At 47.9% G+C, this 72089-nt stretch overlaps 1 protein-coding gene across 1 annotated transcript; it reads left to right on the forward strand.

Annotated features, from left to right (window-relative positions):
- The first annotated feature begins 12127 nt into the window (after positions 1–12127).
- Positions 12128–51485, forward strand: LOC135900958 (glutathione S-transferase 1-like). Its single transcript, XM_065430587.1, has 5 exons — positions 12128–12268; positions 13129–13187; positions 16055–16196; positions 39804–39974; positions 51324–51485. The coding sequence occupies exons 1-5, from the start codon at positions 12128–12130 to the stop codon at positions 51459–51461; spliced, it is 651 nt and encodes a 216-aa protein (XP_065286659.1). The 3' UTR covers positions 51462–51485.
- The last annotated feature ends 20604 nt before the right edge of the window (positions 51486–72089 follow it).

Below are 72089 nucleotides of genomic sequence, written 5' to 3' on the forward strand. Positions count from 1 at the left end.
AAGCGCAAGCTACCGTCCTTCTTTTTCACTAAAACAACAGGTAAGGTGCAAGGACTATTAGATGGTTGAATAATGTCATCTTCCAGCATCGCCTTCAGTTGTTTTTGTATTGCTTGGCGTTTCTTTGGGGACACATGATAATGGCTTAGTTGGATGAGTCTAGCGTGGACATCAGCAATGATGCAGTGTTTTGGTAAGTGGCGTTTGACCAACTCTTGATGCAGATGAGAAACAACCCTGGTACTATTGATTATCTCAAGAAGACGGTTCCGCTCAATGGCCGTTAACGTCGGATTAACGTCTACAAATATGCGCAGCTGTGTCGATTGTAGCGGCCGCCTTCTGCCCTAAGGGGCAGTCTTGTATTCGTGCCCCTTCGTCGAAATAGGCGACAACAGTGCCTATAACAACGCGTCGACACTCCTTACGAAAATTCGTCAGCAAGAGTTCGGCGCTTCCCTCGATTGCATTGATAAGTGCACTGGCAATGGAGACGCTGAAATTCAGTTCTAGCGCATTGATGTGTTCAACTACTTTAGTCCCAGTCTGCAAGCTGTCACAGTGCACCTGTACGTGAGAGCAAGTTCGCGCCAAAAGTCTGACGTCGTCCGCGGCAATACGTAAGCGAGGTAGTTTTTGCTTCTCATGGATGACATTATCCGTGCTCGTAGAAAATGTGATGCTTCTGTCACGGATGTTATTCACGGCGGCGTACTCACGTAGGAAATCCATGCCCAATATAAGTTCTTTACAACACTCAGTAATGATTACGAGGGTGGCGACGAAGGCTGAACCGGAGATTGAGAGTCGGCCTGTGCATTTCCCGACAGGTGTCACCAACTGACCTCCGGTGGTTCTTATGTTGGGCCCGTGCCCTGGTGTCTTCACCTTCCTTAGTTTGTCGGCGACCTGTAAGCTTATGATTGAAAAATGGGAGCCAATGTCAACCAGAGCGGCTACTTGGTGGCCATGAATGCGAACGATGAGCTCGGCTCGGACGATAACAGTTACGTCTTTCATACATGTATCCGTCGTATTCGCCGTATTCATCGTTGTACTGGGCGTCTTTTTCGTCATCGGAGTCTTCACATGGTCGTTTGTCGATAACGGGGCATGTGAATACGTTCGAGTACTGGCAACCTCACCCCCGGAGGTCACTGCGGCTAGTTCCCCGTCGAGGGCTTGGGGATCTGCCCCTAGAGACGTCGGTAAAACTGCGACGAGTCAGCGAATTGTAGCGCGAAGGAGATGGAGATGGAGAACGTGGTCGGGGCGTCATTGTATTTTGTCGCTGACTGTTCACAGGAGCGTTGTCCTAAGCGCGTCGAGCGCCGTACGGAGAATAGGCACAGTTGGCAAAAAGCTTGGATGCTGAGTGGCGTGATAGTTGCTCCATTTGTGGAAAACTCGATAGACGTGCAGTTTCGCCAAAATGGTTGCACACTGGTTTACGACTGACGGTGCGCCACAAATCGCTTTTGAAGAATACGCCGCATGAAGGAGACAACCTGGCGGAGCGGCCGTAGGGCGCTCGTAGCGTTGACATTATTCGCAGCTGGCGACATAGTGCTTGACTGTGTCCCGCATTCTGGGCCCGTAAAGACGCTCCTGTGTCCGGTTCAAAGTTCTGATGAATCCTAGAGGGCCAGAGGTCGCATCGTCGTGCATGGCTCTCTGTATGTCTGCTCGCAGGTCCTGCGGCACCACCAGAAGGAAGCGTGCGCCTTCAGCCGAATAATTGGTGTTGTAAAGCAGGCCATCACGGACACAAAATCGACCTGCGGCTCCAGGACACGGGGCGGCTATGAATAGCGGTTCCAAACTAATATCATTTTCCTGCTCTGCCTCGAAAGTCACCGATTCTAGGAATGTAGAAGGAATGAGAGCAAAACAGTCATCAAAATTGTCTTCGTCACACTCCGTCATCCTTAGAGGAAGGCAGGTGAGACAGTCCGCGTCTGCGTGGCGACGCCCAGGCTTGTAGGAAATAGCGAAGTCGTACACCTGCAGTCGAAGAGCCCAACGTGCCAGTTGTCCACTCGGGTCACGGAGATTCACCGACCAGCATAAGGCGTGGTGGTCAGTAACGATAGTGAACGGGCGTCCGAAGATATAGAGCCGAAATTTGTGGACAGCGAAAACAGCTGCCAAGCCTTCTTGCTCGGTCACAGTGTAATTGCGTTCTGCCGTAGTCAGAGTGACTAGCATAAGCCACAACGTGTTCAGCTCCTTGCTGACGTTGCACTAGTAAGGCACCGATGCCGATACCACTGGCATCAGCGTGCACTTCCGTAAGTGAAGATGCATCGAAATGACGCAATAAGGGCCCTGATGTTTGTAGAAGTTTTAGCTGGCGGAATGCGTCGTTGCAAGCCGTTGTCCAGTTGAAATGGACGACTTTTTGGAGAAGAGATGTAAGGTACACCACGTCGGCAAATCTTGCGGCGAAGGGACGAAAATACGAGCACAGGCCCAAGAAACTCATCAACTCCCGCACTGACTTGGTGCTTCGAAGGAGCTGACTGACTGCCTCAATCTTTCGTGGGTCTGGCCTCACACCGTTTTTGTCGACCAGATGCACAAGTATTGACGTATCGGTTTCCCCGAAACAACATTTCTTGGAATTTAGGATCAAGCCGGCTTGTTTGACACAATCCAGAGCAAGACTGAGACAGCTGTTATGCTCACTCAATGTGCTGCCAAAAATCCCCACATCATCGAGGTAGCACAAACAAATTTCCTATTTTAGTACTCGGATGATAATGTCCATGAATCATTATAATGTTGCTGATGCGTTACAAAGGCCGAACGGCAAAACGTTCAATTCATAAAGACCGTCTTGTGTCACGAAGGCCGTTTTCTCCTTATCGTCTGGGTGCATTGGTATCTGCCAATACCCTGATCGCAAATCCAGTGACGAAAAGTAGGCAGCGGAATGCAGACAACCGATGACATCATCAATTCTAGGAGGCGGATGCACATACGTTTTCGTGACCGCGTTCAATTTCCTGTAATGAACGCAGAACAGCTACGATCCATCCTTCTTCTTTACTAAGATTAGTGGTTCTACCTGCGGGCTAGAGTACTCTTGAACAACACTTTTCCATAGCATGTATTTCACCTGCTCAGCGATAACTGTCCTCTCTGTCGAAGGAACGCGGTAAGGCTTTTGCCGAATGGTATGCGCAGGTCCGGTGTCAATTCTGTGGCGAGCACGAGAACGCGGGAGGGAAGCCTGCTTGTCGCCTTCTCTGAAATCAAAAACAGAAAGATGTGCCCACAACACTTGTGCGAGAGTGTGGCGCTCATGTCCGGGCAGCGCCTTGTTGATCATCCATGGGATGATCAACAAGACTGCTCCTCCTCTCTTGAAATTGCAATGGAACTGTAAGTAATCTCGTCAAATCCAACAAGCTTTATATAACGTGGGATAACAGCAGGGACGCAAGAACAATTGAATGCCCACAAATTTGAGGCGCCATTCATTACTCTCACAAGAGAGCGTGGTACAAGTACATCTTTCGTTGCGCAGCTCAACGGAAGTGGCTGGACTTGCGCGTCAAACGATGAACGGTCGGCAGCAGTGAAATTGGCAGGGATACATGACAGCGACCAAGGCGGTAGCAGCAAATCGTTCGAAACAACACAGTACTTTTCTCTGGCAAGGATGTGCCGACAAGGGTGACGAGAAGCGCGCTATTCAAGGTAATTTCGCCTGTGCCACAGTTTACGGATGCATCATAATCCTGAAGAAAGTCAATCTCGAGAATCACATCATGAGTGCACCGCGGTAGTACGAGAAATTCTGTTTTGAGATCTCCTCCTCCGAAACAGTTGCAGCATAAATATCAAGAGGAACTAGGCACTGTTAGATATGGAGCTGTTTCCTGCGATTACATCGAGTTCCCCCCGGACCACATCGAATCGCAGCACATTCAGAGGAGCGCTCGAGCAGACAAGTTCACGTGCAAACAAGTTTGTAAGCCGCCGGTAGCTATTCTCTGCTTGAGTTTTCCAGAAAGCGAGGGGATAGCACGGCATTGTTGGAAGTGAAGTGGGTGCCAAACCAGGACGGCGGTGGTGCGCCGTGACGGCCGGACGGCTGTGACGTACCGAGAAGGCCTGACAGCGTCGCACCGGTAGCCTTTGAAGAAGGCATTTGCTACCACAGCGGAGCCGTACCGCCGGGACTAGAGGAGCCCTCGGACAATGGAGCCCAATCGTCCCTCTTCATCGCCTTTGAAGAAGACAATTGCTACCGCAGAGGGGCCGTAGCACCGGGAGCAGGTGAGCTCTCGGACAATGGAGCATGAGTGCCCCTCCTTCTCCTCCTTGGAAGAAGCGCATTGCAATTCTGTGAGGCAAGATCGCAGGGGGATCAAGTGATCAAGAGAGGAGGACCAAGCGCCGACTCTCTTCGCCGGGTATGACACCATCGCACGGGCGCCTACCATAGGCTGAAAATGGCGTCATCTGAGCGGACTCTCCCATTGGCCAAACATGACGCGACTTCGAGTCCTCGAAGGGTTTAAAAGAAGCATTCGAGATAGACCAGAGCATTCCCTGATTCCCTGATTGACCTCTCTCGAACTTCTTGCCGCGGGCCGCAGCGTCCAAGTTGCTGCTGGCCCGTAATGACTGTACGACTGTTACTTGTCTCTCACCTCTCTGTATATAATGTAAATTAAACTCTCCAAGTTTGGTTTTCATCCCGAAGTCCGCCCTTCAACCCCAACAGCACCCTCCACTGACACAACGAAATATCACGTCATCACTCCACGGGAACATTCTGTCAAAGATTGGTGGTGAGGTAATTTGCACTCTCCGAACCGGAGGGGATGGGGCGACAACAAACCCACCCCGCGTGCGTTTATTGAGGGTTCGACTGCTGACTGGCGATAAGGTCCACGCCTGATCGACCGTGAACCAAAGGCATGAGACGGCGGGCTACGTACAACGCACGCATTCAATTTAATAAAATAAAATCATGTCCGAGACATAATGAAAAAAACAACATGCAAACTACCAGTAGTGGGTCCCAGCTCGCGGAAGGCGTGCGGGTCACACAACACACGCCCTGACGCCACTCGCGCGACACTAAGCCCACCACGTGCGAAATCCTATAATCGCGAAAAATAAATAACATACGCGACACAAATACAAAATACACGCGACAATAAATAGGGCAAACACTACACTAACAGAACATACATGAATTAACACGCGATGGATAAATAAATGAAAGATGAAACGCGATAAAAAAAACAGTCCGGCGGAAAGTTTTGAGAGCGGCCTAGAATACGAGGCTTAATGTGGCGCGCTTGCCGAGATCCCGGTCTGAAGAGCGTCGGGCTGCTGGTACCTCGCTGCCGAAGATCCTGACGTACTTGCACCGTCTGTCGGTCGAACAGCGAAGACTTTGGCCTGGAGGTTTCAGCCTGCCGACCGCATCTTCAGCTGTCTCCTGGTGCACGACCAACCTGCTCCGTCCTCCAAGCCACTCTGCCGCTCGCCGAGCCGCCTCGTCCCTCCGTCGCGCTCAGGCGACCCACGTCACCAACCGGTCCGGCGAGCTCGGGACAATGGGAAGCTCTCTTCCCCATTGCCGTGCAAGCGGCGTTGCTGCTGCTGCGGCAATGGCGGCCATCTTGAGAGGCGCGGGCATGCACTTTGTGACACCACCCCGACGACAAGAATGTTATTCTAATAACATTCAAACTAACACATAGTCATGCACGCGCACAATCACGTCGTCGTGTGGGTCACGGTTCGGGAAGTCCTCCGCAAAAGGCACTTGTCCACGCATATCGCCGCTTCGCTCTCAGCCAGTAAGTGCACTCCGCAACACAACTACAATGCCAGATAAAACAAAAGGGCTGAAAATCAGCTGCTAAAAATTTATGTGAGGCTGTATTGTTCCCCTTGGGTCGTGTGAGTACTGGCGCAAACCACGGCAAAGCCAGTACGCGCACTCTACAGGCAACACACATCACACACACAAAAGAAAACACAAACAAAAAAATCAGATTGGTGAATTGAAGCGCCGAAAAATGAACGAATTACACAACTCGGTACAAGATAACAATAACCTGGCCGGACCAGCAAACGAGACGATCAATTAAGGCAGGCTGCCCTTCTAAATTATCGCTTCTCTTTTAGTCGTACTCGCTGAGGTCGCATCCCTGCACTCCCGGCGCAAAGGTGGCGAGACACAAAATGCGCCCCGCAGCGACATGCCACTTCGCGCCTCGGCTGCCTGCTTTTGCCTCGCTGCTTGTCGTACACTGACCCCTGCCTAGTCATCACCCATGCACAGCGCATGAGCAACCGGGTGCCACGAAGGGCGCGGCTCAGTAGTACCTGCCGTCGATGAGCGGAATATATCGCTCCCGCTCTCTTTCGCGGTGACGAGCAACGCTGCGCGACCGCCAGGCTCTGTTGACGCCTCTGTGACCTCTACGTCGTTTTGCGCGGCCTCTTCCTCACCCTCCGGAGTCTGCCAGAGGTCCGCACCTTGCGCCCCCGCGGTGTGTGGTAACTCGCCAGCCTCCGCCGCGCCAGACACTTCGCCGCCTCTCTCGGCTTGCGATGTCGGCACCATTTGCCTGCGCGGCGGCTGACGTTTTTCGTGGCCAGCCTCTGACCATCGTCACCCACCACACCGCCTGATTCCCGAAGCACCGGCCTCTCGTTCGCTTCGAGGGCCCCGGCACCCAAGGGTTGAGGTACGAGGGGGGACTGAAGCTGGGCACAAACCTGAGCAAGGCTCACTCCAGAGGGATGAGGTTGGTCAGCGGCCGCGGTCGAGTCCGGCAGGCACTCTATGTTAGGAATGCTCTCGACACGGCCCTCGTTCACGCGCAACAGCGCAATTTCCCTCTCCAACTCGAGGACGCGCCGGAAAGACCGTGCCGCATCGCACTCATCGGCCTCGCGTTGTCGCAACTCATGCGCTTTCCTGTGTTCGCGACGATCGGCCTCTTCTTTGGAGCGCATGTCACGCAAAAACTCCCGGAGCGCTGGTCCCTCAAGGCCCATCTGCCTCCCGACAGCCACAATGCACTCCAACTCCTCAAGGAGTCCATCAGCCATGTCTTGGCCTTCTCCCGCTTTCTGCGATACACGTCTGTTCCACCCGCTATGCCTCGTGGTCACAGAAGATCGCGGTCAGCGAGTCCTGTCGCGGACGCCAGTTGTCAAAGATTGGTGGCGAGGTAATTCGCCCTATCCGAACCGAAGGGGATGGGGCGACAGCAAACCCATCCCGCGTGCGTTTATTGAGGGTTCGACTGCTGACCGGCGATAAGGTCCACGCCTGATCGACCGTGAACCAGAGGCATGAGACGGCGGGCCACGTACAACACACACATTCAATTTAATAAAATAAAATCATGTCGGAGACATAATGGAAAAAAAAAAACATGCAAACTACCAGTAGTGGGTCCTAGCTCGCGGAAGGCGTGCGGGTCACACAACACACGCCCTGACGCCACTCGCGCGACACTAAGCCCACCACGTGGGAAATCCTACACTCGCGAAAAACAAATAAAATACCCGACGCAAATACAAAATACATGCGACAATAAATAGGGCAAACACTACACTAACAGAGCATACAAGAATGAACACGTGATGGATAAATAAATGAAAGATGAAACGCGATAAAAAAAACAGTCCGGCGGAAAGTTTTGAGAGCGGGCTGGAACACGAGGCTTAACTGTGGCGTGCTTGCCGAGATCCCGGTCTGAAGAGCGTCGGGCTGCTGGTACCTCGCTGCCGAAGATCCTGACGGACTTGCACCGTCTGTCGGTCGAACGGCGAAGACTTCGGCCTGGAGGTTTCAGCTTGCGGACCACATCTTCAGCTGTCTCCCGGTGCACGACCAACCTGCTCCGTCCTCCAGGCCACTCTGCCACTCGCCGAGCCGCCTCGTCCCTCCGTCGCGCTCAGGAGACCCACGTCACCAACCGGTCCGGCGAGCTCGGGACAATGGGAAGCTCTCTTCCCCATTGCCGTGCAAGCGGCGTTGCTGCTGCTGCGGCAATGGCGGCCATCTTGAGAGGGGCGCGGGCATGCACTCTGTGACACTTTCCCTCCCAGCCTCTGAAAGTCACACTCATGACGGAAACGATAGCACCAGTATCCACCAATGCTGTTGCAGGTATACTATCAATTAGCAAACGCACTTTGTTCTTCACCATCATAATAGGCAGATGAGTATTTCGCACAGACGCTGACTGTCTGGCGACCTTACCGCCATCGGCCTCACTGGCTAGTTTCCCGATGGCGGTGGTGACGTAGCACGTCGCCGTGGGGATGGTGAACGGCGTTGGCGACTGTTTGGCGGCGTCAGGCTTCGGTCTGAAGCTGGCGAGCCACTCCTACTATATTGATGGAAGGTTTTCCGGGGTGGCGCGCCTGTAGTGTTTACAGCATCAGGGTCGGTGGGCCAACAGTCGTCATAACTGTCACGTTGAAAATTAGGCCAAGCTGCTGGTGGGCCATATGTTGTTGTCTGTCGGCGCCGGTGACAAAAACTAGCAATGTGTCCTGAGGCGCCACAGCTGTAACAAACAGGTGATGCGCCACCGAAGTTTGTAAGCCTCGGGGTCAATCCTGGGACGCTTCGAATAATAAATGCAACCTTCCGAATTCCGATTCGTGGTGGCAGCTCGACGAGTGCGTTGATCGTGCGTCATGCCGTCGGGAAAGGGACGTCGGTGCTGTCGCAGGTGATCGATTCGACAGTCTGCTACGCCTGGCATGGCAGACAATGCGGACACAGCAGGTGCATGTTCTTGAGGTTGGTTGGAAGTGCAACCAAGCTGTTCGACATCCGCCCCTTTAGTGTGTCCTTGAAGTTCTTCGCGGACAATTAGCCTTATAGTTGCCGCAAGGTCAAATTGAAAACTGCAGTTGTCGTTATCGTGAACGCTTGCCACTGTTGTGACATTCGCTAACCTGCCGAACATTGGCGTGATACGGCGCAGCTTCAAGGCCTCAAACGTGCGGCAATGCTTGATGAGGTCGGCGACCGATGCGAGACTCTCCTTTCCGATTAAATAATTGCAGACATCCCCGGCTATGCCTTTGAGAAGTTGTCCAACAATGTCATTTTCGGGCATTCGAGGATTGACCTTTTTGCAAAGCTTCAGGATCGCCTCTATGTACGTAGTACCGGTCTCACCTGGGACTTGAGTGCGCTGAAGCAATGTCTGCTCCGCCCGCTTCCTTCTCGTGGCGGAATCACCAAAACACTCTGTGAGGTCAGTAACGAAGCTGTCCCCCGTTGTGAAGGTATATTCATGGTTCCCGAAGAACACTAGCGCAGTTTCTGTGAGGAACAGAAAGACATTGTCGAATTGAGCCGTGGAGTTCCACCCGTTGTACTCGCTCACACGCTTGTAGTGGGTGAGCCATTGCTCCACGTCCTCGCCCAATTTTCCTGAGAAAGGGCGGGGCTCCATCTGATGCATCCAGGCGCTGGTTGTTCACACTGGAGCAGCCAGAGAATGTTGCTCATTGGGATCTCAAGTGGTGTCGGAGGAACTCGAGCGAGGCCTGAGCTTCGGCGTGGCACTTGCTGCAGCAGCTCCTTCATGAAGTCGTGATGGTGAAGTCAAGATGGCGTCCCGAGGCTACGGCAGCTAACGTCTTCCTCCTCATCTCCTCGCCCGGCTCATGCCGTCGCAATACAATAAGAAGTCAACAAAGACGTTGAAGAATGGACACAGTGGGAGAAAAGGATTCAAAGCCCATTGTTTCAGGACCAACTAAGGGCAGTCCAGAGGGCCCATGATGTCACTGAAAGGCTTGGCCTGACAGTGCCAACGTGGGAGCGGCCCGCCTTGGCTTGAGAAGTCGAACCTCCGGACCTCAGGACAATAAAAGTGTTCACACACACACACACACACACACCAAAGAAAAGACGGGTGAAATTACTTGTGATTAATAACCTAAATAAAGATATTTAAAATAATTTATTTGAAAGTGGATGAAAAAACAACTTGCCGCAGATGGGGAATGATCCGCCATCTTCGCATTACGAGTGCAATGTTCTAATCTAATGAGCTCCCGCGGCGCTTTTCCCCATCTACTTTCTTGGGTATTTATGTTTTACTACTAGAACTAACAGTGGGAGCGTTGGCCACCGCGAACACTCACAAACCTTGCCGGCGGATGTGGAAAATCCTTTCTGCCGCAGGCGTCACAAGTGCGTGAACTTCTTGGGTGAAGGCAACTGGTCAATAAACCCACACGTGCCACCTGAAGGCATCAATAATGCCGGATTCAAGACAACATTATGTAAGGAACGGAAGGAAAGAGGAAACCGAGGGGCCCGATTTTTCCTAATCACATCGTAAGAAGTCAACAAACACAGACACCAAGGACAACACAGGGAAAGTTACTTATACTTACTAATTGAAATAAAGGAATTATAAATTTATGTGATTGAAAGCGGATGAAAACATAACTGGCCGCAAGTGGGGAACAATGCCACGTGGTCGCTATACGCGTGCGATGCTCTTATCCCATATAGCTCCCTCGTCGCTGTTTCCCCATCCACTCTCTTGGGTATTTATGTTTTGCTACTGAAACTAACTTTCGGGAGTGTTAGCCAGCGCCACCACACACAAACCTTGGCGACGGATTTGGAACATCCTTTCTGGCACAGGCGTCACGAGTAGATGAACTTTTTGGGTTCAGGCAACCCACACATGCTGCCTGAAGGCATCTATACTGCCGGATTCAAGACCCCATATATAATGAACGAGAGGAAACGAGGTTAACCAAGAAGCCCAATTTTTCTTAACCATATCACGGAGTTTCAGTTTCAGTTTCAGTTTATTATTCTTTAAATGCAATGCATTGGAACGATACAATATAAAGACGAGGGTCCCAAAGTCCAAGACTGCAACGGCACTCTCGGTTAATAATAACAATGTCGAGATGTAATAAAGAAGAGCAAACTAACTAAAACAAAGAAACACAATCGTGAAAATGCAACATAGAAAAATAATATAAATGAAAACAAATTGTATTTATATAAGCCTGTAGTGCACAAAAAACTGTCACTACATACAAATTACAAATATAGTGTAATGCATGATGTAAACTTAGTTACACATATAAAACAGCTTAAGAGCATGACTAAATGTATGAAATGATGAAGATTTAATGCTAACGGGTAAACCATTCCACAGTTTTATAGCAGGGAATGAGAACGTTCTTTTTTCATAGGAACAAGGTGAACCATTGGTAGTAGAAAATTAGAGTTACGTGCAAACATGGTATTATTGTTATTTATGAGGTGTCTGGAATCAATGAATTGGTATGAGAGCTGTTTAGTAGGTAATTTATAAAACATAATTATTAGATGACATTTGAGCAAGTTCGTCACAACAAGGATGTTATTTTCACGTAGTAGAGGAGTAGCACTCGTGGAAAACCCACTGTTAGTGATAATGCGTATTGCTTAGTTTTGTAAGTGCTTAATAGATGAGATATGACAGTTATATGTGTTTCCCCAGAAAACAATGCGATAATTAATGTGACTGTGAATGAAGGCAAAGTATAATGCAAATAATGCGTCGTTAGAGAAGTATGGTCTTGGTTTGATTAATGCTCTAATACCGAAGGTGCACTTTTGCTTAATGAAGGCAATGCAAGTTCCAGCAATTAGGATCTTTCCGAAACCATAAGGCCGCATTTCGGATCAAATGCTGCCGAATATGAGCCTGCAAAGCAATGCCTGTGACGAGGACCAAACTGTACTTCCAAACAATATTTTTTCTTCTTGCAAGGGTTCAAAGCTTTGCGTTTCCTCTGCCCGCGCAGAGGCCTATGCTCACTTTTACTTCTTGTCTATAACCAGGCTTTCTATACAGCGCGATTACTACGTTTCCTCCCTAAGCACCTGCACATTTTGCGAGCACTGTTGCCCGTGAACGCCCGCTCCACCATTGTTCGACCTCTGCTGTACACGTGTGCTGTTTTAATGTTTTCATAAATAAAGCCATTCAGGCCTGAGTTTTTGGCCTTTAAATATCCTTCGTCATCATGCTCTCACACCATTCAGTGTCGGTGTGCAGCGGAAGGAGCATCGCACAAACCCTTCGTCCCAGTCATGACCATTACTCTTTACAACATAAATGGGAGTCCACCCTGCAACTTAGTACGCTCACTCGCCAAGCATTTGGGCATTGAGCTGAAGCTCAAGAATTTGGACGCAGCCAACAAGGAGCACCTCAGCGATGAATACCTCAAGGTCTGCCGCAATGACAGAACTATACGTAGTTAGAAATTAACAAATTGCGCGCTGTCCGGATATGATCGGTTCCCACAAAGTGTTTTCCTCGCCGAAGTGCTGCATCTGAGTTTTTGTATTGCAAGCTGAGACAAATTAAGGGAAACAAAATTTCCGAGATTTTCTCTTTCTTCAGGTCGCCAGTTCTCCGCATTGTATTGCATTAGGTTGTTTTTTTTTCCAATAAGCTCGAACTTAGGCACATACTATTTTCGAGGTGAAATATGTTCTTTTTGTGTGCTCTCGAGCAAGCAACTGCTGAAACAAGCCAACCACGTAAAGTATTAGTGTGCCCACTATAATGGTCGTTGTCGATGACGGCATTACATACGTTCTGCAGGCTTTTTGGCAGTAGGTGCAGGACTAAGAATCCTTCAATGCACACATAGTTGGAATAGAGTGTACGCCTTCTGAATTCGGTGATGCGTAGACGTTATCCTCAAGTGTTTGCAGATCATGTATTTGTCTAGGGTCCTGGCGCTCCTTTACTTAGGCTCGTTGCAGTTTTCTCAGTGGAATATCTCAATGACTTCACTGATGGTTACTTCTAGGCGCGGCCTATAAAACGAACAGCAGAACGTTGGCGCTCGAGGAATGTTTCCCTAAACACTTGGAACAATTCACAAATACTGTCAAACATAACTTATGCATCTGCCGCATACTTTGCACATGCCTGCACAAAGCATTTTTGACGAGATAGATAATTATTATGATTGGTTTCTTTACGAAGTTTGTACGTGACTAAATACTTTGATGCATGCGTTTTCTGCAGCACGTTGGGATAATCGTGCTGGCGCACACTTATTGTGTTCGTATTCCAGGTCAATCCTTTCCACAAGGTTCCTGCGATTGATGATGAAGGTTTCATTGTGTATGAAAGGTAAAGCTTGAATCAGTATGTTGGTTCTATGTTGAATTCTTTTTATCCGGAGTCAAACAAACTGAGACAGTTCTACATAATTAGAGATATACTACTAGATCTAAGCGATGTTCCAGTATGTGCGTCATTGTTGCCTACAAGCTTAACGTGATTTAGCATCACTATATGCGGCATAAGCTTTCATTGCTAAGATCTTTTCGGCAGTGACTTTCAAGTAAATAGGATCGACATATTCTGTGCGGCAGTTTCATTCAGGGCATATTGCTGTCTCCGCTCACGAGGCATATTCGCCACGCGAAATTATTTAAGACGACAACAAGCAAATGGGTAAAAAGTTTCAGTTTTTTTTAGCCACGAAACTGGCAGAATATGGGCAGAATATGAAGTGATTATTGCTTGTGGAAATCGTGAAGGTTACATAGTACCTACTTCACGGTCTAGCCTGGTCTTGACGGCTTGTCGAAATTTCAGCTTCGTGTGCTTTAGTCAGCATAGAGAGGTGCATCACGTACAAGAGAAGGGGGGCGTTAATTAAACAAAGATATATTAGACCTCACAAGTGTTACTAATTATTAGGCATTTTACAACATTTATTTAGCATATTTTGAAACCTGCCATGGCCGCCTGGGCATGTTTCTATATTTTGTTTGAATCGCGTGGGAAAGCCATGTTGCAAACAAAATCCGGAATTCGTTGTTGGTGGCACTGATCCACCTCGACAATTCTACCGCCTCGAAATAGTGCCTAAGGTGTTCGCACTAACTGTGAAGCTGTTTACGAACATAATTAATTCATGACAGGAAATGCCGATTGAACTTAGTCTCCTGGACGCATGGTTAGTCTATGGAAAAATTAAGTATTCTTCTTTTTTTTTGAATTTTGAAAGCTTTCTTAGCCATATATATATGAGGCTTCCTTTCAATTACCTCGTAGCACCTCTTTCCCTCTTTTATAAAACATTAGTGCGTTTATAACACAATGGCATTACCTTCCATGGCTAAATACAATATATATGTGGCTGAATGAAAATGATATTATTCTTGGGAATTTTACGTACTTTTCCATATTTATTGTTCTATCTATCTATGTCAATCTGTAGCCAATCCTCGACTCAAGCGAAGTTGGTTCACTGAGCACATTGTCTTATATATAGAGATTATAGCTGCTATGCTGAGTCAAACGGGTTCCTAGAACCTGATACCTGAGTGTGATAGCCGGAATATTAGCCTGTTGTGAACAGCACTAGACGAATTGGGTCTACTTCCCAGGACCCCTTTCTTGATAAGTAATTTTCTACTCTCCCTATTGGAAAGCTAGATAGCTGTAGAGTCTTTGTAGATATTTCCAGAGATATTCACGTACACCTTCTGTACTCCTCGATTAGGCAATGCCTCCATGACTGCTGGTACCTCTGTGGAATCAAACGCGTATTTGTAATCTTAAAAAAAAACATATGGCGAACTTCATTGTACTGCGCAGATTTCTCGCTTACCTGGTTGATTACCCGAACGCGATCTAATGTACAACATCCCTACTTTAGGCCAACCTGTTCTCTTGGTTGGTTGAAGACCTGTTATCCTGCATATATTAGAAGTTATCTTTGTGAGTATCTTATACAGTACTTAGAGCAAGCTTATGGGCTTACAATTCATTTCTTTAGTGTCTTCATTTTTATGGATGACTAATATTTCGAGAAGAACAATATGCAGAAGACAAAGGTTATATTCGACAAACTCATAAGGAAACAAGAATTCATTATCACCAGTCAGCCTGTAATGTCCATGCAGGGGTATATTTATCTGGCTATATTACTGAGACGGGATCCTGATGATGAAAAGAAAATTTACAGCTGACGAAAAATGAGCTGTAGTACATACGGAAAGCATTACCAAATTCTGGTCACGAGTTTACCAGTGTCGCTGAAAGGAAAAGTGTGCAATTATTGAATTTACCGCTGCTAGCATATTGGGGCAAATAGCGACGGAACGAAAAATCTTAGTCGTAACGGTGAGAGAAAAAAACGACAGCGGTGCTGACCAGAGAGCAAATGGGGATTGTAGTTCACATCAAGGCAGACAAATGGAGCTGGGCAGGATTAGTAAAGCGTAGGGCAGATAATCCATTGACGATTAGATTTATAGAATGGGTTCCAGGGGAACTAATGTGGAGCCAAGGATGCCAGTAAATTAGTTGTATCGGGTGATGAAATTAAGAAATTACCAGGCGCAATGTTAAATCACCTACCTCAAGACAGGAACAATTGCATGTCGCTGGCAGAAGCATGCTTCCTGTAGTAAACGTGGTCACAGGCTGGTGCTGAAGATAATATGATGCTTTTTAATTAACTGCTTTGATGCTTTGGATAAGCACCAATCGCAAAAAATTTTTTGTCGTGAATCAAAACCACGTCAGAGACATTCGCATATGACTGTCTGAATATGCCTATACACATACACACCTGGTATGTACTTTATGGCTGTACTGCTAGATGGTGCAGCCTGTCAACGGGAAGCGTGAGAGAGGACCTGGCTGCATACGCAGCTCATACGCCTCAGCGGTGGAAGTACGGTGTGTCACTACCTTGCTTCAATGCTAATCGCTTTAAGGGCGACACTCATCACGAGATGCGTTCTGCTGAAATCATTTATTATAACTTCGTGGTCCGCGTTATATATTCTAAACAAAAGCCAATGAATAAAGGAGTCAAAGTTGCTTAGCGGCAATGGTAAGAGTAGCATAATTTTAGAAATATCCGACCTTAAAGTGTTCATGAAATATATTAGCGTTCGAGCTAAGTCTAACGTGCTTCATGGTTTAAACAGAATTGGTTTGCACATAACGACCGTTATGTTCTTATTTCTATACAGCAATGCCATCGTCTACTACTTGCTCCGGAAGTACGCCCCGGAGTCGGAGCTCTACCCGGCTTGCATCAAGACGCGCACTCGCATAGACCAAATTCTCTCTGCAGTTGTCACTACAATCCACAATGCAACAATAGACACCTTCGTGAGTACTCAGCTTTCACCTGCTTTTTGTACACACCCATCAGATTTTAAAATACTCTGATCGTGATGTCTTTGTAGTTTCATCAAGATAAGTCGAATACCTTTGTATCGAAGTTCTTCCGTCAAATGCATTTTTGAGGGGTACGGAGTAATAATTTTACAGAAGCGCGAGTGGCTAATGCGACTGGTAGCAGTGACAATGCCTCTAGTAGCGGGGCAGTTTCGGGACAATAAACCCCATAAGCAGGTGGTCTACCTTACTTATAAAATAAGCTGTAAAACGTGAATAGCACCCCACTTTACCTTTGCAAACAATTTCAGTGAAGTATTGAGTTTAATATGCAATCATACGGCATTTTACTACAGGTCTCTTACTGGGGAATGCAAATGCTTCCTCGGGTGCTTAGAGCGCTTCTTCTAATTTGTTAATGACAATAAACGCGACATTATCTTGTGGAGCGACTTCAACATGGAGCTACTATGTGAAAACAGTCGCCTCGATAGCCTTTAGGTATTTCTGCTTTCTAACGGTTGCTCCAATGCAATCGAGGACCCTATTCGGGTCACGACTCAGTCCGAAACATTGATAGATGTTTTGATAACGAACTTCGACGTTTCACTAACCAGAGTTCGTATAGTTTGCTGTTACATTAGCGGCCACGTGAAAATTGATTTTAATAGTGAATGTTATTAGTAAAATGGTTGTTGTTGTGCAGTATACTTGTTTCACGCAGATGCAAAAATGAATGTTGATTTTCATTTTAGCTCTTATTTCTTGCTTTATTTTTGTCTTGAGAGGTAAACAATTCTCTGCATTTTCCGTCATTGTATACAATTTTACATGCAAAGGGAAATGGCACCCCTAAGATTAGTTTCTCGTGTCTGTACGTCAATGCCTGTACCTCACAAAAGGTTGTTTAGGCTAACCAATAGACCCAATATATTATTAGGCATTTTTAGGAAGCACACCCACTTGCCAAATGTGTGGTTTGCGCCGCAATTCTGTGCGAGGTGATGACGAAATCAATTCCACAAGACATACTCTTTGAATATTGCTGATGGCATCTACTGGAGGCATCAAATGCGACTTACCAGCCGAGCTCGGAACAAGAACTTTAACAACTCATCAAACACCCTTGCCTCGAGACTGAGTACATTGAGCAAACGACCTACCAGCAACATTTCTCGTACAGCAGTGAACAGTAGCCTTCCGGCAGCCGTAAGAGACAGCCAGCGCCATCACCTGCTGTCCTCAATAACAAGGCCATGACGAATGATACTTTGTTATATAGGGTGTTGTGGCGCAAAAGCAACTACGGATATGATGCTCACCATGACGAAGGAGGAGGCGCGCGTTTTTTTGCCAGGAGGAACATTCAGTGCATCGTTGTAACGCAACAATTCATAAGGTCAAGAAAAACATCTCTAGCTTTTGTGGGCACCAGCACAGTCTTCAATAACAACTCCATGTCGAAGGAGAGTTAGTTTTCTAGGGCTTTATGGCCCAAAGCCAACTATGACTATGATGTGCACGATCACGAAAGAGTAGACGCGCATCTCTTGCCAAACGATGCATTCAACGTAGGATTGTGACGCACCTGTTTGATAACGTCGAGAAAAAGCTTCTTTCGGCGGCGGGCTGCTGCTTCAGGTGTACAGCCGTGGCACACCGAGCAAGGGGCTAACGACCTAAGGGGAGCTGCTCAAAGTGTCAAGGAAGACACGCGTCTTCAATGTGTTCCAAAATGGGCGCTAAACGTGTTCACGTAAGTACGCCGCCAGAACTGGCAACTAGCAGTGCTTCCATGTATGCTGTGTCACGCGGAAATAAGCGAACTAGCATGGACACTTTACTTCTGCATATGTTCAGAGCTTGGCAACTGGATACAGGCTGCCGAGAGCTCATGCTACATAAGAGGTATGCTGGATAACGATGGCCAGTGAACTTGCATGATCGTATATGTCGCAGGAAAGGGAAGGCGAGCCTCAAGGTCTTAGGAGAGATTGACCTTAATGTAACATTTTGGAGACAAAGGTGGAAGCCGAAGTACTCGTCGAAGACTAGCGGAAGCAAACTGACAAAGTAAGCTCGACAGTGTTCACCACGTGATTGAAGCAGTAGAAATAGCACACATATGCGAAGTCCTTGTTGAACTACCAAAAGACCCCGAATTAATGAAAGGCCTACACAATTGCGGCCGACGACTGGCGGATGCCATTTATTTCCCGGACGGTCACCGAGAAGAAATCGTTAGCTTATTTACTGGGTCAGACGAGTTGTCGAAGATATTCGTAAAGATATTCATAAAATATTCGTAAGATATTCGTAAGATATTCGCCTCCTTTGAATTGAAGCTGTACTTGTCTGGACATTCCAGGGACTCAAACAATGATGATTCCGTTCACCCGCGCAGACAAGCACCTACTTCGGAGGAATTGCTGCATTTAGAACCAAGGTGTATTCTTAAAACTGCTAAAGTTTTGGCTGCTAGAAAACTTAGGGATCACAGAAGCAATTGAGCCATCCTCCCACGACAAGCAATTTTTTTAAAGATTTCTACGAAACTATTCACTTGCGCGATAACAGATGAGAAGTTTGTCTGCCTAGGAAGGACTTGCAAGCAGTCCTGCACGACAATGGTGCGGAAGCTATCAAATAGTTTCAATTCTTCCTTCATCAGTTATTTCAGAAAGAAGACGTTCTGCTTAGTTATGACGCAGCAGTCAGACAGTATCCTAAGGATGGCCACGCAGAACCAGTTCGCCCCTTGGAGGATGCGGCTACCAAAAAGAACTATATGCCCCAGCGTGAAGTAATCAGGAAATGGTCCCTTTGCTGCGTCGTCCCAAGGCACTGGCATGACTTTGCTGAAGAACCACCTGGATGAAGGCCCTAACCTCAGCAAGGTGTTGCTGCACTTTCACCTGCACCAGTGCAAAGTCGTTGCTGACGCCCACAAAATCTTCCCGCAGATTGTAATCAAATCGTGCGTCAGGGACGCCCTGAGTATCCTTCGGTTTTAAAAAAAAAGAACGCCAGTAGGAATATATGACATGCACCAGGTTTGCGATTATCGGATGACCCGCGTGCCCTTAGGTACGACGGCAAGCCCCTTTTTACTCAGCGCGTATCCAGAAACCACCGTCGAGTAACTGAGAAGTTTGCGAGTTACTTTTATGTGAGTGACATGGTCACCAGCGTTCCTACTGCCCAGGCCTCCTGTGAACTATGCGACCACGCTACAGAAATATTCGCAGAGGCTGGAATAAAGTTGCAAACGTGGGCGACTAACTACACTAACATGAAACGACGCAGAAAACAGTACGAGCAAACGAAGATACTCGGAGTACTGTTGAACTTCAGATCAGACAACTTAAGTTTAAACGTCGATTCGGTTATTGAATGTTTTCAAGGAGTTCAGGGAACGAAGCGGTCCATCTTGTGGACGTCCGCTCTTGTGTTCGACCCTCGATGTCTTGACGCTCCATTTCTGTTCCGCGCCGAGGTTCGCTTTCAGAACATTCGGCAAATGGGACGCGATAAGGGTTGCGAGATTCCAACCAAATTTTTCAGAAAGTGGGGGCCCCGTGATTCAAATAAGTGCCTGATATTAGGACCGTGTGAGTGTCCAAGCTTTGTTTACTAACTAGTAATTTGCACTCATGCGAAATAAACGATTTCACGGACGCAAGCAACGGAGCTTACGGTACTGTTGCTTACCTGAGGCACAACCACGAAATGGCATATGTAATATGCTCATGGCGAAAGCTCGAGTTGCTTCACTAAGACAGCTATCACTTCCACGACTTCACCAGTTACCGAAGCTTTAATGGGTGCCTGACTTGCGAAGTACATAGCTGTCACTCAGGCAATCCATTTTTTTAAATGCTATTTTTGGACCGATTCAAAGGTGGCTCTTAGTTGGATCCGAGGTGTCATTGAAAGATGGCAACAGTTTTTCATAAACAGGGTCACAGAAATTCAAGATTGCATGGACTCCTCTCAATGTAACCACTATTATTAAAAGGGAAGCGAGATGGCCTAGTTCCTCGGGGCACTTCAGTCTGGTCTATCAACGGCAGGGAAATTTTGTGGTGAGAAGCGGTTTGCTTAGCCAGACGTGAAGAATGGCCCAAGCACTCGGCTTCCAGTCTGCCTGTTGCACAAGACGAGCATAAAGAAGTACACACCGTTACGCTCCATGGCTGAGCGTCATTGGTTCACGCTCTCTTCGTCTTGTCAAGACACAATAGCTGGTTGCGGGTGCTAAGAGTCTCAGCATGCATATTGAAGTTTGTCGCAGCGTGCCATGGTCTGCGAACCGCTAAAGAACGCCTAACATCGGAGGAGCTTACTGCTTCCGAAAGGTATTGAATTTCAATTACCCAAAAGCAGCGATTCGGCCTTGAATTGTCAGCCCTTTTGCCAGCATGAGACTTACACAAGGCGTTGAAACGCAGGAATGGCATCGTACACCTTTATTGTCAAGGAGAATGAGTTGCTGTGGATTAAAAGGAGATTCGGGAATGCCGTGGACCTGCACGGCATCAAACACCCGAACATATTTCCCGGTGATCACTATGCCACTTACCTCATTGCAATGTACTTCAACCGAAGGCTTGTTGCCGTCATAATCCGCGATATTCCAAAGTCTCGTTGGAATCCGTAGCAGCATCCCTTCAATGCACAGAGCAGTGATCAGTGGTGTCAGCACACAGGCACAAAGGCCTGCTATAGAACAAGGCACGAAACACCCCATTTTCTTCAAAAAGTCTCGATGGAAAGATTGTCTGTTGAATTTTAAGAAAACGTTCTGACACGTCAAGCAATGATGATTAGCCGGACTCGCTGGAGTACATCTAGGTAAATGAACTGTAACCACAGTAAACAGTAAGATGGTACATGGAAGAATGTGTCTACAAGTGCCGCAGAAATTTTTTGAGCGAGGTAATGGAAATATAAGCCATACTAAAAGGGAGCCTTTAGCACATACAAACGTTCAAAATCCCCCTTCAAGAAACCCCAAGGACTCATTCGCATATCTCTGGCAGGCGATGAAACAGGTGGGTGCATAAAAAACTAACATTTCTCCTAAAAACGTACCAATAACATAAGGAAAATAGAATCACTGGAAGACAAGTCGCCTAACAAAGAGGTGAACCAGGCCGAGTCCGCCGCTTTCGAGAGGAAGAAAAGGGTTATCGCGCCGCACGGCTTCAACTCGTGAGCTCCGGCAAAACTAGCCAACACGAGATGGACAGCTTACAACCTAAGCAGCGAGCACTGTAGCCCTTGCAGGACATAATTATAGCTGCCAGGAACATATTGCAAGCTTCAGCTCAGCTCAATGTGCCACAACTGATTCCCCTTTCATGTGTTAGTCTCATGATGTGCATACTTCCGCATATTTCGATGAGCAGTTCGCGATGTTTACTGATAAAGTATTAAGAGACGGGTACACTAGGTACTTGAAGTACTGCTTCAACTGACTACCTGGAAAGTGATTGGGTATCACCCATAGCATAGTTCAAACCAAAATTTTTAGCATTTTCGAAGTTAACAGCTGCACCGCTAACTGCACAAAAATTATGCGTTATGGCAAGGGCAGTCTCTACGCTGTTCATATCAGCACAGAAAAAGGCGAGGTCGTCCGCATAGGCCCGTACACTCATCGGAATACAGTGTGAAGCTTACCAATTTCGCGCAAACAGCGGCTCCTAGTACAAAGTCAATAAAAGGTCGTACAATGCCTGACCTTGCCTTACCGACGCTTTGAGGAATATCTGTTTGGAGAGGCATCCAATATTAGCACGAGACATTATCATAACAGGGGCTGATTCCTTTAGGAAGCGAGATTGATTGTTTATGCGCTGCAATACCCGGAACAAGAAGTAGTGGTATACATTGTCTAATTCATTTGCCAAATAAACCTGCACTATTGTGACCTGACCTATGTTTCCTGCTACACATGTGATCCCAGACCATGCAACGTGGGTATTTCTCTGGATTGAATTTACTGTAATGTTACACGTTTGATGGTAGCCCACGATTGAATGAATTACGGTTTCAAGGCGGTTAGCTAATACCTTCAGGAACATTTTATAACCCGCACTGCAGAATGATATGGCACGATAGCTCTCAACTTTCAGCAATTTAGTTGCACCTCTGATTTTCGAATGTGTACGGTTCGCCAATTAAACGGCGTAGCGGGCAGGCATTTCAGTCTGTAAGCTTCCTTATAAACCTTAAGCGTAAACGAAGCAAGCGCAGATTGGCAACTTATCTATAATACAGCTGTGAGTTGAAACAAAATGGTAAAAAGAGAAAGACAGAGAAAAAAAGATGTCTTTCCACTTCACGGTGGGTGTCATGTGCTAGCGCGCTCAATATGGGTTACAACACGGTTCACGCCTGTCAGTACTTTCAGGAAAACCTCAGGACGCCTAAGTAGTGCTGATGAGGTATGAAAGCTAAATAATGAATGTGCAATTGAACGCCGCTAAGCTGTCGTTCAGGTTAAGCGCTGCGAGTAAGGTACGATAACGGCACGTGCTGCCCGTACCAGCCAGCAGCAGCAGCCTGCTGTGGCATCGCAGCATGCCACCGACGTCTTGCGTGACGAGAGACCGAGGAAGCTGCAGCAGCCACCGAGGCGGGCAGGCGCGCTGCAGCTAGTGGGGTGAGAGACACGGACGACGCGGCGGCTTCCAAGAGCCGAGGTAGGGTGACTTGGCGTCGCAGCAATGCCCACTTCCCTCACGCAACATTCGGCGGCATTTTTACAATTGCTAGTAAGTACAGCGGGGCGTGGCGTTTCTCGCGGCACTCGACGTTTCTGTGCAGGCGCGAGTAAGAGCGGGTGCTAGAGAGAAAATCTGGGAGCCTTTGCTCCTTGAATATGTGACTCTGCTTAGGCATCAGGGAGGAGGTTTCTTAGCGCGTGTTGTGTGCGTTTGTCCCCTAGGCATGCCGGCATTGTGGAGTGCGGTCGACTTTGTTTATCTTCCGCCGCTGGCTGCCCGCACAGTGAGACAGTGGGCACGGACGCCCCATTTGGCGGTCGCTGTGCCTGAAGAAGCAAAGTTCTGACTGGTGTTGTATAAGTCGCGGGTCGATTCTATCGCCGTTGCGATAGATTACATTTTTTACAACCACTGCTTCAGGAGAGAACGTGTAACCGGCAAACGGAAGCCTCAGGAGCGCGCCTGGGGTTACAATAAAGCGGGCGCCGCAGGATCTCCAGGGCTCCCAAGGGGTAGCGGGGGGATGAAAGCGGGAAGCAGGGAGGCCCGTGGGTTGGGGCCGTGTTGATAAAAACGTGCCAGGGTGTGTTCGCAAAAACATTGGCTGTCCGCCACAGCGTACAGCCGATCTTACACACCTATGGCACGCGCCGGCCTCGGCGAGCCCCAACCCATGGACCAGTCGGGGTTCTAGCCTTGGCGTCTCCGTTGCTGCTTTGGTGTCCTGGAGGCACCGCTAATAAGGCAAAGTAATGACGTGTTGTTTGAATGAGGTAAAAACACGATTTAATAAATTTAATTACGTCGAGCCGCCAACTTGCGACGATAAGCTCAGCACTGCCACGCCCCGCGACTTCTGTCGGCATGCCTAGGAACCAACGCATACAACACGCGCTAAGAAACTCCTCCGTAGTGCCTAGGCAGAGTCATATATTCAAGAGGGAAAAGTCCCCACATTTCCTCATTAATCCCCGCTGTTACTCGCGCATGCGCGCAAACGGCCGCCGTCTCCACAAGTGCCACGCTCCGCTGTACGCCACCTGGCGCGCCATCGCGGCAGCATAGGCGGCCGCTTTCGCCAGCTCTGCTCCGTCGAGGCTTGCTTTTGACGTGGCATCGCGTCATTGGAATTGGAACTCCGCCGAGGCGTGCTCGTGACGTCATGTCGTAGCCAACGGCAGTGCGAATTTTGGTGCCATTCCGCTGCTACAGACGACAGACGCCCGCTCCTAAGTTCGGTGCACTTTAGTTACCCAGGACTGCTATCTAGTACACGTTCGAAAAGCCGACGTTTGATTTCGCATCACGCAATTGGCCTAGATTGGCCTAGGCCGCGATATCGGTGCCGCCCGGACAATCGCGCGAGGCGAAATCGAGCGTCGGATTTTCGAACGTGTACAAGATAGCGGCCCAGGATGCCGTCCGTCCAATGTCGTTGTGCGTTGCACACCCAGGCTGATACTAAAATAAATCTAGAGAGGATACGATAGCACCGAGGCTAATACCGAAACTAGTCAAGAGGAGGTGCCGGGGCCTCCATAAATATACACTGCCAACAAAAAGCCGATCTTTCTTGCCGTGGACGCCGAACACTTGACACGAATCGAGCGACGGCGGCCGCTTGCTCGCGAAAGACAGCGACGCTGGAGGGAGGACCGATTCGTCGGTTCGACAACGTGAAGCAGAAGCCACCCTTACAAAAATGTTTATAGAAAGTCCATAGACAGTCCATAGACAGTCCATAGACATTTGTCTATGAAGTCTATAGACTGTCTATAGACATTTCTTAAGACTGGCCTATAGGCAGTCTAGATTTATGGCCGCACACTTTTTATAGACTGGTCTATAAAATGTCTGAGTTTATAGACTGTCTATAGACATTTCCTTAGACTAGTCTATAGACAGTCTATAGACTTATGGCCGCACACTTTTTATAGACTAGTCTATAAAAAGTCTGAGTCTATAGACTGTCTATACACTGTCTATAGACTGTCTGTAGACTTATGGCCATACACTTTATAGACTAGTCTATAAAAAATCTGAGTCTATAGATTGTCTATAGACTTTCGATAGACTTATGGCCATACACTTTTTATAGACTAGTCTATAAGAAGTCTCAGTCTATAGACTGTCTATAGACCGTCTATAGAGTTATGGCCATACACTTTTTATGGACTAGTCTATAAAAAGTCTGAGTCTAGAGTGTCTATGGATTAATTAAAATTCATGTTTGTAGACAGTTGTCTGCATAATGTCTATGGGCAAGTGTATAGGCTTACAGTTCTACTTTTGTAGAATGAAGTCTATGGAATGTCTACAGACAAATGTATATATACTATAGACATTCTATAGACTTCAGTCTACAAAAACAGAACTTTATAATCCAATACACTTTTTTCTATGACATTCTGCATACACTGGCCAACAAACATGCATTTTCAATAATTTATAGACACTCTATAGAGACAGACATTTTATAGACAAGTCTACAAAGAGTGTATAAGGCCATAACTCCATAGCGGCTATCTACAAGTTAGTTTACATTTTTCATTACATGCGGTAGCAAAACGTTTTGATTGTATTTCATTTCATTTTATAGATATGAAATGCATGGAAATGCATGGAATGCAGATATTATGCATGTGCACCTGTTCCTTTTCATCTGCACTTATGCATTACCGTTAGTAGATTAATAAAGCTCCTGAACCAGCTGTACTTTCATACATGTTGCATAAACAGAAAGAATTTATATAGTGCTGAATCATGCAGTGCAAAAAATAAAACAAATGCACCGGCAATGCATTAACCGTTTTTATTGCTCGATATAATACATGAATTCCTTAAATTCTTGTCTTATGCTATCATGGAAACAGATTAAATACTTACACTACTCCTTGGCAAGCAAGCTTGACTTTTGTGTCATTAGTCCCAAAGGTGCTGCAGGTGTACGCTGCAAATAAGTACATGCAGCAATATGAGGCAAAAATAAAAGATGTGTATTCTTTGTATGTTCATTAAGCAGCTGAATATATTTACTCAAACCATCTAAGTCAATACTTAATGCGGTTTAACTATGACTAATGGCTGCTTGTCAATACAAATCAGTACCTTTATGCAATGTTCTATTGCATGGTATGGGGATCAATTAAACAGCCACAACTGCTGCTCGTGTCAGCAACAGTATGTTCCCTTTTATGACAAGTTCATATATGATGCATTAATGTACTTATCCGAAATGGTCCCTATATTTATTGCGGAAACGTTACCCAGTTGGGCTGTCTGTACAGTTTTTTTGGCTGGTAGTTAAGTATGCCCGTGCAGAGGGATGTTTTCAGAAGACGTGACTGGAATATTCCCAGTATCATGCCTAAGATTGTAATTTATTTTGCTTAGTACACATTGAAATGTATTTCTCATACTTTTAAATGAATGGGTCATTCGCCATAACTTCAACAGATGGCAGATGGGTTGATTGTATTGATATGGTACCTTAATTTCTTGCAGGTAATGAGGCCTCTTGGGCATGCTAACAGGTTTCCAAGTTAGGTATACCACATGAGCACCCGAAATACCACACGAGCACTTTGTGTCATGGCACGACAGATATGCACCTCCTAGGAAACAGAACTGATAGTATAGTTCGAATGAATTCTATCACAGTAAATTATTTAAGGTGCTTTGAAAGATGAAAATTTTTTCTAGGCTATCGAGGTTCAGGACGTTAAGTTAACGCAAAAAAAAACATATTGAGTAAGAAATGCCTTGTCAGTCTGCTTGACTTTCTTTTTTTTCCATAAATAGAACCAATTTCCTTCAATTTTTATGAAGTGAAACGTTTTAAAAATATATTTAACACAGAGACTTTCTGGAAACTTTGACATGTAACAAGACAGCATACCTATGTGGTCAATTTAAAGTTTCCCGATCTTTTTCCAAGCCTTTCCTGGCTGTTTTCATGAAAATTTTCTGGCAATCTATGACGCCTGCAGCTTAAGTGCAATAAAAAATACTATGGTTTAATGCTTGCCAAGTAGTGCCAGTCCATAATATTTAGATAAAACTAATAACACGTCAGTCACTTAACATGTAGTATTAGATGCAACTGACTTGAATCCCTTGTTTAATAAAGCTGACAAGGGCTTCGGCAAGTTCGTAATTGATGGCCACACGAGTACAGCACGGAAGACACAGAGACACGCGTAAAACAAATGCAACAATGTAAGGGAAAACTATGCAATAAGTTATTTTTACGGTTCAATAGTAGTTTTCTATATAATTTGCTCTCACCACTTATGCCTCTAGTTAACTTTGTTTACCTATGACTAAAGACTACATGGCAATATTAATCAGTACCATTATGACGTTTCGTTATATTACAGTATGATAAGCAGTTAGACAACCATAATGGTCGCCGGTGTTAGCAACGGTACGTTTCGTTTCAAGACAGGTTCATGTGACACACAGTGTACTCATAAAAATGAAAGAAATGTGAGAATCCCAAACGATTCCTATAATAATAATTGTTGAAACATGAAGCGGTATGAGCCTTCGAATAGAAGATGAAGAAGCGCGGGAACCGGGGGGACAGAAGAAGAGAAGAGAGAAGTGAGAAATAAATGTAGACGAGATGGACGCCAGTTCCACAGCAACGCTTTAAGTCTACTGTGTCCTTTAACTAGGAACGCTACAATATTTTGGCGCAGCCGACAACTGACTACAACATGTGGGTGACATTTTTCCTCGAGGAGACCTCCGCAGAGAAGATCATCTTTTCGAGATACCAAGCTCAAGACGAACCAGCGGTGGAACTACCTCGCGAACTCAACTCGGCAGACCTCGTGAACCTGGTTTTAGAGAAGGCTTCCATAGACATTGCTGAACTACGTCGGAAGGGTGCGGTGAAAGTGAACTTGCGTCTGGCGATCTTCGACGAATTAGTTCTTGAACCCATGCGTCGAAAGGACACTGCATCACGGTCTTCGACAGAAGAGGTGAGCCTCGTTTTGAAAGCTCTTCAGCTACAACAAGAACAGATGGCGCAACAAAACCAACTGGTGACGTCACTTATAAGCTCTCTAAACGCTGAGAAGCCGGCGACTAAATTTGTCGAACCCGATACTTTCGACGGCAAGTCTTCAAGCCCAGAAAGTTGGCTTGAATTCTATGAATATGCCGCTGGGAAGAACAAATGGCACTCTAATGAGGACAAAATTACCAACATGCGTAGTTATTTAAGAGGTGTTGCACGTAAGTGGTACGATCTGCACATTATTGAAGATGTTGGCAACTCTTGGTACCAGTGGAAGGAAAAATTCTTGAAGACATTCCGAAGCAACCCAGTGCAAAGATGGGACGCCGCGCTCAATTTCAAATTCACGCAGGGCTCCCCCGTCGAGTATTTCTTTGAAAAACGCCGCCTTTTAAAGCTGGCCGAGCCTATGCTTCCTCCTTCTGCCATAGTAGCTCTAATAATGCACGGATTGCCCGCGGAAGTCCTGAAGATAGCGCAAGCACGATCACCTAAAACTATAGACGGGCTCTTGGAGTGCCTTCACGACATACCATCTACTTCAGACGAAAATATAACCGCTGGCTCAAGCAGTCGCTTCAGACGGACCAGCGCGGATTGGTCAAGCCGTAATCCGCGAGAACCGAGCCGCCTTGCAGGCAGTACAGAAAGTTTGGGTTGGCGTGCTCCCAGAGGTCGAGTGAATAACGTCGACAACGACCCTGTCCCCATACTTTCAGACGCTCAAGAGTCTCCGACAACAAAAAACTAATAAACAAGGGTGATCAGTCCGACCCGATGACCACAACTGAGACTGTTTATTTAACTTGCTCTAGCTTACTTCACATTCCTGTCAAAGTGGGAAATAGACATATGATGGCTTTGGTTGACAGCGGTGCTTCTGTGTCTATAATAAATGCCAAGCTGGTAGATTCAAGTCACCTGCATAGTGGAAGAGTACTACGGGTGCAAGGGTACGATGGAAAAGTGACAATGCATAATCAGTGGGCCTCAGTAAACATCGAGTTCCAAGGTCATGAAATAGAGAGTGACGTACTGGTGATAACGGGGGTGACGTACGACTTTCTGCTATCCAGACCAGACATAAAGAAACTAAAAATCAACGTATATTGGGACGATGCAGTTTTAGTGGAAGGACTATCAAGGGAAGAGACACAGCAAGATAGAAAAGATAACCTGCGAATTGTCAAGTGCGCGGAAGATATTGCAGCGACCTACCCTGAACTGGTATGCGTAGGAAGCTATCCACAAGAGATGAAGTCGCACAAGGTGCCTTTCGAACTAACTGACAAGACCGTCATCCGAAAATCACCTTATAACATGTCACGAGAACGTAAGATATGGTTGAAGAAAGAATTGCAGGAGATGCTAGACGCCGATATAATCCGGCCTTCGGTGTCACCCTTCGCTTCTCCCATAACTATTGCGCCGAAGGAAGATGGAACTTTCCGACTGTGCACAGATTACAGGGTTCTCAATCGCCAAACAGACCTTATACCATTTCCCATGCCGAAGATAGACACGATTATAGATGAGACAGGTGGTTGCCGGATTTTTTCACGCATTGACTTGTGCAAAGGTTTCTGGCAGATCCCGCTAACCGAAGAAACAAAAATGTACACTGCTTTTATCACGCCCTTTGATCTGTACGAGTATAACCGGCTTCCTTTCGGCTGGAAAAACTCGCCAGCATGGTTCCAGAAGATTATGAACGAAGTCCTGAAGCCTTTTCTGGGTGTCTTTTGTAACGTGTACATAGACGATATTATCGTCTTCTCCAAAACAGAGGCTGAACATCAGGAACACCTTTCTCAGGTATTAAATGCCTTGAGCTTGGCACAACTCAAGGTTAATTTCAAGAAAAGTGCATTCTTTCAAAGAAAAGTTGTGTTTCTTGGAAGAGTATTTGATGGGACTACCAAAAGCACGAAACAAGAGTCCGTCGAGAGAATATCCCAACTGGTTAAACCGTATGACGTCCACTCATTGCGTGTATTTTTGGGATTAGCAGGACATTTCAGACCTTTCATAAAAGACTTTGCTATAAAAACAAGATGCCTCACGCGCCTAACGCAGAAAGAAGTTCCATTTGAGTGGGATGAGGAATGTGAGAGAGTCTACCGTGATCTGGTGCACAGAATCTCTGCTGACCCTATTCTACGCATACCAGATTTCACTTTACCCTTTGAACTGAATACCGACGCCTCACATTATGGAACAGGTGCAGTCTTGTACCAGAAATGTCCAGAAGCATCCGGCCGAGAAAAGCGACATGTAGTAGGCTACTACAGCTACACCCTCAAGCCACCTGAAGTCAACTACACCACTACTGAAAAGGAAGCTCTTGCTGTCCTTAAAGCAATTCAGTACTTCCGTACGTACCTAGAAGGTGCGAAGTTTACTTTGTTCACGGATCACCAGGCACTCACTCATCTCTTGAATATGACCCAACCTAAGGGACGTATCGCCAGATGGGTGAACTACTTGCAGCAGTTTGATTTCACCATCTCCCACAGACCTGGACCCCTTTTGACTGACGCAGATGCATTGTCTCGACTGATGATACAGGCCAATAAAGAACAATCGGAAGAAATCAATGAAGTAAAATTGTGGGAAGGCACTGAACAATTAATTTTTATGGCAGGTCGCTATCAAGTCCCGCCAACGCTGGTTCCCAAGGTGCTTTATTTGTACCACGATAGCCCAGAATCTGGAGGACACGACGGATTTTGGCGCACATACAACAAGCTAGTCAAGAGATTTATGTGGCCTCACATGAAAGAAGACGTCAATCAATACGTTCGTTCATGCCACATTTGTCAAGTCAACAAAGTGAAATACAAGCAGCCTACAGACGCCATGATAATACCTTGCCACTCGAACGTGCCTTTTGAAGTTATACACCTGGATTTTGCCGAGCTAAATAAGAAACGAGAAGGAGTCCGAAAAACGCAAGCTTTTCTTCTGGCCATAGATGAGTGCACCAGGATGGTCGCGGCACGGGCAGGAAAAGAAGATGCGAATAGTGTCATCGCCCTCCTCAAACGGGATATGTTTAGGACAACCAGAAAGATCGTATGTGACAACGGACCAGCGTTCAAGAGTGAAAAATTAGCAAGATGGGCTCGAGACCACAATATATCAATCAAATTCTGTGCACCATACCATCCCGCGGCGAATGGGCTTGCAGAGCGTGCTATACGAGATGTGAAGCAATACATCAGGATGTACGATAGTTTCCCTGGTGGATGGAAATGCTCTTTAGAAGCAGCTGTAAGACATCACAATCGCTCCTACACCAGTGGCTTGGGATGCAGCCCGCAGTTCGCTTCTTCAGGAGAGACCCCTATTCTTCAAGCGGACCTTGAACTGGGGCTGTTAGACAATCTCAAGATCGTCGAGGAAAGGAAACAAAAATCACAGGAGGAGAGGTACCGTAAACGAATGAAAAAAAATTTTGACAAGAGACATTGCTCAGCTATCCCAGACATTCAAGTCACCGACCTCATCCTAGTTAGGAAAGGAGTAAGAGAATCCAGTGCCAAATTTTATGGTCCTTACTCTGTGACAAAGACAGCCACTCAGAAAGGAATATTGAAGACTGTGTGGTACATTGGTGAACGGGGCTCAGTTGAATGTGCTTCGATTGGAAACGTTTTCAAGTATTACCCCAGGAGGGGTTAGCAGAAGAAACCTGGAAGGGTGAAGCGGTATGAGCCTTCGAATAGAAGATGAAGAAGCGCGGGAACCGGGGGGACAGAAGAAGAGAAGAGAGAAGTGAGAAATAAATGTAGACGAGATGGACGCCAGTTCCACAGCAACGCTTTAAGTCTACTGTGTCCTTTAACTAGGAACGCTACAAAACAAAGATACCCTGCTGGACTGTGCACATTTTTCAGGTGTTAATGCAATGTGCCCGTGCCGATCGAACATGCTCAGCATACTGACTGCAGTTTTGAACAATCACGTTAACATTTGCAATTTATTTCCGCTTAGAACAGTCTGCATTGTCTCTTTTCTCATACTTCGAGATGAATACATTTGCCACACTTTCAGTAGAATGCGCATGAATGGGGACGTACTGATCAGGTCACTTATCAACTAAAAGATGTTACGATCTCTTAGGTGTGTTAATAAGGGTAGAACAAATGCAATGTCCACTGAATTATTTGAATAATCTGTGCGTTATCTACTAAGAAAAGACCACCAAATTGATAATCTGGCTCTTTTTTCTTTTGTACAGCGCATATAGTATGCAGTCTGTCCAAGACGACGGCACTACATGCAACAGTAATGAAAACCGGAACACTTATTGCGCACGACAAGGGCTTCATACCGTGCACGACTGGCACAATGCAAATCTGCGCCAGCAGCTGCCTAGAGATTAAGAGCACGTAAACTGCATAACCCCGAAGCATCGAAAGGCGCTTAACGCTTTTTATATAGCTCGAAAGATAACTTCTGCTGCTAAACTGTTTAAGAAAGAGACAAAAAACAAATCTTCCAACTACCGTCAAACGCAATGCCTTCAGTCTGAAACGTGTAAAGGTGCTTCCCGGAGCGACTAATTTATTGTGCTCCAATTTTTTCGGCTAAGTTGCGAAGCTGCGAGTGACTGAGCTTATCGCAGGTTTCATGCTCCAAAAGCGTTTGTGGTTGCATATAAATAGATTGGGTGAATCTAGAGATTTTCGCTTGACATTTCTTCAAGTCTCGTGTTTTCCTTGCGGTAACTTCCCAAAATTATTTAGGTTGGTTGCCAGAAACCTTAAAAATACTGCTACCTTAAAAACAATGCGAAAACGGCAGTGCACACACTGCTGTTGCATGCCCCGCAAACACGGCCTTTCATCCGAGTACGTTAGCAGTTATTTAACTATACGTGTCTGTCAGAACATTCTTGATGCTAACACAATTTCGAGATATATACGTAAAGCGTGCCACGAGAATTTCACTACACATGCGGCGCAGCATTCATCGCGGCCGGATCAAGCGCCACGAAATGAGATCTACCACACTGGCTGCCCAACATGGGCACGTTGCAAGTGCTAGGCGGCGCCCTGACTTTCCGACCCCTAGCGCCATCTGACGAATAGTTGCGCGAATGTGGTAGGATTACTCGCGGCGTCAGCAGCCCGCGCTGCGTGTTTGGCGTCCTGTCAAACGGTAGCGATGGCGCGAAACAGCGTGCCGATATTAATTTTAACCGGGTTTCGGGAATTACAAGATCTTCATAGCTTTTTTCGTGAAAAGAATTTAGAGAAAGGAAGTCGTCTATTTGAAGTGGGGCACGTCTACGACGTGAGGGAAGTGTTGAACTCGCACTGATCGGAAGTGACTGCTAGGTTTATTCCGCAAACGAAAAATAATGCACCAGCGAGATGCGTGAAGCTCAGCGTAAGTTACTTCGTTATCTACGGTGTGGACACATGAAATTGTAGGCGAAATCGATTCTTGAAGATCGGCGACAGCAGACAAATCCTAGCGGGGAGCTGCGATTGCCATGCTGGCATCGCAGGGAAGTGCAAGGACGCCGCGGTAGTTTCCCTGTACATGCAGGACGGCAAATACGAATCCAAGACATCTCATCCAAGAACGTGGGGCGTACGAACGACTCGTAAGACCTACCAGGGGTATTCTAACGTTGCTCTCCCCAAACACAAAAAAAAGGGGATGAACTTACCAGTTGTGTTAGACTACGCTGGGAAAATATTTTCGCCCAAGTTACTGGAAGTGCGATACTTTCATGTTGCGATTTTTCAGTGCGTGCAAAGGAGGTTCCAATAAACCACGTTGTCAAAAATTTAGGTGATCTCATCTGCCCCTTCGTTGATATGCTGGGCGCAGAAGGGTGTATGCCAGCTCAGCCGGCTGCAACCCCTTCTCAAATCTCTCAGCAAGCCCTAGCGCTGTTTGAATGGGAGAGGATTGGGAGAGTTCCACAGCTTTACTGCAATACAAAGTGGGAACAAACTACTTTGATGCATATCCTGATACGCACTGCAGGCAGTGGCGTAGCAAAAGGGGGGGGGGGGAGGCCGTGGGCTCCGGGTGCAAGGGGCCAGTGGGGTGGGGGGGGGGGTACCATGTACTTCTGGAGACACACGGAAATTGTTGATATCCTCGCCTTCCTCTAATAAACCCGGGGTAGAGGGGGGGGGGGGGACAGAAGTCCTATGGGCCCCGGGTGCCAGACGACCTAGCTACGCCACTGACTGTAGGTGTACCATTGCTGCCATCATTGCTGTAAAAGCAAAGAATTCAGCGTTATAACGCACTTGGCATAACGCCGGAACATAAAACAGCTTATGCCGTCGGACGAGCGCTATCCAGTGTTGACGCCGTTCTGCTTCATACGGTCGGCTTGGAAACCTGTAAAACTTTGTTCCTCGTGAGTTGGTGTACGTGCTGTTACAGCCCACTACTCAACAGCTCGGGTTGCACTTCGGCATTGCTCAGAAAAGGCAACAGCTACGCGCGAAACAGTGCACATACAGGCTTTCCGAACGCAAGCGGGCCGGTCGTATCCTGCCGGTTCCGCGCTCGCCGCCGCGAGGGGCGCCCTAGTAGGCGCGGGAACTACGTTCGCAACCTGCCTATACACAATCCGCTTAGTGGTAGCTCAATATCAAGTTAAAACATGGTGTAGCTTTCTTCTTTACGCACCTAAACTATTATGCGAAAATCAACAAGCCCGAGTGATCGCTCGCCGTAAAACATTCCGTATAGTAGAAGCGAGAAGAAGAGCGCGTTATGAAACCATGTCAACGACAAACCGACACTATACCCGAGTCGCCTGCGCTACATGCAGCCGCTTCGCGCTACGAAATGCGCTCACATAATCATAAGTTATTGACGCAAAACATCTTTGCTAAAGCTTACCGTTCAGTGTAGTTGACGTGTGATGCCACAAAGATGACACGCATACACAGACACCAACGTTCAGGCGGACACCGCACAGCGGTACAACCGTTTACGTGCTGGGCGCACTCGTTGAGATGGCGCCCCGCCGCGCATGCGCAAGATCTCCGAACATGCGCAGGAGCTCCGCGCGCGAGGACGCGCGCGCGAGGAGGAGTGTGAGCGCCTTTCCTCCTTCATTTTTTTTTCGCTCTCTCTCTGCGCGCCATTCGCGCCGGAACGGGTGGCTTATTCATCTTTTTTCGTGGACGAAGGAAATGCGCTGGCAGGTTCTGTGACAAACGCTGCGGGCTATCGTATGAGACTGGAACGCTAACTTGAATGCGCTGTTTGTAAAAGCCATTACAGGGCCCTTCAAACGTTTCAGACGCATTATTGCCAGCGTCGATTAGTAATACAGCGTACTTGTAGCATATCTTCAAGCGTACCACCAAATGTGATGCCCGCACGTATGTTAGTGCTAATTTTCTGTTCCGGTGATAGGTCAAAGCAATCAGTACAGCATTGAGGTACTCATATGCGTGGCTGCCCAGGCATACCGCCGGCGAAATACTGGGTGGGCTCTGATGATTTGGCACCTATTTTAAGTGAATGAGAAACTTTGATGGGTTTATAGTGCATGATATCAGTCAACAAAAAACCGCCCTATGTTAGTGACGCAGCCGAGGTATGAAGAAAATGTGAAAAGTATCCGAGAATCGGACGACACACAACGCGAACACCACATGCGCGACATCGGTTCATCGCACATTCACAAAGTCCGCGTTGTCAGCTACAAACATTACGAGTGTCCTTGCTGTTAGCTCGATGCCTGTTTGGAATCCACTTGTAGCTGAAGCTGGCGTTCATAACCACTATTATAACAATGGGATCGGCGTTTTGCTTTCTTTATTCTACTGCCGCAAAAGTGATGCGACAACTGTGAAGACTATCTTGGGATTGCCGAGACCGACTACGTAGATCATATCATGTGGTCAACAAATGCGGAGGTATACACTATGTGTATACTAATGTCTACAAATAGGCTCTACAGCAATCTCAGCAGTATACAACTTCAGTGGCTTATATCAAACGCAGCTACGTATTATCCACCGGTACCTGCGCTTGGTTACAGCGTACACGGGTTGGGCCCAGATTAACGATGTTTGTCTATTGTTAATCTATAGACATGCAATACCACGACAACTCAGAGGCAGACCAGGTGGTGAATTCACCACCTGGTCTGCCGGCTTTCGCGACTTATTCACCACCTTTGCCACATCATCACCATCTGACCTTCACCAGCTGGTCTCGCGAAGTGTACGTCCGGGAAGCAGCCAGGTTTAGGGCCTTCGGGTGCCTGGAAGACCTTTGTGACTCGGACGTTGCCTGTTTCGCCGCGATCCTCGTTCGGTGCAGCTGCACCGAATAACGGCTAGCAGCCTGCACGGTTTGCCCGCCGCGCCGGGGTTGCACGCGGTGCCGGTCGCGCATGAACCAGTGCCATATCATCGCCTTCGCAGCGGGCGGGGAGTATGGGAACTCGGCATTACATATTATCGACTTTCTTATATAGACATTCAATACACCAGGAGAGAAAAAGAAATAGAAACCTTAGCCGACTATTATGATTAACTGTCTAATATAGAGAGTCTATAGACAGAGTATGGACAAAAATAAATAGAGACTGTATCGGCTTTCGTCTATAGGTAGTCCATATAGAGGGGAAGCAGACAAAAAAGAAACAAAAAGTTTACGGAATTTTTTCTATAGACCGTCTATAGACTGCGCGTAGACAAAAAGAAATAAAAACCTTATTGACTTTCGTCTATAGAAAGTCTATAGACAGAGTATATGGACAAAAATAGACAGAGACATGTACCCACTTTCGTCTATAGGTAGTCCATAGAGGGGAAGTAGACAGAAAAGAAACAAACACCTTATCGACTTTTTTCTATAGACCGTCCATAATCTACGAGTAGACGAAAACAAATAGAAACCTTATCGACTTTCGTCTTTAGAAAGTCTGTAGACAAAGTATGGACAAAAATAGATAGAGACCGTACCCACTTTCGTCTATAGGTAGTCCATAGAGGGGAAGGATACAAAAAAAATGGCTGTGGCTTAGGTAAGGTTAAGCCCAGGATGCGAAGCATACTAGCCTTTATTTTAGTTGTTGAACCACTGTTTAGCCTGGTGAACTGCTGTTGCTTGGCTATATTTGGTTCGGCTAGACGAAGAAACTACTCATGCATTACTTCTTCGCCTTCAAGAGTGGAACGCGACAGCGTTCCCGTCGACCCGCCAAGGGGTGTAAGACAATGGGCTACAGGGCAGCGACTACGCGCCCCGCATTGGACGCGGTGAGCGTCGAGCAAAGCAGCGTTCGGCGCGGCAACGAAATGTGCGCCTGAGCAAGAGACGCACGCCTTAGAAACAGCTCGTTTCTAAGGCAACACCGCATTCACTAGAGGCGCTTTTGTACCGCTTTGAAGCATCGTACTCGTGGCTCAGTGGTAGCGTCTCCGTCCCACACTCCGGAGACCCTGGTTCGATTCCCACCCAGCCCGTCTTGCAAGAGTTGAGCCAAAGCCACTTCTCCTCTGTCGTGACGTCACGGTGTCACGTGATTTCATGGCAACACCGCCGCGCCTGAGGAGCTGGGTTGAGCTCTCGTAATATGCTTCGCATAAAAAACACCTTATCGACTTTTTTCTATAGACTGTCTATAGACTGCGAGTAGACAAAAAGAAATAGAAACCTTATCGACTTTCGTCTATAGAAAGTCTATAGACAAAGTATACCCGCCGTGGCTGCTCAGTGGCTATGGTGTTAGGCTGCTGAGCACGAGGTCGCGGGATCGAATCCCGGCCACGGCGGCCGCATTTCGATGGGGGCGAAATGCGAAAACACCGGTGTACTTAGATTTAGGTGCACGTTAAAGAACCCCAGGTGGTCGAAATTTCCGGAATCCTCCACTACGGCGTGCCTCATAATCAGAAAGTGGTTTTGGCACGTAAAACCCCATAATTTAATTTAATTTTATAGACAAAGTATGGACAAAAATAGATAGAGACCGTAATCCACTTTCGTCTATAGGTAGTCCATAGAGGGGAAGGATACAATAAAGAAACAAACTCCTTATCGACTTTTTTCTATAAACTGTCTATAGACTGCGAGTAGACAACAGAAATAGAAACCTTATCGACTTTCGTCTATAGAAAGTCTATAGACAAAGTATGGACAAAAATAGATAGAAGCTGTATCGACTTTCGCCTATAGGTAGTCCATAGAGGGGAAGTAGGCAAAAAAGAGCAAACACCTTATCGACTTTTTTCTATAGACCGTATATAGACTGCGTATAGACAAAAAGAAATAAAAACTTTATCGACTTTCGTCTATAGACAGTCTACAGACTTTGTATCAACAAAAGTCCAAATCTATAGAAAGGAAAGGTCGTCTATAAGAAGTATATAGACTTTCTATAGACAGTCTAAAGTCATTTTTGTAAGGGCAAGCCCCTCACGATGTGTCTACTTTAAATGGGCAGGAAATACGTCAGAAGCACATCCTAAATTTCAAGGTCACCCTACTCCGAAGGACATTAGCCATAAATGATGCAAAGTCGTCTTACTTACGGAATAATACGCAGTGGTTTATACGAGCGCGAGTATCCAACGTTTCTCTCTCGTGGCGCTTACGGCAGCCGGCGCTCTGTTCCCACGCATATATCATAATTTCTTGTAAACAAAGGGAAAGGAGTATTCATTGTTATTGTGACAGCAGTTATATGGTCACCTAATAGTGGTGGTGAAAAAAGAAGCAAAACTGTGATTGCCGAAACCAGCGTTTTATTGGACCAACATGTGCCATCAAAAACATGCTACAATCAGAGAACGACAGCGACGAACACAGTCGGCGATCGTCGAAAATCTGCACTGCGGGTTAAGCACGTCTGCTCTCATAGATGAGTCATCGAAATTTCCATAGTAATTGCTGGTGCCCGCGTGTCTTCAAGAAAGTACTATACAATTCGCGTCGCGCATACATGAAATCACATTGCACAAGGTTTGGTGACACAGACAGCGTATAGAACCAGAGGTAACATTCGAGAAACCCGATGCATGCCGGTGCGGCCTGCGCTGAGCGATAGCCTCTGTTAGATGCTGAAACGCGGTCACCCGATACAGACAAACACGGACGAGTGTCAATATCGATGCTCCAAGCGCAATTTTGCCGTCGCCGTCATCGCGATGTTGCGTATGAAGTACAAGTGCGATAACTCTGCCGCCGCACGTGGTATGCTGTATGCGAGTGAAAGCATGCGAGGGTTGCCGCCAACCGCGGCTCAATCTGGCTAGCGCGAACGAAGAAAACAGAAAGCAAACGTGCCGTTTCCCTTCGTACGAAAGGCCATGGGGGATGAGAGGTAGGGAGAAGGGAGCGGCCTTCTGGCAAGGGTAGCACATGCACGGTTCGCGACTACGCGCAAGAGGAAGTGGTGAGTGCTGTTCAATCTCGCGATCCATTTATGATGGGAAGCGGGAAGGCACAGTGAAGAAGAGGCGTGGGGGCATGGTTGCGCGCGCCGTATTTTGAGACTGATCTGCAGATGGGTGATACCTTTGTGCGCGATGTGTGCTCGCCACTCCTGCGTTGCAGCAGTAGAGCGAACGAAGATCACTTCGCTTGCTGCTGCTACCACGTTGCTCACGCCAGCGTTCTGACAGCGAGTGTGCGCGCTCCTTCAATGTGATCTGTTCATGTTTGCTCGCGCGCTGACACGACATGCTCGCTAATTCAGTTAGTAAGTGATCGTATCCGACTTTATATGACCGATAAAACTACTTTCTTACTTCTTATAGCTGTGCACTAATTTCATCTCGCAATCGATGCTTCGCTTTGCGGGTGAAACTGCGACTTTTTTTCGTGCAGCGTCCTTTGATCAGTCGGAAGACCAAGCCGACGACCGAAGAGATTGCGGCATTGGAAGAGAATATCGTCAGAGGGCTAGAACACCTGATCGGTGACGGCAAGTTCGCGGCTGGCGACAACTTCACCGTCGCCGACATGGCATTGACCGGACGCCTCCCTGTGGCACTCGAGGTAATGCTTCGTCGTGTCTGAAGCATCGCAATTGCAATGTCGAACTTGCTGGTACACATAGTCGGCGAGGAGGAGGAGGAGGAGGAGGAGGAGGAAAAACTTTAATCTGGTCCTGTACAAGGTGTTGCCACCTGCCTGGCTAGTTCCATGTTGGGACCTGGAGGTCAAGCCTCCTAGCCCTATCACGGGCGTACTGGACAGCCAGGACTTGAGGGATATGATCAGGAGATCTGATCATTCCTAAAAACCGATTCCGGGAAATGCCAGGGCCGAGCGACCCACACTCCCAGAGCAGATGTTCAAGCGTGCATATCTCCTTTTTGCATGCTTTGCATATAATATTCATGTCTGCAATGTTATACCATTTCTTTATTTGTGCAGGTGAATAATAAGACTCTGTCTGTAATTGTCTAAGTGTAACTGCTTGTGCTCTGTTTAGCCTATAGTGAGGGGGTGGAAACTCCCTCCTTCCCATGTAGTAATGTTTTGTAATTTCATTGTATGTAATGAGCGTATCTCTATGTAAGTTCTCCAATCCAGCAGAATCAAAACCATATGTAAAAGCGGCCCGGTCTGTAAGGTCGCGGGCGACGCTGTTGGCCGATTCATTTGGATTGACGGGAATGCCATCAAGTGAACCAAGGTGCGCCGGGAACCAATAAATGTAACGTGTAACATTTGTTTGCCTTTTGTTAATTATTCTCGCAGCCTGCGGGGCAATCTTTCCCCTATTGAAAGCTCTAATAGCCGTTTTCGAGTCGCTATATATTTCGATGAATCTATCGTCTGTTAGTGCCAATGCAATGGCAACTTGTTCAGCGTCTTCAGGTTTGTTAGTGTAGACCGTGGCGCAGTTTGTGCAATTGCCCTGGTGATCCACTACCACCGCCGCGAACTTAGTTAGATCTTTGTAGGCAGCCGAATCGACAAAGCAGGCTCCTCTGCCCCCTTTATCCATTTTCTCGATTAACGCCCTGGCTCGTGCGACTCTCCTGTTGATATTATGTTTTGTGTGCATATTCCTGGGTAGAGGTGCGACAATTATGTTGTCTGCGAATTCTTGATTAAGTTTAACGTACTGTGCTGAATCCGTAATGGGGTTGATCATGATCTTGTCCAGGATTGATCTTCCCGTGCTGGTTGTAGATAGTCTCGCTATTTGTGATGTTTCTTGAGCCTCCGCGATCTCCATGGTCGTGTTGTGTATTCCTAATTTGAGCAGTTTTGCAGTGCTGGTTCGAATTGGGAGCCCCAATGCGCTTTTAACAACCTTCTTGATCACTGCGTCAAGCTTTTTGAGTTGAGACTGCGTCCAATTGTACATGGCAGCGGCGTATGATATATGACAGAGTACGAATGAGTTGATTATCCTGATGAGGTTATCTTCTTTCATGCCCTTGTGTCTTCCTGCCAGGCGCCTGATCATCCTGCACGCGTTATCCGTTTTAAGGGTGATTTTCTTCACCTCGGTATGGTTTCCACCGTTTGCATCAATGAAAAAGCCTAGTACCCTGATCACGTTGACTCTGGGTATATTGGCACCATTTTCTGTATGTAGGTGTATATTGCTTTCCGCTAGAGGTTTCCAGCCCTTAGGCCTGCCCCCCTTTTCACGTCTATAAAGTAGTAACTCCGATTTGTGGGGGGAGCACCTGAGTCCAGTGGGCCTCAGGTATTCTTCCACCGTCTTGATCGCTTCAGTCAGTGCGTCCTGTATCTGCCCTTCACTGCCACCAGCACACCGTACAGTGAGATCATCAGCATATATGGTATGGTCAATGCCGTTAATCTTGCCCAGCTTTCTGGACAGACCAATCATGCACAGGTTGAAAAGGACGGGAGAGATCACCGATCCTTGGGGGGTTCCTCGATCTCCGAGCTGAACCACTTCCGAGTTTGTGTCTCCGACCTTTATCTTCGCCGTGCGTGCTTCGAGAAAGGATTTGATGTATTTAAACATCCTCAACCCGAGTCCAACGTCTTCTATCGTTCTGAGGATGTACTCATGATTGATTCTGTCGAACGCTTTTTCCAAGTCTAATCCCAATATGGCCTTAGTATTTCTAGAGTATCCGTCGAGTATGTGGTGTTTAATTTGCTTCATGGCATCCTGCGTGGAAAGTGCAGACCTAAAACCCAGCATGTTGTGAGTGTATATATTATTGTCTTCTTAGTGGTCTTTTAGCCTGTTAAGGATTGCGTGTTCAGCGACCTTCCCCACGCATGATGTAAGTGATATTGGCCTTAAGTTGTCCAAGCTTGGAGGTTTACCCGGTTTGGGTATTAGTATAACCTGTGAAGTTTTCCATTCTTCTGGGACTTCGCCTGAGATCCATGCTTCATTAATGAAGTCTGTCAGCGATTCAATGGACGGCTCATCGAGATTTCTAAGTGATCTGTTTGTTACACCATCAGGACCGGGGGCTGAATTTCGATTTAGTTCACTTAACACCCTCCGGATTTCGGATATGGTGAAGGGTTGGTCGAGTTCCGGTTGAGCGGCTCCCCTGTATTCTGATGGAAGTGGCTGGTCCTGCTCATTTCTAACTGGTAGGTATTTGTCAATTAGTTGTTTGGTAACTGTTTCGATGGGCTGATCACTAAGGGCTACGTGTATGGCTCGGGCAAGGCTGTGTCTTTGGCTGGCTTTAGTGCCTTTCTCATCCAGCAGATGCTTGATCAATTTCCACGCCTTGCCGTTCCTGATTTGCCCATCGATTGACTCACAAAACTCGTCCCACTGTTGCTGGCAGAGGGTGTTACAGTATTGTTCGATTTGTTTGTTAAGTTCTGCGATTCTTTTTCTGAGCCTACGATTTAGCCTTTGTGCCCGCCACCTTCGGGTTATGGCTTCCTTGGCTTCTATTAAGTGGGCAAGTTTCGAGTCCATTGCCTCTACATTAGTATCTGTAACAATTCTTTTGGACGCTGTTTTGATGTCCCTTCTGATGCCCTCACACCAGTCTCTGAGAGAGTTTGGTGGTTTCTTTTCCGCTTTGGGCTCTTAATTTACGAAAAAGGTCCCAATCTACGACCTCGAATTCTCGAGTTCGGCCTTTCTCAACTTCCAGTGTGACTTCTATTACGTAATGATCGCTGCCAAAATTCATGTTTGTATTAGTCCATGAAACATGATCTGTGTTCTTAATGAACGTAAGGTCAGGTGTGGTGTCTCTGCAGACAGAATTGCCAAGCCTTGTAGGATGTGTCTTATCCATGACTAAGACCAGGTCTAGCTCATCCGCGTGATTCCACAGATTCCTGCCCTTGGCATTCGTCGTAACGTAGCCCCATAGCTCGTGGGCTGCATTGAAGTCGCCTAATATAATCAGAGGTCTACTTCCAGCTAAATTAGTAGCCTTTTCGAATAATCTCTTGAAGTGTTGTTTCTGGTGTTTCGGATTACTGTAAATGTTGAGTACGAATAAGCTATTGTTCCTTTGATTTTTGTGTGAAGTTGGTACTACAACCTCAACCATGAGGTACTCTAGGTTTTTGTCTATGATGCCTAATTCATGTGGGATGTGTGTAAGCTGCTTATTTACAAGCACGTACAGGCCCCTACCGAACGTTTGACACTCTATGGCTCTGTATCCAGTGAGTGTGACATATCCATATCCTGTCTCTTGAAGTGCGATAATATCCGGTTTAGACTGAAGTGACCTAAGGTATTGCTGGATGATGGAACGTTTGTTATTGTACCCCCCGCAATTCCACTGCCATATTCGAAATTCCCTCTTATTGTGAGCCATATTGCATATTCATCTCCCCCGCCTGGGGAGTTAGTGTAGCTCTGAGGAATGACGACCCGCATTGTTCCCTTACGTCCATTGACATAGTCATCATTTCCAGGGTTTTAATTCTTTCGCCAAAAGCCTTCAGTCCCTCCTTAGGGTCATTCAGTGCCGTCTGTATATGGCCTACATTCATTGTCAACTGTGAGACACTGTCCATAAGCATCTGCATGTTGTCTTTAAAACATGCCAGCGCTTGTTTGACTTCCTCCATATGTGTTTCAGTGTTCTTGAGTTTACTTTCAACAGCCCTACGCTTGGCTGACATTGGGCCTTCACCAGCAGGCGCCGGGACTGGGGCTTCTTTGCGTGTATTAGTGCTATCTTTGTTTTCTGCTTGTTTAGCCTCGCTTAAGAGTTTCCTTATTGCCGTCATCTCTCTAATCATGTTCTGATTCATCTCCCTTAGTTCTGCATTCTCTTTCTTAAGTCTTTCTATTTCACGATCCTTACTTTGCTCTGGGGGTGGGTCACAAAGCATGGCACTTACCGGATCGGTACGCGCGTCGTCGGCCCAGATAAGTCTTGTTTTATTGTTGTCCCGGTGAGGAGGCGTCTTGTCCGCTATGGCCGTTCCCTTGACTTTGTCGGCCCATGTGGATCCGTTGATTCCTTCCCCGGGTTTCGATGCAGCCTGTTGGCTCCGATCTCTTGATCCGGATCGCGTCCTGTATTGGGATCTGGATCTGGGTCGGGATCTGGACACGCTTCTTCCCCTGGAGCGTGAGCGACTGCGGGACCTGGACCTGCCGCGGGACCTTGAGCTTGGCTGCGTGTCGTTATTGTCCTTGTTGACGTTGGTTGCTAGTGCTCTTTCGTTTCTCCGTTTTCTGACCACGTATGGAGTTGTATAGCGCTGCTTACACACTTTGTCCGCAGTTGGGTGTGGGCCACCACACAGTTCACACCTGGGTTGGAACTGATGTTTGTCAGTCGGATTCACTGCACCACAGCCTCGGCATATTCTCTCTTGCGGAGACGGGCACACATCAGCTCTGTGACCGAGCCGACCGCAAGCGTAGCATACGTCGACTTGTTTCTTGTATAGTGAACACCTTACAAGGACCGGGCCATATCTGACGAAATTCGGAACCTTGTGTCCATCAAAGGCGATGATCACCGTACCGGTATTCTTGATTCTTTTAACGGCGAGAGCCAAAGGGTTTCTTGAGTTGACTATGTTCTTCTCCATCTCCGTCGGGCCATCTGCTAAGTCAACGTTCCTTATCACTCCCTTGCACGTGTTGTGAGGTGCAGCCTCATATGCGTTGATCTCGAAGCTGCATCCATTCAGGTTAATTGACCTGATTCTCACATATTTCTCAGCATTCTCTCGTTGCGGCGTACTCGCCACAATTATGTTTTGGTTCACGTTCGGGCATATGATGTCTGATGCAATGTTGTCCGAGCTTAGACCAGCTGCTTCAACGATGGTTTTGCCTATCTTGGTAGAGCCAATCTTGCTAATATTGAGTCCGCCGCGTGGTCGGAGTATGATTTTAAAGTGATCTTTCGGCAAGTATGGCATTCGGGATGCCCTGGCGACCCTGTTCTTGACTCGACTGCCGTTCTCGAATGTTCTAGGCGACGTAGCCATATGAGGCCCAGCTCCGGCTGAATTGCCGCTAACAGCGGATCTGGTAGAAATTCGCCTAGAAACTGCTGCCTGCCATCCGTACTCTTCGGTGCACTTGTCGGGAGGTAGTTCCTCCCCATCCATCATGACTTGCATGCCTGACTCGCCTCCAATTGCCACACTCAGGCAGCACCTGGCCTAGCGCGGCGGCAATGGTGGCTGCTCGAAAAAGTATCTTAAAATGTGAATAGTCGACCCACCGTAGAAATCCTGGTGTCGCCGTAATCCTCTTGATGCTAAGCGTCGATTGATGTAACCGAACCAAGGATACACTCAGACTAATGGGTCGAAACCGATGTTGAAAGCGGGAGCCGATCTTTCTCCATGTTCTTCGATGCTTCTTCTTCTTCCTCTCCACATAGTCGGCTCTTATTTTCGCCTGCCAGACGTTCGCATAGCGAGCGCTTCAAGGACGCAATCTCTGGAGCCCCTGTTGTTATAAAGCTGCCTAATACAGAAATGATTTACATTGGCAACCAACGACTCGAAGTTTGAAAGGACTTTCATGGGCTAGAGATAATCAGTTGTTGCAAATGTAAGTGACGTATTACAGTTTTACGTAATCAGTAGTTTTTTTACAATCCTCAACATATAAAAGAACATTGAGGAATTGAGGCATCAACTCTTCGAGTTTAAAAGTGAGCGGTAAGTATAAATATTACTATCGTCTGTCGTAATCGACATCTAAAAAGGGAAACTGCGTTACACATGTACATTTCTAGGTATCAACGATTACGCATTACATATATGTAATTGCTGCTGCATGCTTTATACATATATATATATACATATACATGTACATATATACATATACATACACAGGTTTTAAGGAACATGCTCATCCATAGTATAGAGATTTCAAGATTTTTTTGGCCTGAAATTTCCTAAAATTTCTGGAGTTCGCTTAATATTTAAAGGACCAAATAACAGTGCGGCTTTTGTATGGATCCATACCGTGTTAGTTCTTTACTGCCGAAACTTGCTGTCAAATTTGTTGACTGTGTGCAGTTCTGAACACTCAAAGTGCATCAAAATGCTAAAAAATTGCAGGTCTGCATACCAACCGTATTCCGAACGAGAAATTGCTCTTGGCATCAAATTTAAATGTTTGGCGTCTATTGCACAACCACCTGTTGAGCCGAATTTTGTTCTGAACTTGTATGTCATCATTCGTCTTCCGAATATACAGTGGTCATGTTCTTGGATTGATTATTCTTCCACAAAAAAAAAAAGAACCAATATTTTCTCTTCTGTGCAAGCGTAGGTTTCCACGGCGTCTGTTGCAGCCGCAGTAGAAGCTTCCTTTGCTGAATGTCATAGAAACACTGAAATTAGTCAAGAATCACGTCGGAAGTAATTGGAATCAAAAATTTATTAGTCGCGCAAGAATTGTAAATTTCGAGAGCATGGATAAGAAGGCCAAAAAATATTTGGAGGTCGAAAACGCGAGAAGTGCAGCATCTCACATGCGAGTCACCCCAAAGCTCTCATGCAACAGCACATGCGTCTTACAGAGCTATATTCTCAGTGTGTTCTTGCAGCGCTGTTTAAGCTGCAGGACTTCTTAGCCCAGAGGAAGGGTGAATTCTTGTCAAGGTGTGTTTATGTTCGCGGCCTCGTCTGCTCAACGTTTGCTTGCCATCCTGGTGGTACTCACTCCACGGTGGCTGGATCTACGTTCGAGATGTCCTGGTGATGTAACCCTAAGTTGCGTTTACAGGAATGCAACAGCGGAGCTTTGATTCTCCAACATGCTTTCTGGGCAGTTCATTGCAACCTCCTTTGAGAGTAGTAAAGGGGAACGCGCTAAGTAAATGTTCGCCGCCACCGCATCGTCTGCTCGGGGCCTATTTGGCATTTACTTGGTACCGTCATCACGCGCCATACTCGAGCGCTCGAGCGGAGTACTAAGTTAATGACGCAATGAACAATTAGGCCTTCATAGCGTTGCACATTGCCAGCGCATCACCAGTGCTAATGCTGCGGCGCCATTTGCGAAATAGAAGTCAAACAACTTTATGGCTCGGCGCCTACTCTGTTGCGCTAGCGGCATCAAAACAGAAATGCTGATTTCAATATTAACGACAAAACACAGCTAATGCATTGGCCACAGCGTGAGATGTAACTGAACCTTGACGGATTTTAAAACTTAGTTCTTGCTGCCAGTGCGGAGAAAACGGATCGAAGCGGGCGGTCTGCGCTGTGTCAGTGCTGTCATGTTGGTAAGTAATGAAGGTTAGGGTGGTCATAGCGCTTACCGGCGGAAACCGTCACAGTAGGGCTAGTTTGTGTCCTGCACTGGCTACACGATGTACCTAGTGTAAGAAGTCGTCATTTTCTTCAACTGGTGTAGAAAATGTTCAGCTCGGCCCACCTGCACACAGCCGTTTTTGATAACATTAGCGTAGCATGAAAACTATGCTCTCTACACCACAGTTTCCACCAGCGTGGGTAGCAAATGACAAACAGGCTGGTATTGCAAACGCATGGCGCCATTTTTTTTCTGAGTGTCAGCGCTGATATGGTGATGGTAGCGAAGGTTGGTAGCAGGGACGGGCAGCGAAGTGCTTTCGTGACCATGTGTCACAGACGGTTACACATTAAGGTGAGTTAATCCTGTCAAAATTCCACATTATCGTAACCATGGTACAGGCAGTTTCAGATTCCGCGCTGTATTATTGTCACGGTGAAGGTAGACTTACCACGGCAAGTTCTGGAACTTGTAGGTAATTACCAACTTCGGAAAAAAACAATGAAGCATACGCGTTCTTTCGCACACACACAAACGAACTCTATAAGTATTCACGGGCCCACGTAATTTACAAAATATGAACTAAACACACATTAAATATGAAGTCTCAGTTTAGGCCCAAGCGTACGTTGATGTAATATCAAAGTTCGCGCGTCACCCTGTTTAGAGGTGGAGTGTGTGAGCACGTCAGGGTCAAGAACGAGACAGGTGGCGAGTATCCGCTAGGACTAAGGACTATTGCTCTGGCCGATGCTCCGCTGGACGCCCTGCAGACATGCACCAGCTTCAGGCGTAGAGCCATAATTTCAGGAGCACCAGGCATAGGCGAGTTTCCTGTCCTATCACCCGACAGGCTGATCCTTCCGCCGCTACTGCCTTCTTCTCTTCGCTTCTCTTCTCACACTGGCGCCCCTCCTCTGTTCTTACCTTGTACCACACACATCTCTGGAGGTTCCTCTTTTTCCTGGTCGGCTTATTCCTGTGTGATTGCGCGATCATACTCATCATAATGATCTAAAGCAATGAAATAGCGCTTTCTGCCTCATGCAAGGGCACATGCGCAGCGAGGGAATGGGAAATCAGGCAAAGTGCAAATTCAGATTATTTTCGTTTCCTTATGCAGAAGACGACGCGCAGTATGTTATGATTGGCTACAGCTCAGTTAGCGAAGTGCAGCACACTATGTAATAGCCTCTGTCCTGCACTACACACGTCTCACAAGCCGCAACAAAGTGCAGATAAAGAAATCGTCCTATACAGTAAGGCCAAGTAAATACTGTGCATGTGTAAAGAAGCTAACATGTCACGTGTCGCTGTAACTTATCATTTACCAAACAAAAAGTAAGCTATTGGGCCCCGGCAATAATCAAACAGTCACGCCCGGAACTATATGCCACTGCGGAAGCATATTACTTGTATATACGCCTCGTGCCTTCGGCAATGCTGCAAGTTACTTGGGAGATAGAATGAGCATTCGGCGACGAGCGCGTCTCTTCAGTTGCCGAAAGCTAGCGACAGGAAAGAACCAAAATGGCTACTTGCTTTGGCAAGGGGGAGGAGTGCAATGAATAAATTCGGTTTAATAAAAGAATGAATGCGCATGAAGGCCTATAGTCTTTGTTGCAATAAATATATTTAGGTAGCGTTTGTAGTTTGCTTGTTTAAGTTTGTAGAAAAGACAGCTCGTGACCCGCACATCTGCAAGGGTAGTACGGATGGGGACACTAATACGCGAACTCAATATATGTCTGCCATCCTGTGCAGTATTACCACATTCTTTGAAACACCTCACTAGAGTGAGATAAAGGTCGAAAATGTACCCGAATATACTTGGAATATCGCTAAAATTGTCGCTACAGCTTGAGCGTAAATTTTAGATTATGTAGGCAATTTTTAATGCTATATCATAAACTAATCTAAGCTACATGTTTCATGTTTTTGCAGGGCACGTGTCGGTTAGGAATAAGAGGGAACTTACTAGCAGTGTGTATTAGGTTTTTACTTGGTAATATACTTGCAACGCATAATAACAGCTGAAATTCAGCGTTTAGCTTTATATTGTGAGTTTACAAATGCAGGACGATCCAAGAGAAAACCAGCATCACGATCGCTCTAGCATGCCAATCCACATAGCTCACATCATCTATGCGTGTATTTGTGTCCTGGCACTATTCAAAGGAGGCGTACATTTTACGACTTGCAATTCGCAGCATGTTAACATGGCGAGGACAATTTCGTGACCTTTATGCAGTTCCAATGCAACGCTTCTGGCAACACTGGTCCTTCATTAAGCCATGTCTTTATGTCTGCTAAAAACCTCGAGAAAACCCATTTATGCCGTAAAACCTATGCTAAACTTTTTTCCCATACAATGAGATTGGTCCGCGCCGTAGGCCACAATCTCGACAGTTGGGTTGTTGTTTGACGCCTGCGTTTTCTCTAACACTTAAGATCAAGAGGAAGCAAAATCTGCTTCCACGATTCCCATTATTATCATCACCGTCATCTGCATTAGCCTATTTTATGTCCACTGCAGGACGATGGCGTCTCTCGGCGGGATCCAATTACCCCTGTCCTGGGCAACCGATTTCAAATTGTGCCGGCGAATTTTCTAATTTCATCAGCCCACCTTGTTTTCAAGGGTCTTCGACTCCGCGTCCGCTCTCTTGGCACCCATTCTGTAACTAATGGTCGATCGGTTATCTAACCAAACGAATATATCGCCTGCCCGACTTCATTTTTTTCCTTTATAGTCAATTACAATATGGGCTATCTCCCTTTGTTCTCTCATCCAAACCACTATCTTCCAGTCTATTTACGTTACGCTAACAGTTTTCTTTCCACCGTTTGTTTTGGGCTCTCCTTAAGTCTTGTTCTCAAGCTTCTTCGTCAACCTTCAAGTTTCCGCCCCATATCTAAGCACCGGTAGAATGCAGTGAATATACATCTTTCTTTTCAAAGAGAGTGGTAAGCTCCCAGTCAGGATTTGACAATGTCTGCCGTATGAATTCCAACCCATTTTTATTCTACTTTAAATTTCCTTCTCATGGTCAGAGTCCCCTGTGAGTTTATCTGTGTTCTTTGGTAAACGTTCTCCTTCACCGGCACTAGAGGTGGTCTGGTGATTCTGAACTCTTGTCTCCTTGCCAGGCATCATTATCTTTGTCTTCTGTAAAACATTCTTCTACCTCACTCTTAAACGTTCTCTGGTAAGGGCCTCAATCACTTGTCGTAACTGATTCCCTGTGTTGCTGAGCAGGACAAAGTTATCTGCAAACAGAAGGTTGTTGAGATATTCGCCGTTGATCGTCACTCCTAAGCCTTTGCAGTTTAATAGCTGCATCGCTTGTATTAAGTGCCTGCTATTGTCCTAGATACTTGCAGCTTGTAGTGGATGAAACGGCAATGCCACCTTGTTTAGCAAGTCAGCCTGCTTTGTCATTTCCGCGCGTAGCTAAAAAAATACACGGGGTTCAGCAGAAACATCACGATGGATTTTCCTGCCTGCAGCTCTTTTACGTCACACATAACTTGCTTTGCCTTTGTCTGGCCGTCTTTTTGATGTACTTGATATTGTTATCAGTGCCTGCGAGCTGTCTTTCTGAACTTTTGCTGCCTATACAGTTGACATGACAAGTTATTTATTGTCTGATTCCTTTACATTTCAGACCAACTTTGTCAACCCTTCGAAGTTTCCCAAGCTGGCAAGCTACTACGACCGTATAAAGCGCGAGCAGCCTTATTTTGAGGAAATTTACAAGCCCGCCATAGACAAGTTCAAGGGGATGTTGGCTGATCTGAAATAGTCTGAGACACGTTAATAAAGTGCGTGGCGGGATGACTGAGTACTGTTGTTCTTGATAAACCATACATACGTTCCAATTTGTTCGTAGCAATCTTTACAAGCTATGTTGGTAAAAAGCGCACTTTCTCAAGTGCTTTTTCTGTATTTGTGCTCTTTCCTTATTAGCATGCTGAATCGGACATACTTAGGCTGCAGGCGAGGCACTGCATGAATGTTGTCGACCACTTTGAAGTCAATGAAACCGTGTGGCGACCTGTTGCTTGAACGAAAGTGAATACCTGGTCATGAGAGAGTTAAGGGGGTGCTAAAATTCCCTTATAAATGTGCATCGCTTGTATTACATAAATATCAAGCGGTAAATATTTATAGAGATTTAAATGAAAGTCAACGAGTCAAAAAACATAGTGAGGAGTAAGGGAGAAAAATTTGTAAGTTGATTGGTATTGTTGACTAGTTGTAGGGAGTTGTAGGGAGTTGTAGTTGACTAGTTGTAGTTGTAGTTGTAATGACTAGTTGTACTGTACTCACATCCTGGCAGAACACTTTGCGAACAGTTGCCACTAGTAACGCCGCGCAGCACATGCTCCCAGATGCTCCTTCGGTCCGCGACGCCTAGTATTTTTTTTTTTTTTTGACGAATGGCAGTGGAATGAACTCAAGAATCTCATGCTGGAAATAGTGCGGCTTCTAGAAAGGAATGGCTTAACCACAAATAGCGAAAGGAATGACATAAAAATTGGAACCAATGATACGTTCCCTAGACGCTGTTCCTTTCTGAAGCAAACTGGTGAACTGCTGTTTAGGCACAGCCACCACTTCTTCACAAATTAGGAACAGGATCTTTTTGGTGGGGCCGATAAGGACCGCATGATGAACAAAGCGCACTGCTGCTTCTGTTATGTGTATTAAACAATATTTGCTGGCCCCATACACTTTGTGACTCCGTGGACATGATACTTTCTGACGGGTTTCATCATACGGGCAATACTGAGACGCTGTTGATCGCCTCCTTCAAGTAGAAGTTCAAGTGGAATGGCTTGCACTGAGAAGTACGAAACGTAACTCTTCGCGTTTAACGCTTCAAGCATTTAGTTCTAGTGAGGTTTGTATAATTCACTTGCATAGGCATGGTCAATTCCAATTCCCAGTCAAGGCGTTGGGAAACGTTTTTTAGAGTTTCCATTATTCACACGAACACCATTTTTGACGCATAAATGTCAAGTTTTAATCGATGCTAATGTCTTTAATCCAGTGGGATGGGAAAGTAGATAACGCCGCCATAATGCGTAGTCAGCAAGCCTAATTCATGCAAATTTATCTAGCTTCCTCTAAAAGTCCTTGCTCTCGTACTATGAACTTGTTAGGCATAGCGTCTCAACCAAAAATAAAGCCCTTAATTATTTCGTGAAAGAATTTGTGTAAATCACGGCCGAGGAAAGCCACAAGCACAATTGGCTCACGGCGACAGCAGGAAAGAACGACCAGGGAGCACCAGTTACGGTGCGTGGATCTATGGAGTCCATGTCGCTGTTCGGAATGCAGGAACATGCGTTTACCTCGAGAGACTGCTTCCCAATGCAACTGAGCATGCGCGCAAATGAGAGAAACTTAAAACGGTGACCATGACCAAGCGCGGCAGCTAAATCATGTGCTGCAATCAATCACTTTTGCGCAATGAATCAAGCTATTGAGCAAGAAGAGCAATTCTCAGGCAGACTAGGAATTATCTATGGGAATAAGAAAGCTTGCATTCAAGAAAGAAGGCACTGAGCTCTGCAAGCAGTGAAGGACAAGAGTATTAAAAAGACTCAATTCCTGCATCGGACAAGCTGCAAAAGTGAAAGTCGTCCTGAACCACTTTTTACCAAATGGAGAAAGACATTTATAGCGGAAATAGGCTATTTGAGAAATACTTTGCCGCAAAATTTTCTTCAATTCGTTGAGCAGAAGTGGAGTTATTCACACTTAAACGTGGCCTCCTCTGCGCTCCCGCTCCTTCTTCAATGCCTTGCACTGGAAAGGCTATATCGCATTTGGGCGCGCCCACAATGCTACGCCTTCTAAATGTCACCATGGCGCACAGTGCAAACTTCACTTTGGATCTGAACGCAGACGCCACGGCTTCCGCCTTTGGTGCCTGTGAGGGGCTAAGTCTATCCAAACGCGGTTGTCCTCAGCGAGCCGCAGGGCGGTTAGCCAGTGGACTCGTGGCGGCACCTCGCGGCCGCCGCGGTATCTACGCCATGTAGCCGACTGCTACTGTCAGCTATCGGCCAATAGCAGTTGTCTAAGCGAATGGGGAAACATTGCGTACGATGAGGAAATAGTGAGCCTAGAAGAGAGTGAGGACGCGACCTTATGTTGAAAAGACAGCGTTTTAGAGAGAGGTGATTTCGCGATGCGCTTGCGAGCTCCACGCACCGCGAACGACAGCAAAACTTGGCTGAGATGTTCACAACAGCGTATACTACCCGCAGACTAGGTTATTCCACCAAGCCCAAGGGGTGATACAGGGCCCCTTTGAAGGGAGTCTCATGCCGACGCCACATCAGCTATTTCAGGCAAGGAATTGCCCATGGCAACGTAAACTAGAAGATTTTGCAACATATGTGTTATGCCGCTAGACAGAGATTGATATTACGTACGAACAAAGAATCCGTTGACCTGTATGTTTGGATGAGGAAGATGAATTATCTCTAATAAAGAATCAGCAATAAAAAAGCTTGCATTCATAGAAAAAATTATGCTTGGCATAAATGGAATTCAACGTCCCCAGAGGATTCATTAAGGAAGGCTAAACTAATGGAACACTCCTGGCCAGCGCAATCCATGCTTGTTGATAGGTCGCAGGTGCATCTGATCGCGAAAATGTTTTGTAAAAATTTGTTAAGAGCCTTGGAAATTCAGCTCCAGCCCCTTTCTGTTGGTGTAGATCAAGATGTTCTCTGTGCAGGCTCTGTTGGGGCAGAACAGTAACATTTGAGATACAGGGCATATTAGCGAAATTCATGCTGCGTTTTCTTTTATGTTCGACCTAACTACGCCGTGCCGGAAATTCTAACAAACATGCATGTCATCTGCGACAAACAAATGACACGCCTCTCAAGACTAGCAAGCCAATAGAGCATATACGAAGAATATTTATTTCTTAACGTGGGTTCGTTTAACTTTATCATCAGCCATAGTGCATGCAATCGCCTTGTTGTAGCAGGCAGTAGCTTCTCTTTAGTGTAAGGGGTGTGTTGTATTAGACTGGCGCCGTCCTTCTTTAATGCATGTCTGGGTCAGAAGTGTCGAGTGCATCAGAAATTGAAACCGCACAATTTTCAACATGAGATGCAAGGAGGTGTGAAATATATATTGTAATGGTTTACGCTTTAGAAAATACAAATGAACACAGTTGGTTCTAGGCTGCTTAAATATAATGTTTATTAAATATTGTTACTCTCAATAAAATTGATGTCTATATATCTACAATGCATGCCAATAGCTGAAGCATTAGTAAGCTGACGCCTCAGGAGATCTGCGCTCTAATTCATACACTAGAAGAGATAACCCTGTTGGTTTCACAGGTGAATGAATGAAAGATATGAAGCTATTCGAAGTTTTGCATCCGTTTTCTGCACGAACCTGAGACACCGCTTTACTGCTGCAAAAATAAAAGCCCTAAGGTAAATCAAACTGAACAGCAAGGCCATTTGGAACCAGCACGTACGAATTATGACTGACTTATGTGTGCAACTGTTTAATACAATAAATTCACTATGTTCACTCTAAACTTCAAAATGGGTATTTCATTTTGTGGACGAAGAAAGCTGTCGGAAGACCAGAAAAAAAGATATACAGGGTGTCCCAGCTAACTTTAGCCAGAGTTTAGAATTATGCGAATGCCACGTAGCTGGACAGAGCCAAGCTGATGTTCTTTGCGATAGCTTGGAGATACTCAAATTATGCTTTTCATTATGTCAAACTAAATTATTAGTCTTATTTCACAAATCAACTTATCGAATGTTATAATTAGGTCAGAGGTGTCATGACAAAATTGCCGAGTAACATGAAAAACTCCCGATACAGCTTCCTGTTGCTCAATACGTGCTACATCAAATTGTTTTTCCGAGCGTGAAAGAAGCCCGCAAATGCACGCAAAACTGCCGGGCGGCCTTCTGCTCGAGGCACTTTGCGAGTATTCGTGGGCTGCTTTCACGCTCAGAAAAACACCTTTATGTAGTACGTATTGATTGACAGAAAGCTTTATCGGGAGTTTTTCATGTCGCTCTAAAATGTTCTCATTGACTCTTTTCACCTAACAACATTATCCCAGAAGTTACTAATTTAATTAGGAATCTTTATCTTATTAGGCAAAATAAAATACATAATTTGAGTATCTTCAAGCGACAGCTAACAACATTCACGGTTCTAAATTTTCTGGGACGCCCTGTATAATATTATTGTAGTGACTTAGTCGTCCAACGTCATGGCTACAATAAGATGAAAATTTTGACGCGCGTTCCGATGCCGCTCTCTCTTTCTTTGTTGATTGTGTGTATAACGATCACCTCGCCAATAAAGGTTCAGTTCAAAAACATTGAAGGAGGCTCCCGAGTGACCATGTGTCATGCCTTCGGTAATGTCTGACCACCCATATAATCTCATATGTAAAACTTGCCTCCGCCGGTAAATTAAGAGACGAATAATACATAACGATTCAAGCGGCGATGTTAAAAACCACACCGGTATTGCTGTCGTCAGCCACAGCATATTTCATCTCGTAGTTTTGATACAGACTTGTTCCGCATGCCTCACGACCGCGACCAAGCTTTTGGGCTTACATCTCCGCTCGCAACAAGTCACTTCACGGCAAGGTAAATATCGCGAGCTATCGAAGTGTAATAAAGTGGTTTTAACGCAAAATAAGCACCCAGCTGAAGTGTAGGAACCAATGAATCCGTACCTGCCGTGTGCGCGAACATACCAGTAAAAAATTTATATCCAGGCCAGAGAGTCACATGAGAGGTAGATTAGGTCGTGCCCACACCGGCTCCTGCTTTCTTCGATATTTTCGTTGAGAAATTCATCTCAATCTCTACGATTTCTGCACCGACGGATGCATAAGGAAAAGAGGAACCCACAGATACCTACTTTTCTACGGTGGGTGGCCTTTTCGTTGGTTTTTCGAGCTGCTTCTCTTCCGTGACGCCGCGCTCCCCTCAGTCTGACGGCAAGGCCTAACCAGCGCTCGCCGGGCAGGGTTAGCCCCGCCTCGTCATGGCAGAGAGAATGGTTGTTGTAACGGATGGAGACGATCTTCCGCCGGAAGAATTCGGTGAAGAGCACGGCTGGCGCTCCGCCGCTGTCAAGAAAAACGCCCTGCGCGTCTCTCGTCGCGAGAGCACCCGTGAAGCGGCAAGCAGCCAGGGGCACCGCGAGCATCTCAATGGCAGCAGAAAGCCCATTAGCCTAAAGCACAAGATCATCAAGTCGTCGCGAATGCCTCAGCTCCCGAAGGAACACTGGAAGATTATCGCCCGCCCCAGGGGTGGTCTGGATGTTCAGAAAACGGGCTCCGCTCGACTTGGTCGGGCCGTCGCCGCCGCGGCAGGTCTCACGTCCGAGCAAGCTAGCCATGACATCGTCTGCCCCAACGCAACACAAAATATTATCGTCCTCAGCACCGCGTCTCGCGATAACGCAGATGCTTATCTAAAAATGAATTGCATCACCCTGGGCATCAAGCAGTACGAACTCAGCACTTACGAAGCCGCACCGCACGCCACGTGTAAGGGCGTCATACGTCAAATTGGTGTGTCGGAGAGCCAGGCCGACCTGGACAGAAGCGTTCTCAACGAGAGAAATCCGCTGGCCCTGGGAGCCAAGCGAATCAAGAATAGCGAAACGGTAGTCATCGTTTTCGACGGCTACAAGGTCCCCAACTTCGTATTCTACGGCTCGGCGCTAGTCAAGTGCTCCTTGTACCTCAGGCAGCACGACTGCTGCTATGCCTGTGGCAGACTAGGCCACAGAGCCGACGTCTGCCCAGCGCCGGAGGACAAGCTATGCAGGAAATGTGGGGCCAACAACACCGCCGACAACCACACCTGCTCGCCTACTTGCAGCCTCTGTGGGGGCCCGCACGCCACAGCGGACAAGATTTGCAAGCAAAGTTCCAACTCCCGTACATCGTTCGGCGGAGGAGAAGGGAACGAAATGCGGAATCCAGGAAGCGAGACCCGTCACCTGCGCAGACAAGCGCCGACAGCGAACCAGTTAGAACATCGAGCAGGCGCTCCCGCTCGAGAAGCCGCTCGAGGTCCAGCTGTTCCCGGTCCAGGTCCAGGAGCCGTTCCAGGTCCAGGTCCCGCGGCCGCTCCAGATCGGGAAGCCACTCCCGGGGCCCACAGAACAGGGTCCGGTTCGAGGAGCCAGCCGGTGCTGGGAAACAAGGCGCCACTTGGGCAGACAGGGTGCGGAGTGGAGGGAGAACTGCCGTAAAGGTAACGGGGGGTGCGGCGCCACAGCATGGTTCGTCAGAAATAGCTCAGCTTAGAAAAGAAAGGTGCGCACGTATGCGAAACGGGGTCCGCTATCTTGTGCTGTTTCGCCAGGTTCCCTTGGTCCAAGGAAGGAACCGATTGCCTCCTCACGTTCAACAAGTCAAGCGGCATCGACGGACACCACTCCCACCTCGGTACGTCGAATTTTGACCGCTTTCTCGCCAGAAAACCGCCGTTAGGCATAGCTCCTGTCTGAAGTGGTCTGGGCCGGACCGGCCCACGACGCCACGCCAACATGGAAGTCGTCGTGGATGGGACGCCCATCACCCCCGAAGACCTCGCAGATAAAGGATGGCGCACGCTGCAGCGCGACAAACGTACCCAATGCACGTCGGCGACAAGTTCGCCCCGCGAGAAGGCGAGCACGGCCGGAGTCGTTGTTGGGCCTAACCCGGCGCGACGTCCCAAGCACCCGAGGGAGCCCCCTATCCCTCCGCACTACTTCAATGTGGTGTTGCGAATCAGCGGTGGTTTTAATGTGTCCGGACAACGCCCATCAGCCGTCATGGAGGCATCGTGTGTTTCCACGGGACTGTCAAAGCAAGCTTGCGGCAAGGACATGGTACGTTTGGATCCTGTCGGCAACTTCGTTGTCGTGGGTACCGAGGATGGGGACCGAGCCGACAGCTACGCGAAGCTATCGACGCTAAAGGTGGGAAGTCAAACATATCCGATTAATGCTTACTTCCCAACTGAAGATCAAGGGAAGGGCATTATTCGCCAAATTCCTCCGCACCACACCCAACAGCAAATTCAGGAGAATCTGTCCGAGAGCGGCATGAATCCCGACATAGTGGGGTTCCGCCGTCTAGGCGAGTCCGAAACCGTCCTGCTGGTCTTCAGGAGACAGGAAGTTCCTCATTACGTCATGTACGGCGGGGCATGGCACCGATGCAATTTATTTCGGCGCAGAGTACAAGCCTGCTTGATTTGCTACCAGACCGGGCATCGAGAAGACGTCTGTCCGAATCGAGGCACGACCAAGAAGTGTAGAGAATGCGGAGCACCCGACACGACCGACGGGCACGAGTGCACGCCACATTGTCTATTGTGCGGCAAGAGCCACGTCACGGGAAGCCGGGAGTGCCGGAAGAAGTTTGAGACCCCTTTCATCATCCGCCAGCGCCGACGCCAGCGCCGCGATCGGCAGGCTCGAGAGCGGGAAGAGCAGCTTCATCCACCGCAGCCACGGGGTGACGACCACCGCAGCCGGTCTAGGGAGAGGCGCTCGTCGTCAGTCTCCTTCGCGGATGGGGAGTCGACCGGTGACGGCGGCACCACGGCCGGAAGACGTCGGTCAAGCAGCCGGGGTCGGAGCCGGAGCCGAGGTCGGAGCCGGAGCCGCTGCGGCCGGTCGAGATCGCGGAGCGCCCCGAGGCAGCAGCCGGGGAGCCAAGCCAACCGTGGAGGCCGGGGCCAACAGCAGCATCAGCAACGAAACCAACAAGGAGCCCAATCACAGGTGACGTCCCAAAGAAACTGGGCCAGCATAGTGGCAGGGAGGGGGAGCGAGGTGCATCCCGAAATAGTTACACTTGACACAGTTAAGAGTCTACAGCAAACCATCCAAAACATGCAGACAAAGATCGCACAACAGGATACAAAGATCCGCGCCTACGAGAGGGTTTGCTTCCCACAACCAGTGGACAGGGACCGACACCCTAGCACGGCAACTAGCGCCCTATCAGTTCCGTCACCGACTTCGGTGCCTATTAGCATACCAACAACTACCGAAAGTGAAGAGTCCGATATGGACTCCCAGGGTCCACCGAACAAACGAAAAGCCAGCCTCATTCACAGGACTCCCACTACAGCCCCAATTGAGGACGCAGACCTAATGAAACGCGTAGAGTAACACGTTGAACGCGCGGTCAAGGCGGCCATGGACGCCATCCTTCCTGCGATTTTTGAACGCTTCCAGCAGTTAGAGAACCGCCTGACGGCACTCGAACAGAACCACAACACGCTAGCCGCACAGGTCGCACAAATCGCACAATACATCCCAAAATTAGCGCCCGTCCAGCCGGAGCAGACTCTCCCTCATCCCGCGGTCGTTCCTCAGGTGGCACCCGTCAGCGCAGCGGCGGTCCTCCGCCCATCCCGCCTGGACCTGGCCGTCCACACACTCCCCAACAATCAACATGGCTGTAACAACCAATAGCACCTATCACGTTTGGCAGTGGAACTGCCGCGGATTCAAAAAGAAGAAGGCCAACCTTCACCAGCATGTTAATAACACGGCACAGCAAGAATCATACAAACCTGATATCATAGCGCTACAAGAAGTCAACATGGAAGCCGGCCTCTCCTATTACCGGGCTTTCCATTGCCGTAACAACTCCAAGAAAGTCACTACGCTCGTTCGCCGAGAACAGGTGACGGCGATCCACGACATCGAAACTTCTCCCCCCTCGGGCATCCCCCACGTTTTCGTGGAGATCATCCCAACGCGCACGTCAGATCCCAGCCTATTCATCCTCAACGTATACGTCGCCCCGCATGCAGACCCGAAGCTCGATGCGATTTTTCGCTCGGCCCTCAAAGTCAGCCGCGACTGCCCCCTGCTCATCGTTGGGGACTTCAACGCCGGTCATACTCTGTGGGGATACCTGGACGACACCCGCAAGGGTAGACATCTAGCAGAAGCCGCGCAAGAGCTGGGCCTCACGCTAATCAACGATACTACCACCCGCACCAGAATCGGCAGCCGAGGTCATGTAGACACTAACCCTGACCTGACGTTCGTCGTCCACTCGCATGACTACGCATGGACGAACACCGGCGAAACTCTGGGAAGCGACCACTGCATCCTTCACACGGAAATCTATGCACGTGGCAAGCGTCGGCGGAAGCATCGCTTCTCGGTTACTAACTGGGACAAATTCCGCGAGTCCAGAAGAATGCGAGCCAATGAGGGGTCCATCGCCAATATCTCATCCTGGACGAGCCAACTCCTGGCCGACGTGGAAGAGCATACGGAACATCTTGACCCGGAGGACTCCCCGGAAACCACCAACGTCGACAGCAGGCTGCTCCACATGTGGCAGGCAAGATCGAGCATGCTCCGGCGTTGGCAACAGCAGGGGAAAGATAACCAAGCCCTACAAGAAAGAATCACTCGATTCGACGCAGAGATCTCCGATCACGCGACCGACGTCACCCGGCAGCAATGGTACCAAATATGTGATCGCATGAGAGGACGCCTCAGCTCAGCCCGGACGTGGCACCTCCTACGCCACCTCCTGGATCCGGACACCACCAGGGTCGAAGGCAGAAGAAACATGGCCAAGTTAATCCACAGGCATGCTCAGGACCCGGGGACGTTCCTGGCAGAGATGCGAGACAAGTACATCGGCCCGCAACTCAAGACACCGTTACCTGCGGCCTACCAGGGCCGGCCGAACGCGCACATAGACGAAGACATTACGTTCGCTGAGGTGTCGGCAGCCGCCTACAAGCTGCGGACGAACTCGGCGCCGGGTTCGGACCACGTTACCAACAAGATGCTACGCAACCTGGACGAGGCCGCAATGGAGCAGCTCACAGAGTTCATGAACGAATGCTGGAAGACGGGCGCCATCCCGGAAGAGTGGAAGACGTCAACGATCGTCTTTATACCAAAACCAGGCAAACCACTCAATGCGGACAACCTCAGGCCGATTTCACTGACATCATGCGTCGGCAAACTGATGGAGCACGTGGTCCTAGACCGTCTCAATGAACACGTAGAAGATGGGGACGAGTTACCCCACTCTATGTTTGGTTTCAGGCCACACCTGTCCTCCCAAGATGTGCTCCTTCAGGTAAAAAGGCAGGTGATGCAACCCGAAAGTCCGGCGGACGCTCGCCGATTCCGGTGCCTCCTAGGCCTCGACCTGAAGAAGGCCTTCGACAATGTCGCCCACGCAGCGGTGCTCGAGGGCCTGACCCAACTGGGTGTCGGAAACCGAGCGTACCAATACGTCCGAGACTTTCTCACCGACCGGAAGTGCCGGATCAAAGTCGGCGAACATGAAACTGAATTTATAGAGCTGGGGAGCCGAGGCACGCCGCAGGGATCAGTCATCTACCCTTTCCTCTTTAACGCGGCGATGCGCGGGCTCCCGGAACTGCTGTGCTCTATCCCTGGGCTTCACCACAGCCTTTACGCTGACGACGTGACGTTATGGGCAGCGGCGGATGATCCACAAGCTCTTCAAGAGATCATGCAACGCGGCATCGACGTCGTACAAGCTTATGCGGAGTCAAGGGGCCTGACGTGCTCACCGGAAAAATCCGAATACCTCCTGATCAAGCCCAGCAGGAGTAGCTGTCCCAGGGGATTACCACGGAGAAGGCGCTTCCTTGAGCTTAAAGTCGGAGAACTTACCATCCCGGAGCGCCCCAGTATCAAAATATTGGGGCTAGACTTTCAGAACACGCTGCGCTGCGGGCTCATGTTAAAGAAACTCCAGAGGGCGACCAACTACACACTACAGCTCATTCGCCGGGTGGCTAATCGGCACCACGGCATGAGCGAGGGCGATCTGCTTCGACTTGTGCAGGCATACATAACCAGCAGAACCATGTACTCGACACCATATGTCAAACTCGCAGTCACAGATTTAGCCAAATTAAACACCATGATCCGACGAAGCACAAAGGCAGCCTTGGGCCTTCCGGACCACGCGGCCACCGCAAGGCTAGAGGCGTTAGGCATGCATAACACGATCGAGGAGCTCTTGGACGCTCACCACACAGCCCAAGTCCGTCGTCTCTCGCTAACCCCGGCTGGCCGCACAGTCCTCCGGAAGCTCAGTCTCGAGGCTATCCCCGAACTTACAGAGTACGTTACGATTCCGCGAAAGGTGAGCGGGCATATTTATGCCCCACCTCTACCCCGCAACATGGACCCCGAGTTCCATCAGGGCCGTCGGCAGGCCCGTAGTGAAGCCATTTGGCGACGCTATGGCTCGCAAGATGGAGTGGTCTACACAGACGTAGCCAGACACCCTCGCGGCGACCTCATGACTGCGGTGGTAGCTGATCACAACGGAGGACTGCTAGAACATACAACAATCACGGCTGGCCGAGTGGTGGAAGCGGAGGAAACCGCGATTGCCATGGCCATGCATGCGGACGCAAATACCGTCATCAGCGACAGCAAGCAGGCCATCGGCAATTTCGCCCGTGGTAGAATTTGCAAACAGGCGTACCATGTCCTCACACGACGCCCCCTAAGCGGCTTGAAAACCCTCGTGTGGACCCCCGCTCACGCGGCTGTGCCCGGCAACGCGTCGGCTCACAGTTTGGCTCGAGATCTCGCGCGCCGAGCCTCGTCCACGGATGCGGACGGCATGAATGTGGAGGAGACACACGAGGAACCCTGCGAGACTTATTATGAAATAGCCCATCGGTATCGCTTGAGGCGTCGCGCGCTCCCACCACCGGCCGAGCAACTCGACAAAACGCAAGCGGTCGCGTTTCGACGACTTCAGACAAATACATACCCACACCCAAAATACATTAACAAAATCACAGAGGGCAGGGAAAGCGACAAATGTAGGCTCTGTTCAGAAACAGGAACACTCACACACATAATGTGGGAATGCACCTCGCTCCCGTTCTCTCATCCCCCCGTCAGCAGCGAGACTGACTGGACAGCCTGGCTCAGTTACGGGGACGTCGACCGACAATTGGAACTGGTGGACTGGGCGGAAAAGGCCAAGCAGGCCCAGGGCCTTCCTTGAGCCCTAACGCTCAGCCACGTCCCTCTTTACCCTTCCCCCTTTCAATAAAGTTTATCACCACCTAGAAAAGAAAATGCCGAGATGCGCAGCATAATCGAGTTAATGCGAGCCGAAATAGCAGAGCTCAGAAAGGCTAATCAACCTCACCACGTCCCAGTCCCTAGTTCAACCCCCTCAGGAATCCCTTCGGCGACCCCCTCTCCCCACAACCCTCGGGGACCTCACGCCGTTCCAGTCCCTAGTTCATCCCCTTCGGGGACCCTCTCTCCCAAAACCGCAGACGTTCCCATGGTCGTGGATGCGAGCCACTTGGGCAACCCAGCCAAAAGAAAGGCCGTTCCCAGCATGCCCGAAAATGTACCGGCTAAAGCCAAGTCCGAAGTCAGAGAAATGTTGAATTCAATCTGCTACGAGATCAAGAAGATTACCGAACGACTATCTGCAGTGGATCAGCGACTCTTGGTCGTGGATCAGAAGTTAGACGCGCAAAATGTCAAAATTCAATGCTTAGAAAACAGAATGCCAGAGATAGAGTCCAGGGTGCAGCAAATGGACATCAGGACGTCAACCCACGTACGTCCATTTTACTTCACGGATGACGCGTTGGTACCTACGCCGCCACCACTGCACATCCCCGGACCGATTAATAGAACCACCTCCCTCGAGACCCTAGTAGCAACGCCGGAAGGCGCTCCATACAGCAAGGATGGCGCCACACACCCAATTTAGGATTTGGCAGTGGAACTGCAGGGGACTTCGCCATAAAAGATGCACCCTGCAGCAGTTTGTTCGCACTCACAAAGAAAAGCCACATGTTATATTATTGCAAGAAACGATGACTGATCAGGTTTCACTCCAGGGATACAAAGCTCTTACTCTCCGTGGGGATGGCAGAGGAATCTGCACATTAGTCAGCAACAAGTTCACTTTCGTCGCACACGATCTAGGGGTCCGGCCTAGCAAGACGGAGACCTCCCTAGTAGAAGTCATCCCAAGCCAATACAATACCTCTAGCATTTTTATACTTAACGTATATAGCAGCCCGAGCGATCACAGACAACGTTTCAAAACCATCATCACTAGGGCAACAAAACTCGCCGGAAACTCTCCCCTGGTTGTGGCCGGCGATTTCAACGCCCACTTTCACGCGTGGAACTACACGCACGACACGGTCAAGGGCAGAAGCCTGTGGCAGGAGGCGGAAGATGCGGGACTCTCTCTATTGACGGACCCAGCCTTTCCCACCAGACGGGGCACCTCCTCGACCAGGGACTCTGTCCCGGATCTCGCCTTTGTTAAAAACGCTGGCTCAGCCATGTGGTCGAATCTGCTCATAGACCTCGGTAGTGATCACTACATCACGGTCACCAGCTTACAAGTGGAGCAGAAAAGAAAGAAGGCGTTCTCGGTGCCTGACTGGGACAAATTCCGTGAGGTTCGCAAGGCCCGCGCCGCCCGTGGAGAAAAGCCGGAGAGTCTCGTCCAGTGGTGCGCACTAATTCTGCAAGAAGTCTGCTCCACCACCAAAACCATAGAGACGGATCTACAGACAGACAAAATGGATAGCAGGCTAGCACACCTTCTCGAGGCTAAGCAGTCACTTCTCGAGAGGTGGAAAAGCCAACGCTTGAATCGCAAGCTCAGAAAAAAGATAGCCGAGATCAACAAGCAGATCGACGAGCACTGCCAAGCCCTGTCTAGGCAGCAATGGGACGAAATTTGCAATTCAATCGACGGGCAGATGCGCACGGGAGGGAAGTGGAATCTCCTCAAACACTTGCTCGACGACTCCGGCACCAAGTCAAACCAGAGAAGTGTCCTCGCTAAAGCGCTCCACGAAGCCAAGAAGTCGTCTTCGGAAAAGGACATGCTGGAGATGTTGGCTAAGAAGTACCTGCCGCTCAAAACTGTGGCCGATGAGGCGGCATACCCAGTATACAAAGGGAAGCCGAACTCCGCCCTGGACGAGCCTTTCAAAATCAGTGAAATCCGCAATCCGCCGCGCCCTACATGACCTCAATGGTAGGTCAGCACCCGGCCCGGATCACATTAACAACAAGGCTCTCAGAAACCTAGAGGACGCATCGATCGAGTTCCTTACAGATGAGATAAATCGGATTTGGGAGCAGGGAATTGTACCTTAAGAATGGAAGTTGGCGAAGGTCATACTAATCCCAAAGCCCGGTAAACCGCCGAGCCTGGACAACCTCCGCCCAATCTCACTGACGTCATGTGTAGGGAAGGTGGCCGAGCACGCCATCCATAACAGAATTGCCGAGTATATCGAGACCAACGACCTTTTCCCTCACAACATGATAGGATTCAGGCCCGGCCTCTCCACTCAGGACGCCATGAAGCTTATCAAGATCCAAATCCTGGAACGCTGCACTCGGGACACGAGAGCCATCCTTGGTTTGGACCTGGAGAAGGCCTTTGATAACATCCGTCACGAGTTCGTCCTCGACGCCATCTCCAAGCTCGACCTGGGCTCGTCCTTCCATGCCTTCGTCAGGTCTTTCTTGAGCAAACGATGCGCCATCCTCAAGGCTGGAGATTTGGAATCGGAGATAATGGAGCTGAGTAGAAGAGGCACCCCCCAGGGATCAGTCATCTCACCACTCCTCTTCAACATCGCAATGGTTGACCTCTCAAGGTGTCTAGGCAAGGTCCAGGGCATCGGTCACACGATCTACGCGGATGACATCACTGTCTGGTGCGCTGGTGGCAGTGACGGACAAGTCGAAGCTGCTCTCGAGGAAGCTGTCGACACTACAGAGCGCTTTTTAACCAACACGGGACTCCGGTGCTCCCCAAAGAAATCGGAGCTCCTTCTCTACAGCCCAAGTAGAAAGGGCCGCAAGCCACAGAACTGGAAACCCCCAATGAAATATACATTAATCTCTACACCAGTTGCGGAGATCCCATTCCCAAAGTCGCGTCCATTCGAATCTTGGGAATGACACTCGAAGGGACAGGCACAAATAGCATCACCATTCACAAATTAGCAAAGAAGACGGATAGCGTCATCGGTCTCATCAGGCGGGTAGCTAACAGAAGGAGAGGCCTGAGCGAAGAGAATCTGTTAAGGCTAGTCCACGCTTTCTTGTTGTGCCATTTTACGTACGTAGCGGCCATGCACGTCTGGAAGAGGGCCGAGCGAGACAAACTAAATGCCATGATAAGGAGGGGGGATCAAAAGCGCGCTCGGACTACCAAACTACACACGCACCGACCGACTCCTGCAGTTGGGTATTCATAATACCCTGGAAGAGATTGCAGAAGCACAAGAAAGGGCACAAATTGTCAGGCTCTCCGGCACCAGGGCAGGCAGACGACTCGTAACTGAGATGGGCGTCCCTCCGGCCACTGTCGAAGACGCCTACCAAGGCCTACCGAAAGAGCAGAAAGATAACATCATCATATCGCCCGCCCCGCGCAATATGCATCTCCAGCGCAACGTAGAAAGAAGGAAGGCCAGAGCGGTGGCGCTCCTACGCCGCGCAACAGAACTCCCTGGAGGCAGTTGCTTCGTTGACGCGGCCCAGTATGGCAACAGCGACAATTTCACGGTGGTGTCAATCAACCACAGGGGCTCGACCGTTAACGCGGCTTCGGTACGAAGCACGTCGTCGCGTGCGGCGGAGCAAGTGGCCATTGCCTTGGCCCTCCTGGATGACGGACATGCCAATATCTTCAGCGACTCCCGGGCAGCCATCCGCGCCTTCAGCGTCGGCGCCGTGTGCAAGGAAGCCTGTCGCATCCTCGACGGCAAAAGCATCACCACCCACACTCTCACGTGGTTCCCCGCTCACATGGGATCCATCACGGGAGGCCCCACAAACCTCAACGAGCTGGCCCACTCCAAGGCGCGAGGTCTCACTTTCCGCGACCATGGATACCTCCAACGCCGGCCCGCAGCGGTGGAGAATAGAGATCAACCGATCACATATAACGAAATTGCGCAGCACTTTTATCTCGGCAGGAGAGAGTTTCCCCTTCCACACAAGAAGTTAAATAGAGCGCAGGCATTGACCTTCAGATTACTGCAAACAGGCTCATATCCCAGCCCGGCTTTATTCCACAAAAATTTATCCCGACACCTATGCCACCAGTTCTTGCAGGCATTGCAATGACATCGCTAGCCTAGATCATATGCTCTGGCGTTGCCCCTCGTTACGAGGCACAGAAGAAATCAATGAAGACAAGTGGCTCTCCGCTATCAAGAGCCCTGATGCCGGGGTGCAACTATGGGCTGTCCAGAGGGCCCACGATGCGGCGGTCGGGCAAGGCCTGACTGTCCCAACGTGGGAGCGGCCCGCAGCGCGCTAAGTCGCGTACCTCAGGACCTTATTAAAGTTTCGCATCCATCCATCCATCCATTAAAAATACAAGAAAAAACAACCAAGTTATTAATAAAGAGTCCAATGCAACGGAACGGTAATTTTGTATTCTTTGTCCTGTAACAAAAACGCCTCGATAAGTGTGGGAGAAAGTTTGTAGCTTGAAAATGTGTTTAATGCTGTGAGTGAGTGAGTGAGTGAGTGAGTGAGTGAATAAAAAATTAGACTCACGTAGGCAGACTTCAAATGGATGTAGTATGCTTGTTTTATTAGCAGTGCCATGCGGTCGATTTTTTCGGCCTCTGTGGCCATTTGGTGAGTTTGAGAGTGCCCCACTCCTGGCTTCACTTCACTGAGCACTTCTAGCCTCTGCCTCGTGGGCCTAAGTGCCAGTGCGTGCTTTGATTGCTTACGGGGGCACGAGTGTTTTCGGAGGTATGAGCCTCTCAGAATCATACTTTTGTCGACGCACACGAAAAATTGCCATTGAACTCTAGCTACACACAGCTTCGCTGTAAAATCTGGCCGAACCATGCACCAGAACTATGCAGGCCTTGCGCGGGGCGCATAGGCATTAGGGATCTAATTGAATTTCTCAAAGTAACATTTGTCAGAAAATTCGTAAAGTACGATTTACACACAACCTACAGACATGATAGCACAAGATTGTAACTTGAATATACGAGAAAACATAATTCTGTTAGGCGCAAGCTCATACACAAAGGTCTTTTCCAGCTGATTTTTGAGGTCTGCCTTAGTAGGATCGGAGTGATTCGCTCGGTTCCTTGCAACATCATGGGGATGGCACTCGATTCCGCGCATCCGCGGCAGTGGTGGCGCCTGCCGCAAGGGGGAAGAAAAAAAGAACCAGAAAGCTCGCCTTCGTAAGTAGCATTCGCCGCCAATGTTGCCAGGTTGCGTGCGTAGGCAGCAGAAATAGCTGGCTGAGAAGTGTGTCCCATCTGTAAGCGCAACTTATTGATTAGTGACTACAGGTCGCTGTTTGATGAGTCATTGCGAAGAGCTCGCACCTGCGGGTCCTCACCTAGCAGTTGGTGGTTTGAGGTGGCTTGCCCTGCCGGTGCTTGTTCTCCACCGCATCAAATATTCGGCGCGCTAACACTCTTGCTCGCGTGATCTTCTTGGCATCGCCGACCTTGTCAAGCCCCTTTTCGCTTGCGTCTGGTTTCAGAGCCTTACACAGTCCTAACAATTATTCGCCGTGGTTGCATACTAGTTATAACGTTGCACTGCTGCGCTAGATGTCGCGGGTACGGTCGGGAAAGCGGCGGCCTCATTTCGGTAGTCGCTAAAGTTATAAAAACGCTCCTGTACTTGAATTTAGGGGCCCGGTAATGAACCTCAATTGACAAAATTATCCAGAGTCTTCCGCTTCCGTGGGCCACATAATCACATCCTAGCTAGCTTTGGCACTTAAAACCACAGTATCTAAATAAAATAAACAACTCGCTTAGGGGGTGAAACATGTGGAACGTCTACACTGTACGCATGGCCAATGAAGAAATTGCAGCACTACAGCCACAAAACAGTCGCAGTACTGCCTTCAATATTTCATGTTTATAAAGTGGTACTAAAAGGCAGGACTCTTTTCTCCTCAGAAGCTTCTAATTTAGGAAAAAATTAGCTGTTTTCTACTTGGAGTCGGCTAATTGTACGAGAAGACAACTACCATCCTCTACGTCTATCACTCGCCAACTGCGGTCTGTGTGGTGGTAAAAACTTCATTTCGTCAACAGAAAGCATTCGGTTGACTTTGGCAGGCTTCCAGGGTGCGTGAGGTTGCCGTCCGATTAGTTCCTCTAGTGCCACCTGTAATAGTCCTGAGGCCCTATCTGTAGGCGACCTCCAAGGCTCAGCTGCGCCCTGCAGTTGAACGGCCGGGTCCGAGCTGGACACCGCATCCTCCCACTGTTGCTCGTTAGATAGTTGCCATTCTCTGTTCGGGTTTAGATTTTCGCATTCGAATAAACTGCCCGGTTGACGAAACCTCGGGCTAAGTTGTGGACCACCTCGTTCCCAGGATGCGACGCGTGTGCCAGAACCCATATGATTCTAATTGGTCTGGCGTTGAAATTTTTTGGTTTTAGAATTTGTTTGGCGAGTGTGCGGACCCTCCCTTTTGCAAAGTTTCGAACGGCTGTCTTCGAGTGGCTAAAAATTGTGTTGGATTCAGTGCTTATAATGGCTAGGGTGATGGCCGATTCTTGCGCCTCGTGTGCCTTTTTGCTCCGTGCGAAGGCGGCGGAGATTGGTTTTAGGTCCGTGCCCACGACGCCTATCGAAAAGTCGTGATCACGGAGCTCTGCGACATCCGTACAGACTGCCTTCTTATGGTTTGAATATTTCCTGAGGAGGGCTTTTGCTTTCGCCTTCCGCATTTCTGCGTGGTGTTTGGGATGCACGTTTTTCGCGATTGGATCGACTCTCAGACACTTGTGTATGTCTCTACGCATTTGCGCTCTGTGTGAAGTTTTTCTACTGCCTGAAGCCCTTTCGGCTGGCTTAACATTTTATATGCTTCATGAACTGATGCTGCCATGAACTGCTCCGCATGATTTATACGATAAAAACAACTCTTTCTTGGCCCCCATGAGTTATAAAATTTTCTGTTGAGTGAAATAATGTTTCTTTGCTCGAAAGCAGCTTAGAAAGTCACCTTGGGTAACTCCTCATTTTTTGTAGCTTTGATGCCTGCAGCAGTAGAAAATTCAAAGATAAATAAATACTTCTTCTGCGTCCAATTTCCACTTGTGTATTTTGCTTATTTCATATTACTACAAGCGTTTATGTAGCAAGCACTATCCGAACTCGAACATACATGTACTAGACACAACAAACGCACATAGCGAACAATTGTGCAATGGAGTTTGGCAATACTTTGTACAAAGATTTGGACTGTAATAACATGAAGCTCCATGAAGCCACCTTTAAAGTCACCTGCGAAATATCTGTGGCATGGTTCGCATCTGGTTGCCTGGGGGAGGTGCAATAAAACAGCACGTGAACTTACATTGTGCTTATCAAGAAGATAAAAAAAATTGGTCGGCGCATAGTTTTTGATGGACCAAGTTATACATCGCGGCTAGTTAGTGACAAACACGTTTTCGTATAGTACACGAAGAAAGACGAAGAAATGCGTCGCGTTTCCTTCTGTTAATAAAACGCGGTCTACAATGCGTAGGCGGAACTGCGCCACATGATCTACGCATGCAGTCGCTTTGTATATTCTACAAATTGCTCGACATCTGCGTTCCTTGCGTGAGCAGCCAGACGCGAAAATTTGTTAGACATTAAAGCGTTTGTTCTGAGGGCGGAGAAAGCGGGTCATTGTGATCGCGCTTTCAGCATGCATTTGCAGTAACAAATAGTGATTGTTACATATAACCTGACACATACTATGAGGCCCAAGTAGTTTCTAAGTTAGATGGCTAATCCTCTATGGACGAGTGTTGACGACAAGCAACTTACCAGAAGAAAAAATGTTTTCCAGAGTTTCGTCTTCAGTACGAAGTTTCTACCTATGTGTATCCGACTAACACTGAATGACATGTAGGAAGCGTAGTTTTCATGCGATCAGTATTTATTGCCTCCTATATGCATTGTGAATCTATCTATCTATCTATCTATCTATCTATCTATCTATCTATCTATCTATCTATCTATCTATCTATCTATCTATCTATCTATCTATCTATCTATCTATCTATCTATCTATCTATCTATCTATCTATCTATCTATCTATCTATCTATCTATCTATCCATCCATCCATCCATCCATCCATCCATCCATCCATCCATCCATCCATCCATCCATCCATCTATCTATCTATCTATCTATCTATCTATCTATCTATCTATCTATCTATCTATCTATCTATCTATCTATCTATCTATCTATCTATCTATCTATCTATCTATCTATCTATCTATCCATCCATCCATCCATCCATCCATCCATCCATCCATCCATCCATCTATCTATCTATC

The sequence above is a fragment of the Dermacentor albipictus genome, chromosome 2 (genome assembly GCF_038994185.2).
Source record: "Dermacentor albipictus isolate Rhodes 1998 colony chromosome 2, USDA_Dalb.pri_finalv2, whole genome shotgun sequence".
Classification (NCBI taxonomy): Eukaryota; Metazoa; Arthropoda; class Arachnida; order Ixodida; family Ixodidae; genus Dermacentor; species Dermacentor albipictus.

Excerpts from the sequence above, each read along its gene's own strand:
- LOC135900958 (XM_065430587.1), top strand. The coding sequence starts at position 12,128 with ATGACCATTACTCTTTACAACATAAATGGGAGTCCACCCTGCAACTTA. Across the intron at positions 13,188-16,054 it reads GGTTTCATTGTGTATGAAAG|CAATGCCATCGTCTACTACT; the intron begins GTAAAGCTTGAA and ends ATTTCTATACAG. Across the intron at positions 16,197-39,803 it reads ATGCAACAATAGACACCTTC|CGTCCTTTGATCAGTCGGAA; the intron begins GTGAGTACTCAG and ends TTTTTCGTGCAG.